Here is a 72,089-nt window from a genome sequence, read left to right as displayed (position 1 = left end):
CTGGAGGAGCACCTGGAGAAGTTCGTGGAGAACATCCGGCAGCTGGGCATCATCGTCAGCGACTTCCAGCCCAGCAGCCAGGCGGGCCTCAACCAGAAGCTGTGAGTGCCCCCCCTTCTCAGCCCCCTCCTCTCCCTGCGCCCCCGGAGCTACCTGCTCCGAAGGCTCGGGGGTGGCGAGAGCAGTATTGTGGGGAGCGGCTGTTTCCTTGTGCGCCATTATACCCTAGTGGGTTAATCGACTGTCGCTTTATTTGATATTAAGTTGTCGATTATAATAATAATTATAATGATAATAATGATGATGATGATAATAATAATAATAATAAATTTATTATCTGTACCCCGCCCATCTGGCTGGGTTTCCCCAGCCACTCTGGGCGGCTTCCAAAAGAATATTAAAATACTGTGATACATCAAACATTAAAAGCTTCCCTAAACAGGGCTGCCTTCAGATGTCTTCTAAATGTCAGGTCGTTGTTTATCTCTTTGACATCTGGTGGGAGGGCGTCCCACAGGGCGGGCGCCACCACCGAGAAGGCCCTCTTTCTGGTTCCCTGTAGCTTTGCTTCTCTCAATGAGGGAACCGGCAGAAGGCCCTCGGCACTGGACCTCATCGTCCAGGCAGAACGATGGGGGTGGAGACGCTCCTTCAGATATACTGGGCCAAGGCCGTTTAGGGCTTTAAAGGTCAGCACCAACACTTTGAATTGTGCTCGGAAACGTACTGGTTGATTTTAAGTCATTTTCATGTATCGATTGTGGTTTGCTCGTGTCAGGTTGCCAAAAGATGTGTGATCTTGTATATATTTTCCCTCTACACTTTGCCCTGCATGCGGTCATATAGAAAACTGAAAAACGTAATATGGTTAAGATCCCCTTTTGTGGGATGCTCTTTCCCCAGGGATGCTTGCCAGGGGCCGTTGTTGCGCATCTTCAGGTCCCAGGTGAAAACTTACCTCTTAACAAAAGCCTTTGGCTTCTTAATCTATGTATTTTTATTATTACGTTTATTTCCCACTTTTACTCCCAGGTAAAGGAGCTCAGGGTGTCCTGCACAGTTCGCCTCCCTCCCCATTTATTCTCTCAACAACCCTGTGAAGTAGTCTAGGCTGAGAGACTGTGACTGGCCCAATCCCCCCCCCAAGTGGTGATTCGAACCCTAGTCTCCTGAGTCCTAGTTTAACACTCAGGCGACTACATCACACTGCCACTGTGGCCTTTTAGAAGTGGGTGGAATGTTTTTCAATGTATTCCCCCACTCCATTGGTCTTAACGTATCTATTGGGTTTTGTCTGTTTGTAAGCCACTTTGGTGGCCTTGGGCAAGATAATGCAACATCTTTCTGTTTGTGTATAATCTTTTTTACATCGTTTTGGAGACAATGTGCATGGGTATGTATCCCTGGATTTTGCTCCTACAGGAAGTAGCGATGGCCACTATCGTGGATGGCGTGGTTTCAAAAGAGGATTAGACAGAATCATGTAGAAGAAAGACATGTTCAGTTTCCACTGTTGGAGACTGTATGTCCCTGAATACCAGTTCTTGGGAGCTACAAATGTGAAATTACACACATATTCTGCTTGTCAGCTTCCAATAGGTATCTGATTGGCCATTATGAGAGTAGGATGCTGGATTACATGGGCTGTTGGCCTGATCCTGCAGGCTCTTCTTGCATTCTTACTCCTGAAATTGTCTTTGATTAGACAGCTGGTAGTCAGAAGTCTATAAAAATGGAGGTTCCATTGCTGGTCATTGCTAATAGATGAAAGGTCCATATGCGTATTGTTTTGAAAAGCCACCTCCTCTATGGATTTAGAGAAGGAAGGGATTGAGATCTGCCAGTATTTGGTTTTCTAGTGGTTCTTTTTATTTTTGAGAATTCTCTTTTAGTGTCTTTTAAAAATTACTTATAGGAATACAGACTAGTGCAAATTGTTGTGACTATTGTCTTAGTAGTTCTGGGAATGAATAAACCTATGTTTCCTTCTCCTAGGAATTTTATGGTTACAGGCTTGCAAGATGTTGACAAGTGCCGGCAGCAGCTTCATGATATTAGTGTGCCTTTGGAAGTCTTCGAGTAAGTGTTTTAACTTCACATGGTTACAGGCAATACTTATTTCCAAAGCCTATTGGTAATCGCCTTGGGGAAAGCATCTTGGTCTTCTTCATCTTAATGATTTTGATGAACAGGGCTAGACAGCAAACGTCTGTACTCTATAGAGCATAGAAGTAGTACTAAAGAGTGGTACTAAACTCTCTTCTGGTACTTAACTCTTCTGGTCTTTAAGAAGCATCTTGCAGAATATTACTTCATACCTTTTCTCAGTTTTTCTCCCCTCAGGTATAATTCTTGGAATAGTTTGGCTTTCAGCATCTGTTTAAAAAGGCAGTTCTTGTATGTTGATGCTAACTGAGCTAGGTGAACTTGTCGTAGTGCTTCTTAAAGTAGCCTGTATATTCAGTATTGATGTAAAAATGTCAGCAACATGTTCTTAGTTGCATATCTAATACATAATCTAGTGTGTCTTGTTTTAGAAAGTGTTGTGAATAGATGATCTATATGTCTGTTTTACACTGTATGGAAACCTATCTATCAAACCTGACATACAATTTATTTCCTCAGATATATAGACCAAGGCCGTAATCCCCAACTTTATACTAAAGAGTGTTTGGAAAGGGCTCTTGCTAAAAATGAACAGGTGAAGGGCAAAATTGACACCATGAAGGTAAGATAAAGGTGTTTCTCAAATAACATGTATTCACTAATAGATAAATAGTCTCATTAAGATGAAACACAAAATATATAGCAAAGGTATTGGACTTGATAGGTTTTGCCTCTATATTGGCAGTCTTCACTGATTATATCTGAAGGATCAAATTCTGTAACAAGAATTCAAAGTGTATTTAGAAATTAAGAATGGTCTGCAAATTGCAACTGATTGATAGTACCTAGAGTTTTCACAATCTGAGAGTGTTTCTGGATCCAGTTTTGTCATTTGAGGTTAACTGGTCCAGGCTTGGATCATCTGAAGTAACTGCAGCAGCTGTGACCTTTGCTGGACAAGGATCCTCTCTGCCACTCCTACCTATACTCCAGTAATTTCCTGGATTGCATTGATATAATGCAAGGTTACCTTTTGAAAACAATACAGAGCTGCAGTTCAAAGTATAGCTCCCAGCCAATAACTGGGCTAGTCAGTTGGGCAGTTTGTGCTCCCCCAGGTAGCCCTGACATCTGAAGGAAGGCATGTGATGACTTTAGAAATAGGATCACCTTAGCTGTGGCACATTGCTTATGAAGTGTAGTTCTCTGCCTCTAGGAAGGCTCCCTTGGGCCTACATTGTCTTTTCGTTACTAGGCAATTTTAAAAATATGCTAAGTCATTAATCTTTGGTTCATTATTTTAATCTTGCTGTTAACTTGATTTTTATTTTATAAGCCACTCTGGTGGGGTGTGTGACACTGCAGTATAGTATATCAGTCTGAAAAAGCTTTCCAAAGACTAAGTTAAAATATTAATTTGGCTCTAGATGAAATGAATCGTGTGACTTTTTATTGTATTTATTTTTAAATTTGTATGGTGCTCTACATTTGTATATCCAAGGGCAGTTCACAACATAAAAATACAAGATAAAAACACAAAATTCATAATAAAAACAAGAACAAAACTAAAACGATAGTTCCCCTCCCCACCTCCTCCCAAAACAAGTTTAAAAGGGTATCAGATGTTAATCAGCCAAATGGCTTGTTGAAGAGGAACATTTTCACCTGGCTCCTAGAGGTGTGTAATGTAGGCACCAGCCTTCCATTTGCCTTAGGGATCTTTGGACATTTCCCTTCAAAAAGGCACTCCCTGGGTTACAGTGGCAAACTGCTTTGAAAACTGAATGGAGCTCTCAAAGGACTTTGTTAACCTCCTTGGGCGCAAGCTGCAACCTTCTGTTTACAAGAAGTTATAAGCACCACTGTGTGGGTACAGAGTGGGGTGGGGGCTTCAGGTGTGTAGAGTGCATTTGTGCCTGAGATACTATAAAGTAGGTCAGTAGTAGCTTGATCAAGTCTTTACGTACTTTCTGTCAAATAAAACTGCTAACACATGGTGGTCTTGGTTGTTGGGCAGGTACTGCTGCTAATACTATCTCCCTCCTACCCTCAGTGCTAATAAAAGGCCCAGTTTCTCTGCTTGACACTTTTTCTTTTTCTTCTTAGAAATTCAAAAGCCTATTGATTCAAGAGCTGACTAAAGTCTTCCCAGAGGACATGGCCAAGTACAAAGCTATTCGGGGTGAAGATTCATCTCCTTAATTACATTCTGTATTGTACTGTGTTCTTCTCCAGACACCGCTGATAGGTTATTGTGGCAATATTTGACATAACCAGAGGACTGAAAGTGCTGTATCCACAGAAGCATTGATTAAATGTTTTGTTTCTTGGAAAAGATGCAAGCTGATTCTGAAGTCATTCAGGTTTCTAAGGACTTCAGTAAGAAGCCAACAACTGTGAAACAGTCTTTAAGGGGACTTCCGGCTCATATGTGAACTCAAGCCTATCAACATTGCTTTTTGTAAGATCCCATTTTGCATTACTTAGCATATATCTTTCTTATATAAAGTGGGGTCAGGCAGCTATATGTCTGCTGTTGAAGTTCTGCCACCTACCAAGTGGAGAAGCAGAATAGTTGCTGTAATCTCTCTTCCTGGGTAATTAATAGGTTTGTCCATACTTTTTCATTATACCTTGGTCTGCAGGAAGAGTAGAATGATTCTATGATGCTATATGAAAGAATAAACAAGAACATTTGCAATATTGTGCATGTGCAGTTGATATATTCTTTATAACCTGCTCGGTTTTGTATGGTTAATGCAAAAACCAAGCTTCTGATATTGAATTAGGTTGTAGCCTTGCTGGATTAAATTTGTATAGTAAAGTTGTTTATTTCCCCCCGCCTCCAAACTTCCATACGGTCTCTTGGGCTTTTTGCATGGTAGATGAGAAATGTCAATCTACATTTTAATCATCAAAGGTATTTACATGCTATACCTTGTGGGCGGCATCTAATTCATATCCATCTGCTGCTGGAAGGCATCAGTCAGTGTAATGGAGGAGGTAGTTTGTGGGGGTTGGTGGAGGGATACACCCTTACTAAGACATGGCAGCTATAAACTAGCTCATACTTGTATCTTCATTACTCTGCAACTGTAGCAGTCAGTGCTGATTTGCATAGCTATCAAATGTACCCATGTCCTGTGTTACGTGGGGCAGACCCTACACAGCTCCCCATTACTTCCATCCCATATAGATTCTAGTCTTTTCTCTCACACCATGATACAGTTCTTAGTACAGTGGTGCCTCGCAAGACGAAAAGAATCCGTTCTGTGATTCTCTTTGTCTAGCGGTTTTTTCGTCTTGCGAAGCAAGCCCATTGACAGATTAGCGCTATTAGCGGCTTTTAGCGGCTTATCAGCTTATCGGATCAGCTGATAAGCAGCTTAGCGGCTTAGAAAAATGGGGGGAAGGAAAAACCCCCGCAGGAACTCGCAAGACATTTTCGTCTTGCGAAGCAAGCCCATAGGAGATTCGTTTTGCGAAGCACCTCCAAAACAGAAAACTCTTTCTTCTAGCGAGTTTTCCGTCTTGCGAGGCATTCATCTTGCGGGGCACCACTGTAATTTCTATGCTGTTCCTCTTTCATTTTCTCTCTTTTCACCCTACCCTCACCAGAAATTGTAGATCTCTTATCTCTTTTCCCTGCCCCCCGCCCTACCCAAACTGTGTGTTAAAATGTGGGGATGAGCTTGTTGTGAAACAGCAGAGTGCCATTTTTCCTGAACAAGTTAACATCAGCAATTTTAATAATCACTGTAATTGTCAGTGTGTTCAGGACTAGTGCCAGCTTGGGAGTGGCAGAGCTTGGCATGTTGCCATGACGGGCCCCTGCCTGGTACTAATGCCCATCAGAGCCCCCATCCAGGGCACTGCTACTGCCGCCTCAATTCACACAACCCCCTTCTTCACAGATGTGCTTATTGGCAGTGGTGCTTATTATGGGAGCCAGTGAGCACTGGCTTGGTTCCCTTATGTGATGGGCAACTGCCATGTTACGTTTCCTGAGATGTGATGTCTAATATGATGCCCGCTTTCCATGAAAGAGAGCAACGGCAGTGCTTGACTCCCATAAAAGATTTATCTCTGACAAATGCAGAAAGGAAATTATATTCAAAGTGTGTTGTGCTATGTTAATGTAATATTTTAATTTGAAGGGGGAAAATACACCCTCATTAACAACCACTGCAAGAGGTTATTGAAATCCACATGAGGGCTAGTAAACCTCTGGGGTGCAGAGGAGCAGAGAAGATTTCCCGACACAATTTTTTAGGTCTCTTCAGCACTGGCTGAAGAGACCTGTTCATTCACCCAGTTTTCCCCCTTAAAACAACAACAACAACAACTCACTTTTCACAGCTCAGGCCTCTTGGTTTTAAACTGTGTTTTAACTTTTCATTTTTAAAAATGTGTTTATCCAGTGGTGTTTGTTTTACGGAGAACTCTTGTTTATGGGATGACTAGATAAATGCCCCAAATAAATTGATATGTAGAGAGCTTTTCCATGAATTAGACATAACACGCTCTTTCCCCCTAGGTGCGTCAATATTCCTGTCATATTATTATTTTTTCTTAGAAGGTCTCTCAAAGGCTTGAAGCCTGGCGAACCATTCTGTGACTTGAATGGTCTTTGTTTTCCTGATTCTCCTCTGACATGCCCCTTTGTTAGCCTGGCCAGAGTCCCCTTCTCCCCTCTTGCTTCTGTCAATATTGTTGCAGTTAATGTCTCATCCCAGCTTTCCTTCTTTGTAAAGAAGCAAGCAAAGGAGATTTTGAGCAGTTCAGCCTTCTGTGTGCTGTTTATCAGTACAATTTGTCCTTGAATTGAACTCCATTTCCTGGGTACCGTTTTGTCTGGTAGCTTTCAGGTCCTTTGTAAGATTTCTGCAGCAACCACACCGGTCTCTGGGTTTTCCTGCCATTGTGTTACATTGGCTTGGCCCATGATGATATTGGGCTATAATGATGCTAGTTATACCTACTTTAATAGTAAGGAAATTCTTTTTCACCTATTACTTGGGTGATCCTATCTCTCCCCCGGCCTGCCGCCCCAAATTAGGACATGGTTTAACTTATTCTGAGCCTATTTAAATCTCTCTCTCTCTCTCTCTAGCACACACACACACACACACACACACACACACACACACACACTCAAGTGCGTGCACACATACCCCTCTTTGAAGGTCAGAAACTGCCAAAATGTCTCCCTGATCCAGATATGTCAAGTGAGAGCTTTGCCCAGGAAAAAATCTGAGGCTATGAGAGCGCTTGACCTTACATTTGAGGCAATGTTCAGAATTGAGAATAGGGGTGGAGGGGGAGAAATTTGGTCCCGTTCACACTTAAAGCCAAATCTGCTGAACTTGCACTTTCCTAAACAGTATAAGTACCGAAACGTAGCCATCCTTTGAAATTTGCATTCATCCAGATTTTCTCCAACCCAACAATGTTTACAGAAACGCATTGTATTAGGGGAGGTTGCTGGCGGCTGCATACAAAAATGTGTTTGTTAAGAGAAGTTTGCACTAAAATGCTAGTGAATTTTCATTAGGACTAAAAAAATAGCAAATTGCTGCAGAAATACGAAGAACTGTATTTAAGACTGGAGAGAGGAGAATGCAGAACTGAGGGAACTGAACCTGAGAGACACATCCATCCCTATTTGAGGAAAAGAGTATTTTCCATCCCTCTAGCCATTTTCTGTGGGTACTTCTTTAGATTCTCTCCACACACACCCAATCTGACAGAACAGGTCTTAAAGTGGCAGCAACCAGGCAAACCATATGGGGGCAGGAAGAGGAGGGGAAGGGTCTATTGCTGGGCTGTGTACTGATTCTGTGACATCCTAACTGAAGCTGCTATGGCCTTGTTTCTCCTACTCTGCTGGTTCCGGATAGTCCTCAAGTCACAGACCAGTGAGTAACAGAATTGGGGCAGATGGCATATTGCAAACAATCACTGTGGTTCAAAACCTGATCCAGTTAATCTCTCTCAGTAGCCTCCCACCCCCCATGTTGATTTAGTGTTATGCCATTAACTCAGCCATGGGGGAAGGTGCCATCTGGAGGAACCTTGAGTCACTCCACTGAGTCGTCTTGGCTGGTGGGGGACAATTAACATGGATGACTCAGTACCAGCAGTCCGAGTTCAGAAGAGTTTCTCTCGGATAACACCTGCTTGGCAGGAACTCTGTGGCCCCTTGTCTGTGACATGCTCAAGACGGCACATATTGTGCATCCTACTGACATGTAAAAGGGACGCGGGTGGCGCAAGGGATGCGGGTGGTGCTGTGGGTTAAACCACAGAGCCTAGGACTTGCTGATCAGAAGGTCGGCGGTTCGAATCCCCATGATGGGGTGAGCTCCCATCACTCAGTCCCTGCTCCTGTCCACCTAGCAGTTCGAAAGCACGTCAAAGTGCAAGTAGATAAATAGGTACCACTCTGACGGGAAGGTAAACGGCATTTCCGTGCGCTGCTCTGGTTCGCCAGAAGCGGCTTAGTCATGCTGGCCTCATGACCCGGAAGCTGTACGCTGGCTCCCTCGGCCAATAAAGCAAGATGAGCGCCGCAACCCCAGGGTCGGCCACGACTGGACCTAATGGTCAGGGGTCCCTTTACCTTTACCTACTGACATGTAAATATGCAACCCTGCCTAGGAGCTAAAATTCAGGAGACTAATCTTCACACACCTTGGACCACCAATTTAGAAGCAACTCTCCCTTCTTTCCCAAAGCTCATGTCTGCATTTAATAAAAAGGCTTCCTCACTCTTCCTCATCCAAAGCCAACTTTTTCCTCGCACATTCCGATGAATCCCAGACAGACAGATTAACCGCAGACAAGAGTAACGCAGGAATCGCTGTACAGTGTGGATGGTTTTAGTTTTCACTTTATTGTGGCAAAAATAACAGGTCGCACAGTCAAATAGAAACAATTCTGTAGCCATGTAAAACTTCTCAAGCTCATAAACTAAGCTGTCAGGAAGATCTGTCAGGGAGCCCCAATTTCTCCTTAGAAAATAGCAGAGATGGAATCGTGATAGAATGCTAACATTTCATGATGACAGAAGAAATTATACAGGGAGTTGAATCCTTCAGAAGAACCGTCCAATATTGCCCCAATGGTTCCCACCTTTACGTTGTCAGGAAACTCAAGTGTATTTTGATAGCTTCATTTGTAAACATAGAACAGCAAGATGGATTATGCAGAAATCATATCAAACACCAACATTCCATAATGGTAGGACTGATTATGCTAAACTGATGGGAGATTGAACAGGAAGGCTGCTCAACCCGGGTACTTCCCACCTTTTCAAAATACCAGGGAATCCAAATGTCTTTCAAACGTAACTTTTGTAAATAAAAGTATCTCCCAAGTATTGTCTTTTCTAGACTAAATGATCAGACCTATTTTTGAATGTTCTTAGATGTGTTCCTTTGTAAATGGAGGTAATGAATTGGTTTAAGACATTTACATGTCTTAAAGAGGCAGGGGTGTAAAAAGTATAAAAAGTGTATGTTTGTAACATGGAGCTGCCTTCCTTTTCCTGCAAGATTGGTCTTGTTAGCAGACAATAAAAGTTATCCTTTATTAAGGGGCTTTTGCTTTTTAGCATCATGGATGTAGCCAAGGGGTGGGGCAGGGGGGAAGACTCCCCCCTAAATCAATCAGAATCAATACAAATCTGAGATTCTGCCCCTCCCAACAAAAGCCTGCCCCCCCAAACAAAAATCTTGGCTAGGCCCATGTTTAGCATGGTCTTCTGTATAATTCAGGTAAATTTCTCACCCAAGAACAAGCTAATTCTTCCACTACACTCTCAAGTTCGGGAAATTTTTTTTGGGGGGGGGGAGTTGTAGGTTTCAGAAACTTGGTGTATGCTGAGGCTGGCAAGGAATTTTTAGAAGGAAGAAGAAGAAAGAAGAAGAAGAAGAAGACAGCCACCTCATTAAATACAGATCCTCCAAGTACCCCTATTTTCCAGGGATAGTTCCAGATTTACAGAAACAGTCTTGGTTTCTGAGTAGATCCCATTATGTCTCGCTTTGCCTTAAGACATCCCTATTTTCATCAGAGAAATGTCAGAATGCATGGAGTTATATGACCACCGAGCCAAGCTTCAATGAGTGAGGGTCTCGTGGCCACAGCTAGTTGATCTTCAGGGACAATTCTTGCAGATCTTTGTTCTAGGTCCCCATCTCCTACCGAAGGAAGTGGATGGGTGTGAGACTTCTGTTGCAACAGAATATTAAAGACCTGCCTTGCTTTCACTGGTTCCTGCCTCAGCTCATTCATCTCTGACCGATGACGGACTTGGTGGAATCTGACTCACTTAAAAGGAGAGTACTTTGTTAAAGCCCCTTCCCCTTATATTCTGTTAACACCTTCCTGCTGAAAAGCGGGGAAATTGGGCCATGCCTCAGTTGGCCTGCTGGTGTGTGCCTAACCATGCAGACACTGAGTGTATGTACATATGGGCTTAATATAGCTTTATTGGAGTTTACGGGTGGCACTGTGGTCTAAACCACAGAGCCTAGGGCTTGTCGATCGGAAGGCCAGCAGTTCAAATCCCCGTGATGGGGTGAGCTCCTGTTGTTCGGTCCCAGCTCCTGCCCACCTAGCAGTTCGAAAGCATGTCAAGTGCAAGTAGATAAATAGTACCGCTCTGGCGGGAAGGTAAATGGCATTTCCGTGCGCTGCTCTGGTTCGCTAGAAGCGGCTTAGTCATGCTGGCCACATGACCCGGACTGTCTGCGGACAAACGCCAGCTCCCTCAGCCTATAGAGCGAGATGAGTGTGCAACCCCAGAGTCGTCTGCAACTGGACCTAACAGGGGTACCTTTACCTTTTTTTTTTTTACTTGTCTATTTAGTTTATTGTTCATGTTTGATGGCTTTGTAGTGATTCATAATAATAAAAACACAACAAACCACAGTGATTTAAAACAATCTGCAGCAAATAATCCTGCAAATGACGACAAAAACCTTCACAAACAACAACAAAGAATAGTAGTTTTACTGTTCCAGAAATACAACAAATGCTCTTTGTAAAGAAGAGGTTTTGCCTGCCTTCTGTAAACAGGAGAGGTGGGTGGACTGAGCCAGAGGAGTTCTTTAACTGCAGTGTCATCACTGATAATTGCTAGGAGACAAACAGCCTGGAGCCAGACATTTTGTGCAAAGGGGCCTAGGCTGGGGTTGGAAAATCAGCACTGGACAAATGGAACCTAAATATAGATAGTCTGATATGCTTCAGATTCATTTAGCTACAATACAACTTAATAGAACTAAATTGCTGGTGCTTATCAAGTGGCTTTGCATTTGTTGGCGGGAATACACAATGGCCAGGGCACTGAAAGATGGGTGCAGGAGGTTTAATTCTTGCTAAGTGATTGTACAGAATTCTCACTCTATGCTTCCCCCTGGATCTCCTCTAGTAAGACTGGGGATGCTGGAGTATGGCTACCAGATTGCTTTTAATGAATCTGGGGACTTTTTTTTTTTGAAGCTGAGTAGCAACAAGGAGTCAGTAGTGGGGATGGTGAGGCAAAAGACCTGGGTCCAAGCACACATGCATATTGTATAAAGGTGCAAAGCCCTTCTTTCACACCCTGTGAAACATAAATGCGCAGAGTTTTTAAAAAACTGGGCAACGGCGCACCGCCCGCCCGTGACTCTTGAGTCTTCCCTGATCTCCTGCCCCCTTCTCCCTTTGTTTTGACAGATTGGAGGAGGCTCGGGAGTAGTGGGTGGGCGGCCGTTGCCCAGGAGGGGTGCAGGGCACACGGCTTCTCTGCCAGGCAAGGTGCAAAGCCCTTCTTTCGCACCCTGTGAAACATAAATGTGCAGAGTTTTTTTAAAAAACAGGGCAATGGCCACCCACCTGTGACTCCTGATCAGTCAAAAGAAAGGGGAAAGGGAGCAGCAGATCTGTACCACCGGACATCCCCAGTTTCCCTTCGGCAGTGGCGGCAGCAGTGGCAGTCAGGAGCCTGGAGCCAGCCTGGTAGCACAGTTGGCTCTGGCTGGCTTCAGGAGCTGTGCCTGCCATTTTTCCTCTCCAGAAGTCCCCATATGATGTGTTGCACACAAGACACATCATATGGGGACTTCCAGCAAGGCAAAATGGCGGGCGCCATGGCAGCGAGCAGCTCCTGAAGCCAGCCAGAGCCAACTGCACTACCAGGCTGGCTCTGGGCTGCTGAGGCTGCCGCTGCCACGTTTCCCAGGGACAGATTTGCAAATCTGGGGACATTTCGGGGACGGGATTTGTCCAGGGACAGATTTGCAAATCCAGGGACTGTCCCCGGGAACCGGGGATGTCTGGTAACGCTTTGCTGGAGGAACCAGACCCTTGCAAATCTTGATACAAACTGACCTGATCCTATCCCATACTGGTCCAAGAGGTGTAGAACCTATCGGTTGGATCTGGGACTTCTGTGAGCTGTGAAATGCAGCTCTCGACAGCTAAAACGGAGCTCGGTGGCAGAGCATGCTGAAGGTCTCAGGTTCAGTCCATGGCATCACCAGACAGGACTGGGGGCAAGTCCATCCAGAAACCCAGAAGAGCCACTGCTAGGCAGAGTGGATGATACTTGTCTAGATAAGACACGGGTGGCGCTGTGGTCCAAACCACTCAGCCTCTTGGGCTTGCCGATCAGAAGGTCGGCGGTTCGAATCTGCATGATGGGGTGAGTTCCCATTGCTCTGTCCCAGCTCCTACTAACCTAGCAATTTGAAAGCATGCCTGTGCAAGTAGATAAATAGGTACCACTGTGGCGGGAAGGCAAACAGCGTTTCCATGCCCTCTGGTTTCTGTTACAGTGTCCCATTGTGCCAGAAGCAGTTTAGTCATGCTGGCCTCATAATCCGGAAAAGCTGTCAGTGGACAAATGCTGGCTCCCTCGACCTGAAAGCGAGATGAGCGCCGCAACCCCACAGTTGCTTTTGACTGGACTTAACCACCTAGGCATCCTTTACTTTTACCTTTTACTTGTCTAGATAGAGCAATGGTTTGACCTGGTAGGAAGCAGCTGCCTGCGTTCCTTTTTAAAACACACATTTTGAAAGAAAATATGCTTAGGATTGCGTATTTCAACAAGCATTCAAGTTTGGGCTTTCTTTTTTAAAGGCAAGTAAATGTGGAAACTCATGTCTCCACTCGGGGTGAAACTGACAAGGCCTGGCAATAAGTTGGTCTGCCCACCCCTATGAGAGACTTCCTTGTTCTAGGAAGGAAGCTAATGTTACAAAAGTTGGGTGCCTCTCCCTCTCTCAGCCAAGCGGTAGCGAGAGCCCATGGGATTCCAGGCACTCACTCCGGGTCTGTGTTCCTTTGGAGAATTGAGACACAGCGCAGACCATCGTAACTTTAAGAAAATGGTTTATTCACCTGTTTACACCTTCAGTCTGCAGGGAGGGAGTCCAGATCTTACAGCATGGTCATTGCAAGAGAAGCTTGTCCCCCACAGCTGTGCAGCCGGCCTTCAGCCAGCCTGCCCAAGATGAATCCCAATCTTTCTTCTTCCATTTTCTTCCCACAACACCCTGCGAAAACCTCTCTTTTCCTGTCACCTCACACCCTGTTACCATGGCAACCTTCCAAACCCACAGTCCCTGTTTGCACCTCAGGGCAAGGGGGAAGGACAGGTTTTTTTTTTGCACCTCAGGCTCTCAATGGCCTGTATTCTTTCTTAATGGCCCAAGCTTGGCCAGATCGTTTTGTGTAGCAGCTTGTATATCTCCCTTCACATCCCAAATAATCAAAATTCTACCCTTTATTAATTTATGGGGTTTTTTTGGGGGTTGGGGGTCCCCCAAATCTATATATAACACTAAGCACCCCCCAAAAAAGCCATTACAGTGGTACCTCTGGTTACAGACACTTCAGGTTACAGACTCTGCTAACCCAGAAATAGTGCTTCAGGTTAAGAACTTTGCTTCAGGATGAGAACAGAAATCGTGTGGTGGCAGCGGGAGACCCCATTAGCTAAAGTGGTGCTTCAGGTTAGGAACGGACCTCCAGAACGAATTAAGTTCTTAACCCGAGGTACCGCTGTATCTGCATCATGTGACTGCAGTTAGCTTTCTTTCTGCGTGTGTTCATTTTTGAGTGTCACTCTCCAAGTGTATTTGTGCTGTGTGACCCACTTAATCTTTTAAGGTGCCAAAAACATAGTTTGTTTCCTACAATCATCATTTCTGCCAGCCCAATACCAGGCCAGCTGCTGATTGGACAGAGGACGTGGGAAGGAGAGAGAAGTCCTGACTATGATATTTTAGGGCTTCTGAATTTGAACAGAGTGACGCCTGCAAAGTCTTCCTGATCACGCTGAAACAGTACAAGCTGTAGCTGGCATCCCTGGGTGACTGCTCACGTGGCTCTGTCTCAGCAGAGAGCCTCACCCAGCCAAACGAAGGTGACATCTTTCTCTCTGGTGTTGTCTCTTCAAAGATATATTGATTCACGCTCTTGTGCCTTAAGACATTGAGGATGCAATCCTATGCATAGTTTCTTGGGCAAGCACAGTAATAAGTTTAGCTCAGTTGAAACTGAAAGCTGCACTTCTGGGGCAACATTAAGAAGGGCAAGGTAGGAGATGGACAGAACGGTCCCATGGGTTGTAAACCACTGGGAAGACTTTTAAAAAATCAACAGCGCTGCTCTTGTGCATTTAAATGCAAGATAACTTTTGAGCTGTCATTTCCAGTTCCCTCTTAGCACCAAGTGTCTGGGAAACAAAAGTACAGTGGTACCTTGCAAGACGAATGCCTCGCAAGACGAAAAACGCACAAGACGAAAGAGTTTTTCATTTTTTGAATTGCTCCGCAAGACGAATTTCCCTATGGGCTTGCTTCGCAAGATGAAAAACGAAAACGTCTTGCAAGTTTGTTTCCTTTTTCTTAAAACTGTTAATACCCTATGGGAAACTGTGCTTCGCAAGACAAAAAATTTGCAAGACAAAAAACTCGCAGAACAAAATAATTTCGTCTTGCGAGGCACCACTGTAAAATAAATAAATAAATCACCAAACTTTGCAATCAACCTGCTGCATCAGATAATTTTGTTGCTTTTTCTTGCACATTAAGAAAAGGAACAAATGCTGCGATAGTCGTATATTTAAAGAAACACAGATTATTTTAGCCCTACACATGAAGAGAACTTGCTATATACAGAAATAATGGTACGTGAAATGAGTGAGATTTAATTAATCTGCATTTTTTGTGATTTGCAGACCACAAGATTTGGTTTGGACCCCACTCTGGAAAGCAGACCAACTTAGTCTGAATGAATTTGAAGGCTTTCTGATTTAGCTCATGGTCCAAAGCTGAACCCTAATTCAGCAAAAGGGCTTATTGCCTTCCCTATGCATTATAATGGAGAAATTTTTAATGGACTTTTTTTTGTAGAAGTGGGTGAAATTTACAGGCATGGTGATGGATAGAGCCTGCCAACTTGCAAATAGAACCATTTTTGTTTTTTGTTTTCTGGGTACCTTTTAAAATTGATTTGGTGACAAAGAACTAACAGGGGTTTACTTCTCCCAGTGGTTTTGTAAGTAACAGTTTTGTTATTAAAATGGCATTGAGGAGGAACCCCTAGGAGAGTAACCTGCTAAATTTCAGAAGGATGGGTGCTGGGACTAGCAAACTGATAAATGAAAAAACAGCTGCAGGCTTATGTTCTGTGGATGTGTGGGCACATGGCACAGAGGCAGAAATAGTTGTATATTCAGCGTTTTCCAAACAAGGGCTGCTAGCATAAAACTGTCATAGAGGGCAGGGCAGACAAGAGCAAGGTGATTTATTACTTCAGTGTCCCTTCCCCAAAGCATTTGTGATTGAAGATCCCTGTGAAATTTGTTCCTTCTGATTAGAAACTAGAGCTGTCCATCACCCTGGTATTTTCCTTATAGGACAAACCTGGGGAGGTATGTTTACATTTTTGCAGGCACTTTTCACATGTTTTTTTTAAACACATAGATCTCAGAGGTCCCTATTTTGGCTTGTGGCTCTTCAGAGAGATCATTCTTCAGCTTGGACAAACCCCAAATCTGTTTGATGTGACCCACATTATTTTGGGATTTGTCTGAAACAAATGCACAAACCTAGAGTGAATGTAATAGTTTGAAAGGAAAAGCATACCTTTTAGTCTTCCTCATTTCTGAGTGGCGAGAGGTCCAGGGAGAAACACTACGTGGTTTATTTCCTTTTGAGTATCCTGAGATGGCAAGATTAACAGGGGAAGTTAGGACTCACGATGACCAAAAATTTAAGAGAGAGTGGGATATATTTAGACAATATCTAAAAGAGCACTGTAAACACCTCAGATATTTGTCAGGCCTTGAATGACTCCTGCAGTGTGACATAACTTATGGAAATAATGGGTAAATATAAGCTAGAGATTATTCAATATGCAGTTAATACAGAAATGTAGAGGACCCATGTTGGGGTGGAGGGTAGTCTCAATACTTCATTATACAACTTTACTTTATTTCCCACACTTCAGTATTTCTTTTGTCTATATTTTTGATGGAGAAGGATAACCGTGATGTATTTAAAAACCCTCAATAATGATTAAAGAAAAGAAAATTTCAAAAAAAATTCCGTTTGGATGTGAGAGCACTGCAGAACTTTGGCGTGCTTGTTTTATTTATAAATGTACATGCAGGGCACAGTGAGGGCAAAGACTAAACGAGAAGAAAGAAAGAAATCAGCTGTTCCTGCTTCAGCTTTACATAGAGAGTAAACTGCAAGAATGGCTTAGGCCACAGATACATGCACATTGTTATGTACTGAAGTTCTCGCCCTGGGCCAGCAGCAGGATACTGTAGATAGTTCAGGTCCACATATGCAAATAAGGGATTGAAAGTGACGTTCAGTGACTGGATAGTTACAGAAAATGGTTACTGTTGCATTCTAGTGGAGCTCTATATAAGCAGGCTGGCTGAACCCTTCAGTTCAGTTCTCTTCTGGCCTGTGAATAAACAAGAGCTGTTTGAAGAATCGCCGTGTCGTCTGATATGTTCACCCACAACTTAACACACATACCCTCAAAAAATTATTCACCCTGTTTGCTGGCAGATTTTTTTATGGGGATGAACCCAATTCACCTTCTTTGTTCACACCCATTTAGCTTTTTGTTGCTGCGGCTGCAACTGGCCATCGTAATTCTGTCACAATTCCCCCACGGTCACTATGGGGCACGTACATGAGAAGTGGTGACTGCCACACACGTGCGAAACTGATGGGGAATACTTGGAGAAATTCTGCAAAGTGACCCTTTTATAGTAAGGAGGGTTGAGAGGGAAAAAAAGGTTTTTTGAGAAATTTCAGCTCAACTGTAGCTTAAGCTCTTCCAGCTTTTATTTGTCTCGAAAGCAAAATGGCTTGAGTTCTTCTTGCCACCCCGAAACCCCTAATAAGCATGGATCTCAGTCTACATTACCACAGAACACATTTGCATTTCAATTCTAAGCCTGTTAATTCAGAAATAAGTCCCACTGAGTTAAATGGGTCTTACTTTCTGCCACAGCAGAGGGGTTCTTATTTGGCCTGCAAGGCTGATTTCCTCAAGCTGCGCTGCCACACCGCTCACCCCCTATGTCAAGGTAGAGATGTGGATGTGGCTGCAAAGGAACAGACTCATCTTCTGAAGTCCCATGCAGTTTGGATGCTGCAATAGACGCATAGGGTAGGGTAAGCATCATGTTTGCCTGGAAGGGTCTCGTCCGAAGGGGGCTGGGGGGAGATGACGAGAGCCAAAGACAGCAGTTGGGGCATGAGAGAGTGCTCTAGATGCTTCCGGGTACAATTCAAAGTGTTGGTGCTGACCTTTAAAGCCCTAAATGGCCTTGGTCCAGTATACCTGAAGGAGCATCTCCACCTCCATCGTTCTGCCTAGACACTGAGGTCCAACTCCGAGGGCCTTCTGGCGGTTCCCTCGCTGCAAGAAGCCAAGTTACAGGGAACCAGGCAGAGGGCCTTCTCGGTAGTGGCACCTGCCCTGTGGAACGCCCTCCCACCAGATGTCAAAGAGAAAAATAACTACCAAACTTTTAGAAGACATCTGAATGCAGCCCTGTTTAGAGAAGCTTTTAATGTTTAATAGGTTATTGTATTTTAGTGTTTTATTGGAAGCCGCCCAGTGTGGCTGGGGAAACCTAGCCAGATGGGCGGGGTATAAATAATAAATTTTTATTATCATTATTATTCCTTGGGTGGCACAGTGGTTGAAACCACTGAGCTTCTTGGGCTTGACCATCAGAAGGTTGGCGGTTCAAATCCCTGCGACGGAGCGAACTCCGGTGCTCGGTCCCAGCTCCTGCCAACCTAGCAGTTCGAAAGCACGTCAGTGCAAGTAGATAAATACCGGTAGGTACCGCTATGGTGGGAAAGTAAACAGTGTTTCTGTGCAATCTGGCTTCTGTCATGGTGTTCTATTGCACCAGAAGCAGTTTAGTCGTGCTGGCCACATGACCCGGAAAGCTGTCTGTGAACAAACACTGGCTCCCTTGGCCTGAAGCAAGATGAGCGCTGCAACCCCAGAGTCGCCTTTGACTGGACTTAAACGTCAAGGAGTCCTTTACCTTTTACCTCTAGATGCTGCCGCATCAACAGGCTCACTTCCAAACCACTGGCAGCTTCCCAGCTGCCCTTTAGTGAAAGGCAGGGAGCCCATGCCGAACTGCTCTTTGTAGATATTGACTGATGATAATAAAGGAAAAGGATTTATTGTTGGCACAAGCTTTTATAAACTGTGCCGTCATAAATCGGCTAGTCTTTAAGGTGTCACAGCCTCCTAGTTGTTTTTGGCTGCTTCAGGGAAGCACGGCTAGCGCATTGGAAATAAATGGAAAGCACCCTGAGTGGGTCAAAAGGATCTTTCATTCAAGTAAGCCCAGGAGAAGGGTGGGTGGGGTGAATTACTTGTAGGGCAAAGCTGGACTCCCCCCCCCTATCACCTCCACCACCTCCTGGTACCACCTCCCCATTCCCTTGAGGCTGGAATGGAACAGAATCTGGAAATGCAAAAAATGGTTCAGTGGTTCTTTTGAGTATGGTAAGAAAGGGATTCCTTCTTTTTTCATCTCCATCCTTCAGAGAGCTGGACTAAAGAGACTATGAGTCAGATCCAGACAACTTGGAGATGGCCTACTGAGATCAGTGGAGCTTAAAATAGTCACAAATGGCTCATGAAGAACCTCTGATTTTTTTCTTCCCCAAGTCAGAAATATTTGTCTACTTCAGGTAATATCCTAGAACTACAGGAATTCAGGAAGCAACAGACCAAGAAACACCCTCCTCCCACCGAACATATTGGTTGCTACCAGAAGACTTTGATTAATGAACCTCACCTCAGGAAAATTGAAAATAAGAATACAGTGGTGCCTTGGTTGACAAACTTAATCCGTTCCGGAAGTCCCTTCTTAAACCAAAACCATTCTTAAACCGAGGTGCGCTTTCCCTAATGAGGCCTCCCGCCGCTGGTGCCCTTCCACCATTCAGATTCCATTCTTAGACCGAGGTAAAGTTCTCAAACCAAGACACTATTTCTGGTTTTGCGGAGTTTGTAGACCAAATTGTTCTTAAACCGGACTGTTTTTAAACCGAGGTACCACTGTATAAGGGCAAGAGCCAGCAGTCAGCCAGGTTGGGTACCTGTCAACAATGTCTAGGCAACACGATGACCATATACATATGTAATACACAATCTTTATAGAATAGGTACCTGGCCTGGTCCTGCTGTCACTCACCACCCTCTCTGCTGAACTTCTGGGGTATTTCAGCCCTAGATGGGTGTCACTGCCGCTTTTGAATGGAAGCCAAGCTTGGCTCCTACCTGTGGTGGCCGCCTACCATTGTATAATTACCCAAGATGCATTGTCCTTGAATAGGGATCTTCAAAATCTGGTCCTATTGGAACAGTAGATCTATAAAATTAATATGGAGATTTTATACATTTATTGGCCAGGGCTGTAGATTTGGGGTAATTCAACATGGCAGGGAGCAACGCAGATGGGATCCAAACTTGGCTCCCATGAGCAACGCCCATCTATCCCTGAAATAAGCACCCAGGGACCCCTTGGAAAGTGTGGGGAGTGGTGGCACCAGTTGAGAAGCCCTTGGGCTCTGTCTGACCTAGACAACCACTGGCACAGTCTGAGACATGCATGTAGCCCATGGCTGCAAGAGAATGCGACCTTTAAGTTGAAAACATTTCCCTTACCCTGTACCAGATAAAAATGGTGTAATTAACCTCAAGTGAACCCAGTTTTTAAATGATTCAACTCACAGCCCCCTATATTTGTTCTTCATCTTCTTTGCATGTGATTGGAACATACCCCCTCCCTTCCTTACCTTTTGTGAAATGTTGTGTCTGATTACATTTTTTTATTTGACAATGAAGCTGATTGAAATCTGATTAGAGGTTTTCCGGGGTGTCTGAAGGGTGAAGGTTGCAATGGACCAACACATCTCCGTGTGGATTTGGCTAGTTCTCCGTCTACACCTGCCTAGAAAAGAGCCCAGGGAACTCCTGCTGAAATTCAGCAGGGAGCTGTTGAAAAGCTGCCTTGGCTGAATTAAAGACACACTGAGTCACATGTATTGTTGATCTGAATTTGGCCAGCTTGATTACTGCGAATGGGTGGTCAGGGAGCTGACCAACACATTAATAGTTTGTAATGCTTGTGCATTGTTTCCTGAAGGGGCAATTCACCTGCAGGAGGAAAGTCGAAGATCATTGCTCTGCATGTTTGCGTCTGGGGGGGGGGGAGCCAATCTGCAGTTTGATCTTCGAGAAAGGGAGCGCCTGGGAGCTGAGAATTGCTAGCTTGTCTTAGCTGGGTAACTGTGGGGCGGTCTGTACAAGTTGCCCTCTGGGGATTTGATACAGGCAATGCTGTCTACTTACAAGACTGCATTTGCCTCCACAGAGGCTCTGCTTATGAAACTGACAATGTTCGAAAGACCCTGTAAGTTTCCAATAATCTCTGTTCCAAAGAAAACCAAGCTCTTTACTGCAGTGGAGTTTAATGTGGATTTGAAGCTGATTCCCTTTTTCTCCCTTTGCAGCATCCTTACCAGGTTCTCCTCCTCCAAGCCTGCACTTCCCCTCCTCTATTCAGATTTCCCAGATCTGCAGATAATCCAATAAGAGGAGCAAGAGGTTTCCTGGAGCAGCAGCCTCTGCCTGCAAAGCTCTGTAACACTCTGCCTCTCGCTGTGTGTTTAAGGCTTCTTTTGACTTATTTCCACCTCCAGAATGGGTGAAGGCTGCAAAAGAGGGCTTCTGACATTTAGGGTTCTGTCGCTGAAGGGTGGTATACAAATTTAATAAATAATAATCATCTGCCCATCCCATGGCATTAAAACATCATAAGCTTCATATATTGGAGCTTTCAGGGTGTGTGTGTGTGAGGGGTTATGTCAGGGGTAAGCAACCTAAGGCCCGTGGGCTGGATGCAGCCCAATCACCTTCTCAATCCGGCCCGCAGACAGTCCAGGAATCAGCGTGTTTTTACATGAGTAGAATGTGTCCTTTTATTTAAAATGCACCTCTGGGTTATTTGTGAGACCTGCCTGGTGTTTTTACATGAGTAGAATGTGTGATTTTATTTAAAATGCATCTCTGGGTTATTTGTGGGGCATAGGAATTCGTTCATATTTTTTTTCAAAATATAGTCCGGCCCCCCACATGGTCCGAGGGGCGGTGGACCGGCCCCCTGCTGAAAAAGGTTGCTGACCCCTGGGTTATGTGAACCATGTTAGGATGTTAGAGGCAAAGCTCTGTGAGGAAGAGAAGAAGAACTTGTTGCTATCCCCCCCTTCCTTTTTTTTGGCTGGGTTTCTACATCTGCCATCTTTTTGGCAGGCATAAATTCAGCACGTGGGGAGCATTTCCTTTCAATATTGCTGATGGATTGTTTGCAGTTACTGAGAGCCTCCAGGAGCAATGGATTGCTTTGGAGTCATTTCTGCACCAGGTAAAGTAGTTTTTAGTTCCCCAATTCCCACCCCACCACTTAGTTTGCCCGACCAAAGGTGGCAACCCTAGGCCCAGCACAGGCCTTGCAGTGTTGCTCCAAAGAAAGTTGAAGGGAAAGCTGTAATTCTATTTCCTATCAGAGAGGCTCTTAACTCCCCAGTCCAGCCTCCTTCAGACCTTGGCGGTCTGTGGGGCAATGTAGAGGCCTCGCCCTCTGTTGCTCCAAGGAAAGTGGGGGGTGTCAGCTGCTCTGTCTGTTTCTTAGCCCCTCTTGCTCTCAGCTGGAGTCTGCATCACAAAGCAGGGCAGGCTTCTGAAGCTTGCATTGTGATTGGCTGCCTGGCGCAAAGTAGCCAATCCTGCAGTTGGTGGGTGTTGCCAGGAGGTGCCAGAGCCGTATATAAAGCAGACCCTGCGCCCTGTTTCCCCAGTTGTTTAACGTGGTTGCAGCTGAGCCCCTCAGGTGAGCCTGTGCATTTGCCAGGGGCTGCCTGCTGCCTGTGGGAACAAGAGAAGCCTCCCAGGGGGATCTGAGCCCCACAGCCCCCCTTGATGTTGGGCACAAAGGGCTACAAGGTCAGTTGTCCAAGTACAGCTGTAGGTTGTGATAGGAATTTTGAGGTCTTAAAAGTTAAAGGGACCCCTGACCATTAGGTCCAGTCGTGGCCGACTCTGGGGTTGCGGCACTCATCTCGCTTTATTGGCCGAGGGAGCCGGCGTTTGTCTGCAGACAGCTTTCCGGGTCATGTGGCCAGCATAACTAAGCCGCTTCTGGCGAACGAGAGCAGCGCACAAAGACGCCGTTTACCTTCCCGCCAGAGCAGTACCTATTTATCTACTTGCACTTTGACGTGTGTTCAAACTGCTAGGTTGGCAGGAGCAGGGACCAAGCAACGGGAGCTCACCCTGTCACGGGGATTCAAACCGCCGACCTTCTGATCGGCAAGTCCTAGGCTCTGTGGTTTAACCCACAGCACCACCCGCGTCCCTTTTTTTGAGGTCTTAGATATATGTTAAATGTTCATAAGTGTACCAACCAAGCACATACATAGATCAGCACAGGAAGACCGACCTGAAACCATTTTTGATTCCCAGGCTGACCAAGTGTTTTCTCTGCAAGGTCAGAGGAAGATGGAGAAGCCTCCCCATTGTCTTTTTCTTCACAAATCCTGTCTTAAGGGCACATTTAAGATACGAATAGGGTGTGAACCTGTGACTAAGGAATTATCATTACAAAAGACTGGCCAGGCTCCCCAGGCAATCCAATCAAGTGACCATTAAACAGGTAACCTGGCAGACAGGAGGTAAACAAAGCACTCAGATTTCTGCTGTAGACCACCCTTTCTGTGATGTATGTGTGATGCTTCTGGGGGTGGTCTTGGACTCCAGGGAGGGAATTTTAAATGTCCACATAAGGGCAGGTACACTTTTGTTCTGGGTTCCTCCTCTCTCCTGCGTGTGGTGAGTGAGGACCCTGTTGCAACAGATCAATAAAGATCAGGCTTAATAGCTGCTTTGCTTTTCAATATTCTCTGGTTGGCCTCTGTTATTTTCTCCTACCAATAGGGAACCTATGTAAGGACTCTTGGATACCCCATAAGGGAAAAGGGCAGATTTTTGTTTACAACAGGGTGGGGAAGGTCTGCTTGGCCCCAGCAGGACATGACTTGCCTGTGGACATATCTCAGGTCTTTCCTCGGACCTTGCAAAATATGCCTTGTTCTTCCACATCCCTTCCATTGGGTGTCTTGCCTTTTTGAGTTTCCATAATCTGAAGACAGGACTTGCTCACCTTTGGAAAAAAAAATCAGTGTCAGCTGCTTTAGGAGACAACATCTGTCTGAAAAGCAGGATAAAAATAATAAGAAAAACTGCGTATTTAAAAGAAAATATATACCACCACCCTTGAATTGTATGGAATTAACATTGTTCTAACCGCTAGGCCACACTGATTCACCTAGAACCTTGGCATGATGGCTATGCATTCCATGTTATTAACGGCTGTTGCCTAGCAACGAAGCTTGTGACCGTTTGAACTGAGGTTCCCGTATCCTCAGCATCTCCAGGTTGGCTCTAGTGACCTTCGCTCAGTCACTACGTTAGAAGATGGCGTCCAAAAGACTCCTGGAGGTAAGTGGACATTGCCATGTCCAGTGGACTTAACTCTAGAATGTAGATTAACGGCATCACCAAGTTTGACAAAGCGATCCAAAGTCAAAGAAAGGGCTGAGCTTTGCACAAGTTTTTGGAAGGGGAGAATGAATGCTGGAAAGGAAAATTTAGGTTTCTGTACTGCAGTCGATTGAATATTATTTTGAACAGAGCATTCCTTCTACTATATGCATATGTGAATCTGGGAGAGGGCTCATTTATATCTCTACATAATGGATATCAACTTTGTACTATAGTTTGATTATTATTACTCTAGCGGTGCTTGGTGGCCAAAGCTCCCTTCCCCTTCCCCCCTCTGGGGCAGCCCTCTCCTCTCCTCTCAGCCGCCCATCGGAGTGCGCCGGGGCTGCCTGGGCTGGGGATGGGGAGAGAGAGAGAGAGAAATGGGCACTGCTAGCTGGCTCCCAGCTGGGGGGGTGGGGAGAGAGAAAGATATTCATGGGTGCTCCTAGCTGGCTCCCAGTGGCTCAAAGGGGCAGGGAAACCTGGTATATACCAGCCCCACATGTCAGCTTTCAGGTGTTGTTGAGCTACAACTCCCATCACCCCTGACCACTGGTCCTAGTAGCTAGGGACGATGGGAGTTGTAGTGCAACAACATCTGGGGATTCAAGTTTGAGAAGGGCACACATCTGTATACGCGCACACACATATGTTCACAGTACTCTTTTCTGCCCTGGTTTAAAAACATTCTTATTTAGACAAACCTACCCAGATGCTTAGAAAGCTGAGGTAATTTAAATCAGTTTTAGTATTTTTACTTTTGTACATTTTAAAGTAGGGTTGTAATTTTTTCTTGCTTTAACTGGCTTGTCTTTTGTAAACCACTTTGGGGGTTTTAACAATCAAGCAGTATATAAATTTTATAAAATAAACACACACACACACACACACACACACACACACAAACAAACAGTGTAGTGTAGTATTTCATCATATCATAGTATGGTAGAGTTGGGACTAATCATGAGGGTTGTCTAGTCAGCCTCCTGCAATGGGGGTATGTGTGGGGAGAGAGAGAGAAAATATAGTATTTCATCATAGATGCCTATTGTTTTAACTATATAATTGTTAACTGGATTTGAGTAAATCTTACTCAGCCACATAAGTAGGAATGCCAAGTGGAAACTAACAAGTATTATTCTTAATGATGTTTGAATGTACGAGCTCATTTTTAATCTAGAATGGAATACCTTATAGTTAATCCATTCAGTGATAGTATGAATGGAGGGATGGGGTGGGGAGAAAGAGACCAAAACAACTTTCCAACCAAGTGGATGTCAAGCCTGTTTCAGCCTTTTAACTCCCCTAATATTTTGTTCCTTTGTTTTTATTTGATATAATTGTCAGGAGTTCAGCCTACACTCGAGTAGGACCCTGGCAGAGACACATGCCCAACTGGCATGTTCTCTCCCTCCTGGTCAATCATTTGGGAGCTTCAAAAGCTTTCTTCAACCCAAACATCACAGCGACCGATGCCGAAGAAAGTTCAGATCCATCATGAAGATGACAAGGTGCATGTTAAAGGATGCATTTCTACCCCAAAGCATGTGGGGGAGAAGCAGCAGCAACAATAACTGTGGTGTATCTCCAGAACAGTCTGCCAGCAAAGGGAGCTAAATGCACACCTTTTGAACTCTGGCATGGGAGAACTCTGAACCTGTCACACATTCGTGTATTTGGAAGTCTATGTTACTACCACGTTTCCAGAGAACGTAAAGGTAAAGGGACCCCTGACCATTAGGCCCAGTCATGGCCGACTCTGGGGTTGCGGCGCTCATCTTGCTTTATTGACCGAGGGAGCCAGCGTACAGCTGGGTCATGTGGCCAGCATGACTAAGCCGCTTCTGGCAAACCAGAGCAGCACACGGAAACGCTGTTTACCTTCCCGCCACAGTGGTACCTATGTATCTACTTGCACTGGTGTGCTTTCGATCTGCTAGGTGAGCAGGAGCAGGGACCGAGCAACAGGAGCTCACCCCATCACGGGGATTCGAACCGCTGACCTTCTGATCGACAAGTCCTAGGCTCTGTGGTTTAACCCACAGCGCCACCCACGTCCCTCTCCAGAGAACATAGACCTAAGCTTATTCCCACATATGTAATCCACTCCTTCTTCTCTGACAGGTGGAGGTGCTGCTGGAGGCCTTCTACAAGATCACCCAGGGGCAGTAGAGGGCAGAAATGTGGCTGTCTGCGCTTTCTCCATTAGAGCTTGCCATCACCTGGAGAAAGTGATTGAATACCTCCCACAGTGTCAGGAGCATGTCTCCAAATTTCTTCCTCTTCTTCCCCTTCTTTTTTGCTGCCTCGTGGCAACAGACAGAGGTTTTGAGGGGCTCCTGCCGTGGTACCATAGCCATGAATAGGTCCTTCAAAAGAAAGAGCGATTTCTTCTCTCTGTAGCATGGCAGCAAGCAGAAGACTTGAATCTGCATTCACAGTGACTGCGAGAGAATATGGCAGGAGGTTTTTGCATCGGCCGACTAATAACAACTACTCCATCTGTGGGCCGAGCAACCGTACCAAAGCCCCTTGGCGGAATCTGCCACCGCAGTGGTAAGGACAAACCACCTGCTTTCTGGTTTCCTTCTCCCCAGCGTAATATCTAGGGGTTTCTGTATTCAGCATAAAAGCAGGGAAAGTGACTTGCACCTCTCTCTCTCCCAGCAACATCTGACCAGCCTGTTGCACGCCATCCTCAGGATGGAGGAATATAATGCAGCTGTGCGCCAGCACTTCCCACAGCTGCTGATCGCTCACCTGGGAATGCTTGTCAACTTCCCCTATGACCAGGAATTCCTCAGGTGAGTAGTGTGTTGCAAAGCAGCCAATAGAGTCCTTTTCCCCTTCAGCCTCTGGGAGTTTCCAGTCCAGTTGGTTTTCCAAGGGAGGCTCTCCTTCAGGCGGCTACTAGGGAGCAAGGATGGGGAAGGAATTTGATCCTGTTTGCATGTCAAGGCAGATCTGCATAATTCACAATTTCTGAAAATGTCAACTTCTGGGGAAGCCTCGTAAACATGGTTTTCCACTTTGGTTCTTGGTGTTCTGTCTTACAATAATCAAATACCAAACAGTACAGAAAACCAGGATCTTTTGATGCTATCCTGCTGAGAGCAGCTCTTTTTTCTTTTTCTTTTTTTTCCAGATAAGGGGTCCTGATTCCCAAAGGCTGTGGCAACGACCCACCTAGTAATACTGGCCTTCCTTGAATACAGAGAAGCTAAGGGACTACTGCAGATCCTTCTCAGCACCACTGGAGAGAATCTAGAGACAGCCATCATAGACCAATTTTTCTGCCCGGAGAATTTCAGCCAGGGGTTGTCTGCCATGGTGAGGTAAGAGGAAGAACACAGTGACCTTCTAATGGTCTAGCAAACAGAGCTCAAGGCATGGGATAGGAATGTGTCCCTGAAAGTGATACTGGTGGATTCCTCCCATGGTGGAAAACATCACCGCTGCTCTCAAGAACAAGGAGTTTGCCAGAATGCCACAAGCAGTGGGATCTATCTATATTGAGGTGAGGGGGACTGACGCAGGAGGAAATGGGTGCAGCAAGGAGGCTCTGGCTTGGTTTCTGCCGAGAGTTGGGCTTTGTGTCCTTCAAAACTGTTTCTCCCAGAGGAAAGTGTCCTTCTACTAACAGCAGAGAGTCCCCCAAGGCCAAATTCTGCATCTCTTCTGCCGCATCCACACCATCTTTGGCTACACTGAAGACATGGTGAAGCAAAGTTTGGTCTCTGACCAATACAACCATGTTGTGGTTGTCTTACAACATAGCAGAGGCATCTTTATTGATGAGATCTCTGCGGGTGAAGGGGCTTTTGTGGTCTCCCTACACAAGGTCTTCCTGCAACATTGTTTTTGGGTGGCCCCAAGAAGCGCAGCTCCCAAGGTTCCCCATTTAAAGGCTTTCCTCCGGATGCAGACAACAGACACCTGCCCTCCCCAGTTTAGACGGCAACCCCAATGGGGGTTCTCCAACATGCCCCCATCAGAGTTTGGACCTTGCACCTACATTTACCTTCAATATTCTGTGGCTTACATCAAAGCTACTTAGAGCCTAAGGATTGTCTACAGTTTTGGTGTTCCTCAGAGTAGACCCATTGGACTTAATGCACATGGTGAACTTAGGTCCATTCACTTCCATGGGTTTGCTTCACACAGAATTGTGTTGGATACAACTCTCCATCTGTAGCAAGAATACAGATGGTGGATAAACCGAGAACCTTTCATCCCTGAAGAACATACCTAGTGCAACCACATATAGGCAGCTTTTCCAGCTGCGTGCAAGTTTACATGTTTCTTGTAACCTTCTGATGGTAAATACACCCAGACCAAGCAATCTCAGAATCTCTCTTGGACAGCAAAATTCTTGCAAGCTGAGCATGTGAAATAAGGGAAATATATCTATAAAGGCTCTTTTACAGTCTTGTGGACAAAAGAAATTGAGGTGTTCAGCAAAATGAGAGCTGATTTTTTTTAATCGCTCCCTTCTTCCCTATGCTTCCATTTTAATATGTTGCACTAATGTCCCCCCCCACCCCTTCATTTGATTATAGCACAGAGTCACTGATGCAGCAGCAAATTAGATTTTTCTCTTGGCCTTAATGTGCTGCAATAATGAAATCCATGACTTTCAACCTCACAGGTTGACATCACCTGTATATTGGCAGTTCAGAGCTGAAGGCTGGGAGCTCATTTGTCTTACTTGGGCTTTCTTTCCCGTGAAAGAGCCCCCAAGGAATGATATATTTTGTGCTATCTGAGCTTTCGAGGCTGATAAAATAGTTTTAAAACTCACACACCAAAGAAGCTTTGTTCTTTTGCTTGAAATATATTTTGCTCATACCGTGTCTTAACAGACCCCCTGTTTTCAGAATCTGAGGCACAGGGGTCAGCAGCAGTCTGCATCAAAGATTTTGTAGATGTGTCCCACTTTACAGAGGGCAGTCCTCTGACTAAGGGCACCCCTCACTTTGAAGGGCTGTGTGATCTGAATCTGGCTTTGAAGATAAAGAACCCTAAAAAGGGAGAGCAAAATAGTATGTCCTCTCTTTTTTTAGTGATGTCAAAGGATTGAATTTCTGTGTCCAATGAGCATGCTCAGTCCCTTTGCGGTAGGAGGGATTTCATGCCCTTAGGGACTTTCCTGTATATTTTTGCTACTTCTTCAGATTTGTAAATGTTCTGCTTTTGGCCTTTTCTAGTAATCAATGTGACCTGTCCTGTACCTAGACCAAATTCAAGGTTTCTAGGTGATGGGGAACTATTTTAACAGTTTGGGTACCCCGATGCGTGAGTTAAGTTGCCAGGCAACTTGTACTTATGTGAAGGATAGATTGCAGTAGTGTTAATGTAAAGAGATATGAGCTATCTTTTCCTATAAACAACTATGGATTTTGCTGAAAGTATAATTATACAAACATGCTCATGCATGATTATTTAAGCATTATTGCTGCAGGTGTGCGATAGCAATTATGGAAGAGCACTTACGCTGAGATTCAGTTGTACAAATATCAGCACCTGCTTGCTTTACTGAAACAGCTTAATTAACATAATATGTTCTATATTTGATTACACCAAAGTGGAATTGTGTCCACCAAATCAAAGGCACATGTTTCTGCTTCTGAAGCATAATTGCTTAATTGTTGTTGTATATATTAATTTTTTCATTATGTTCCTTGCCTGAAAGTCCTTGACTTCAATGCTGCTTTCTGCTCAAGGAGTTCGGCTCCCTTTCTGTTTCCATTTTAGCAATATGGTTAGTCAGAATTCCAAGGGGATTGGCACCAGCAGGGGACTTGAACTGAAAACCTCTGGTTCTTAGGTTGATACATAAACTAATGTGTATTCAAGACCCAGGGTTCTTCTCAGACACACAAGGGAACAGGGAGGAACAATCACTGGGATTGGCAGGTGGTATGTCAGGGACTAGGGACGCGGGTGGCGCTGTGGGTAAAACCTCAGCGCCTTGGACTTGCCGATCGCATGGTCGGCGGTTCGAATCCCCGCGGCGGGGTGAGCGCCCGTCTTTCGGTCCCAGCTCCTGCCCACCTAGCAGTTCGAAAGCACCCCCAAGTGCAAATAGATAAATAGGTACCGCTTTATAGCGGGAAGGTAAACGGCGTTTCCGTGTGCTGTGCTGGTGCTGGCTCGCCAGAGCAGCTTCGTCACGCTGGCCACGTGACCCGGAAGTGTCTCCGGACAGCGCTGGCCCCCGGCCTCTTAAGTGAGATGGGCGCACAACCCTAGAGTCGGACACGACTGGCCTGTACTGGCAGGGGTACCTTTACCTTTTTACCTATGTCAGGGACTGTCAAGGTTCTGAAGGGTGTGTGGTGGACTGGCAGGGAACCAGGGGAGCAACCCAGGACAGGATACCAGTGCTTTATGGGATGTCACACCACCCACGAAGCAGGAGCCCGGGGAAGCTGCTGTTTTCCATCTACCACATGCAGCTGCTGTTTTTCATCTACCACATGCAATAGAATGAAGAGCCTGCAAGCAAAATAATACTTTGCCAACCTCCTGGGATCTCCGCATGTGGTTTCCCATCCAATGTGAAACCACACCAGACCCTCCTTAGCTAGCAGTTTTATGGGGATCACCCCCCGCATACTTCAATCTGCAGGAATGGATGGATGTTGCCCATTGTATTTATTTCATGGTCAAAGCCCTCCATGGCCACCGTCTGCATGTGTGTGTATTCTTCGTTGCATGAGTTTTTCTGTAATTTCTATTATCTGCATGCAACATTAATCCTGCCATAATGTATGAGAAATGCTTTGAACCTTTGAATTGTGCCAAATGCCATCTTTAGCCCAGTTCGAAAGCTACAGCTCTGGAAGCTTGGCCAGTTTTATGTTGCAAATGGGAGACACTGGCTGGCAGAGGGCCGGGAGACAATGATTTCCCCTAACGCCACTCAGAGAGTTTGCAGATCAGCTGACATTTGAACTATGGGCTTCATGGTCCACAGCTAATACTTTTGACCTACTGTGCAAGCTTTCAACATGTCTAGCAATCTGGCTGCGCCCATAGCTAAATGTCAGCATGGCCAGACAAGGCAAATCTGTAACTGCTGGAAAGAAGCGACGCTCCCCAGTCCCTGGATCGGGCATAGGCAATGTGGTGCCCTCCAGTTGGACTACAACTCTCATCAGCCCTAGCCAGCCTGGGAGATGTAGTCCAATGACGCTACCTGGCCTAGACTGAGCGTGCTTTAATGATTCATGGTAGGACTTACAGCAAGATGCAGAAATAACAACAATCCTGTTTGGAGGAATCTCCATGTTGGATGCAACCCTTAACGACGTCTGGTTTAACTTGAATGTGACTGTTTGAGGCAGAATTAACAGAATGTTTTCAAAACATCCAAGCTTAATATTCATCTTCTCATTAAAGCTGAAGCTGTAGTGGGCAGTGGAGCTCTCAAGGAATATAGCAGAGACTCTCATGTAATTAAAGCAATTACTTCACTTTGGCATATCTGGAAAGTTGCCATTCCCTGTGTTTAATAACGAAGGGACGTAGTTTGACAAGATCTATGCCTCTATGTACCATAAAACAAACTGCTGAGCTGTCTATTACTCGGGCAACACAAACCTATTTTTCATTCTGTTTTGTCAGGTCTAATTTCTCCCAGGAGCCCAGATTGCATTAGTACTCATCAGACTTAGGAGGAAGGGATATTTTTATTATTTTAAAGTTGATCCATTGATTTCTTTTTCTCTCTCCCTCTCTCCGCTGATTAAAAAAACACTCCCCCAGAAACCATTCCATGGCTTCTTTAAATAATATATTCCAGAACAAGCCATGTGTGGAAGTAATTGACAGGAAATACAAAATGCTAGTTTCTTTCATATGATTTGGAATGTCTTAAAAAATGAAATGGCAGAACTCTCCTTCCTTGGAGGTTTTTAAGCAGAGGTTGGATGGCCACCTGTCACGGATGCTTTAATTGAGTTTCCAGGGGGTCGGTCTAGATGACCCTCAGGATCCCTTCCAGTTCTAGGATTCTTGTTTCTGCTCTCCGCAAGCACTGCTTGAACTGTTGCACAAAACCAATATAACCAGAGGCTGGACAAAGGAGCATGTTCTGTTGCAAATGTCAGCTCCGCAGTGCCACCTTCAAGCCTTTGAAAAGGCTTATCGGCGACAATGCTTCATTCCCTGTGTGGAGGTCACTGAGCAGATGTTCCAGCTGTGCCTGACTGAAGCACGCAGCATCCCATGGTGGGGACTGGGCGGGTACAATCCTGCTTTCTTCACGCGGACAGCAGGGTGCTGCGGCTGCATGTGACAATGAATGGAAGAGTCTGGGTCATCCTACTTCCCCGTCTCCTCACCCCCCCCCCCAAATCTATCATCCAGCAACAGTGACATCTAAAACAGGAACATCTAAAATAGGCTGTTGAATTAGGTGATGCCCTGAACCAGCACATTCTATGATGGATCCTACGGTCATCTATCATAATAAAGTCAATGCAAAAGAGACCAGATAAGCCCCTTTTCCAGCAAAGCAATACAACCTCTCTGCCAAATACTGTCTTGCATCATGACCTTGGCAAGCTGGAAGAAAATGCACTTCGTGTGATTTACACGGTTCACCAATTCCTTTGTTCTTCCCCCAGATTAGCTATTTTAAAAATCACTTGCGGTTTGCACCCGCTCACAAAAACTTCATTAATCACTGCAGCAGAGGCAGTATTTTTTTTAAAAAAAGTATGCTACTGTTTTAGGGAACCAAATATAATTAGCTGTTTTGTGATTCACTCAAACTGGCAGCCCTAATTAGCATAATTGATAGGCTGATTAATGAATAAATCATGGATTTAAAATGGGATTTTTAATCAGTGCTGTCCCTTCGAAGAGGGTGTTTCTGTGCCAATCATAATATTCTAAATTATTTGTGTGCACTTTTATTTCACCGAACGTGTCAGAGATGATTTGGCAGTAGCTTTCGTAAGGCAGGTATCTTCAATTACCCATAAAGCATATCCTGAAATGAGATACTATATTTATTTAGTTAATGCAGTACTGTTGATTCAAAAAGAAGAAGAAAATTATCTGATTGCCGTATTGCTCAGAGTCCTGCATGGAGTGAGTCAGTTGTTCTGAACGACAATTCTATATTTTTAGATCTCAAATGTTAACTCTCTCCTGGATAGTATATGACTGAGCAGTCACAGATAGTGACCATGCCAGCTTCTGCTCTGGGATAAATTTTAACTGCATAATTATTGGCTTGGTGCAAGCCCGTTCTTTCTCATCTGGTCTTGGTGTGATGACTATTGGTCCCATCACTGCTTTCCTCCACCCATGCCTCCTGAATAACTGGGGCTGCAGAGTTATTAATGTTCCCCCCACTAATAGGTTAGCAGGAAGGCGACGTGACATGGATGCCAGAAAATTCAGACAGAAACAGGAGTAGAACCACCTGTGTTTGCTGAGAGCCACTGTGGTGTAGTGGTTGAGAGCGGTAAACTCATAATCTGGTGAACCGGGTTCGCTTCCCCGCTCCTCCACATACAGCTGCTGGGTGACCTTGGGCTAGTCACACTTCTCTGAAGTCTCTCAGCCGCACTCACCTCACAGAGTGTTTGTTGTGGGGGAGGAAGGGAAAGGAGAATGTTAGCTGCTTTGAGACTCCTTAAAGGTAAAGGTAAAGGGACCCCTGAACATCAGGTCCAGTCGTGACCGACTCTGGGGTTGTGGCGCTCATCTCGCTTTATTGGCCGAGGGAGCCGGCGTACAGCTTCCGGGTCATGTGGCCAGCACGACTAAGCCGCTTCTGGCGAACCAGAGCAGCGCACGGAAACACCGTTTACCTTCCTGCCAGAGAGGTGCCTATTTATCTACTTGCACTTAGACATGCTTTTGAACTGCTAGGTTTGCAGGAGCAGGGACCGAGCAATGGGAGCTCACCCCGTCACGGGGATTCGAACCGCTGACCTCCTGATCAGCAAGTCCTAGGCTCTGTGGTTTAACCCACAGCATCATCTGCGTCCCTTGAGACTCCTTAGGGTAGTGATAAAGCAGGATATCAAATCCAAACTCTTCTTCTTCTTCTATTTGTTCCATGTCCAGAAATCAACCCAGCAAATACGATTGCTGCTGCTTTTGGCCCACAAACGATACACAATTGGTGATGTCTCCTCCATTTGCATGGCATTTATTTTGCACAATAACATAATCACGATGCCATAATTTAATTAATTACAAAAGAATTATGCACCTTGGGATACCTTAGACTTGAAACTGAGATTGAGTCAGCAAAAAAATAACATTTCAGTATATTGGACTCCACAATGTTTCTATAGGAAGATGTTGGAGGTGTAATGTTGAGAATGCCTTTTTGGGGCATGATATGGGCTTATCAGTCCTTTGAGTCTAAAGTTGTTAGTAACATATATTTGTGTTATTTTAAACTATATTCCTGAAGTATGCAGATCAGTGGCTGGACAATGAAAGTGGATTTTGCAAGCCATTATGGTGGCTTTAGGATAACTGCCCATTGTTTATTTTGCAATGGTTTGAGGACCTCACTGCCCTGGATACAGTCAAATGTGTTTTGTATTGTATAGACATTGGTTTTGTGTTGACACCTATTTTGACATCTGCATGGTCCCTATATCCACTGACGGTGGTTCATTGTTGTTGCTGACACCTGTCGGTCTTGGGAGACCTGGAAGATTGTAAAGGTAAAGTCAAACCGTTGGAAAGTTACAGTGCTTACTGTGGCTGTAGAGACCAATATGGGAGAGATTTGTTTTGTTGCAGCTGGGGCAGATGCACCATGGCATTTCTTCTCTCTGTGCTCCTCCCAGCCATTCCTTCTTTGGTCACTCTGTGGGTACACAACCTGAGTTTTCTGTCTGCAGGCACTGCGATTGTCTGCGAGGGATTCCTATATGGCAGGGTTAATGTTGTCATGTTTGCAGACACTTTGTAATGCAAAGTTGGTCTGTCAACAGGTCTGCTGCTAGAAGCCAGCTGCCCATATGGAGCTCATCCTTGGGGATCCTGTCATCTTCCATTCTGTGTACATGACCAAGCCAGAGAGCGCCTCAGGTGATGAAATGGGACAGACTACCTTTGGTTCTTCTGGTTTGCGCTCAAGCTGTCCATAGGGTTGGGACAATCTCTTCGATTAGGGGCTGGGAAATCAGTTGCTGAAGTGGTCACTTCAGGAAAACGTCATTGCCTTGTTCCTTCCCTTCCTTTTAATACAAGGACCTGCCACGGCTATGACTTGGCACCCGCTTCTGTACTTGTACTAAATGTGTTGACAATGCACTTGATAAGCTAGAGAGAGATATTATAATTGAGGGACTCAGGTATTTACCTTCCCAGTCAAGAAGGCATGGAAAGTCTTTTTGAATAAAGAGGGACAGGATTGCCATTTCCTTCATGAATGCTTGCATTGAACAAGGAACACAAGTTGGGCTGACAACCCAACACCGGCGTGTATTTCCAGTCTCCAATACGATCATTTCTGTTCAGGGTTCTAGCCAGCCTGGAAGAGGAGGCATCTCATGGCAAGAATAAATTCAGGAAAGCATAAAGGACACCTTTTCCTTGTCCCTCTACTCCACAGACTTCCCCTGATTCCCCCTCTTTTGAGGGCTTCTGAACCTGTGTGGTGTAGTGCAGTGTTTCCCAAACGTTTTTGGGCAACGGCACACCTGTTTACTGAAAAAAAATCTCGCGGCACACCACCATTAAAGCCCCGCCCCGTGACGTCAGCGCGCAGCGTCACGCCGGGAGGGACGCACAAAAGTGAAAGTTTTTTCCCTTGGCAGCTCCTCTCAGCTGCGCTCAATCCGCCTCGGAGCGCAGGAGCGATGCCTCTCTCTGGCTCTCCCTCCGCGCAGGCTGAGGGAGGGAGGGAGGGGCGCGTGTGACCCGTCTCTGCTGGGAGACCAAACCCAGCGAGGCAGAGTCGCGCGGAGGCGCCCAGGCAGCGCTGCCGGCTGCGAGGAGGAGCGCCAGGCAGCAGCAGGAGGCGCGGCCTCTCCTCGCCGCCGCCGCCCCGCCTCTCGCCGCCCGACTCGCCCGCCTCCCTCCAGGCATCTCGCGGCACACCAGCCGATGTCTCACGGCACACTCGTGTGCCGCGGAACACCGGTTGGGAAACACTGGTGTGGTTAAGAGCGGTAGTCTTGTAATCTGGGGAACACGGTTCGCTTCCCCGCTCCTCCACATGCAGCTGCTGGGTGACCTTGGGCCAGTCACACTTCTCTGAAGTCTCTCAGCCCCACTCACCTCACAGAGTGTTTGTTGTGGGGGAGGAAGGGAAAGGAGAATGTTAGCCGCTTTGAGACTCCTTAAAAAGGGAGTGAAAGGCGGGATATCAAATCCAAACTCTTCTTCTTCTTCTTCTTTCCTACTGTATTTTTGGAAAGTTATTTGCCTTTCTGCTTTGCATTTGGACACTTCTTACCATATTGTAACCAAATTGTGCACGATGGTTCCTGAGATCAAGGAGTAGGTTTTCATCTGTTTGGATTCCATTGGATGCCATTTTGAATCAAGATGGCCGACTGAACGTTTCATTATGGCACTGATTTTAACCAGTGATTTCAAAACAACTGTGATTTTCCATTTCTTAGAATCCCTGAACAAAGGTGCATGAGACTGTGTGTTTGTACATGTTCCAAAACGTGGGAAATTTTCCTGGATCCGAAAGACAGAGAAGGGAGTTTCCATTTATTTTGTCTGTTAATCTCATAGCATTCATCCCCTCAACCCTAAGTCCCACCTGCAGGATAATATAGGGGACTTAGGCAGGTGAGTTCTCTTTCTCCCTCCCTTTGTCCCCATCCCAAAATCTAATACTCTGGGTCTCATAGACAAATACAGTTGACCTGACATCTGGTTTTTTTCGACCACTTTTGTCTTCTCCTCAGAGGCCTGAGAATGGCCCATAGAAATTCAAAAATTTAGCCTGTCCATGACTGGGCAAAGTCTCTCTCTCTGTGTGTCTCCCTCTCTCCCTCTCCTCCATTAAAAGGTAGCAGCAAAGGCAGGAGTTCCTATATTTGGTGTTCAGTTTTAACCTGGAAGTTTTGTCTCCGAACAGTGAGGTACGTTACTCTTGAGCAGGCAGAGGCAAACTCAGCCCTCCAGATGTTTAGGGACTACAACTCCCATCATCCCTAGCTAACAGGACCAGTGGTCAGGGATGATGGGAATTGTAGTCCCAAAACATCTGGAGGGCCGCGTTTGCCTATGCCTGCTCTTGAGTATCTTACCTCACCCGCTGTCAGTGTTTAAGCACCACTTTTGGAAAACTAGGGCAGACTTGCAACACAACCCCTTTCTCCACACACCCCACAATCACATCCCATTCAAATAGTCTCATGAATCATAAAAGAAAACATTCTGTTTTAATTACGAAATTGCATTCTTCCATACTGTTCCAGTTATACTACGGACTGCACTGGGCTCTTCTACCATGTCCCATGTTGCTGCAGCAGCAGCCAAGTCCTTTTTGGTTATTTTTGTTTAACCGAAGCCACAACCTGAGCGAAATAATAATTTAATAATAATAACCCTTTATTATTTATACTCCGCCCTACAAAATTTACTATTTGTAATATTTGCAATAGAAGTATATACAAGGGAAATGTTTTTTTTATTTATTTTATTCTACGGGTGCTTTTTTGAGGAGGGATGGCTCCATTATCACTTTCAGCTGGGGCGGCTACAGGTCTTGCTTTGCAGAGGATGGTTGTCTGTTTGAAGTATTGACAGATGGCAGTGGGCACCCTGCTCCCAAATGGTAGGCACTCAGCCATCTGAGCTTGCTGTTAGAGGGAATTAGCATTATATCAAAAAGCGCCCTGATTGTGACACTATGTGTAATCAAACATTCAAGTTGTGAAAATTGCTCCGCAGGCTATTCCTTATTGCGGTTTTTTTAAAAAAATAAAAATTTATTTTCTCCACGATGAAATGTGAAGGGAAACTTATTTTAGTTATTTGAGAAATCTTACGCACCCTCACCTGCTTGCTTTCAAGCTTGTTGGTGTAATAAATGGTTTTCTGTGTCAATCCATAATCAACTTCAACGTTTTAAATTACTGTTTGGATTTACTTGGTAGATTTTTGTGAGTCATAACAAACCGAGGAGGCTGATGAAATGCCACAGGAAGCCAATCATAAGATAAATGGGAAAACTCTCATAACCTTGACAGTGAAATGCCAGCTGTCACGACCAGAATCGTTAAAAGATATCAGTCGTATTGCAAACCCACCTTCCGTTCTCTGATTAAAATCTGTTCACCCGCACTGCCTCTTTGTAAAATAATGACAGAAGGGAGCCCCGGCACACAATTTGTTGTTCTAATATTGACAGAACGCATGTGCGTGGAATGGCTTGCCTCTTTCACGAAACCCATGGTGGGAAGCGGATGTCTCTCTATGGGTTCTGTGTTGTGAGATGCACACATTTCCCCATTCAGAATTCAGCAGCTCAGGTCATGGGCATAGCCAAGGGGTAGGGTAGGGGTGGGCAGCTGCCCCATCGATCAAGTAACACAATAGAAATGCTTAGCTAACTGACCAATCACGTTGGTTCTGCCCCCCTAACAAAAGTCCTATTATTACTTATATATAAACAACTCTCCTGGGATGCGGGTGGCGCTGTGGGTTAAACCACAGAGCCTAGGACTTGCCAATCAGAAGGTCGGTGGTTTGAATCCCCGCGACGGGGTGAGCTCCCGTTGCTCGGTCCCTGCTCCTGCCAACCTAGCAGTTTGAAAGCACATCAAAGTGCAAGTAGATAAATAGGTACCGCTCCGGTGGGAAGGTAAACAGCGTTTCCATGTGCTGCTCTGGTTCGCCAGAAGCGGCTTAGTCATGCTGGCCACATGACCCCGAAGCTGTACGCCGGCTCCCCCGGCCAATAAAGCAAGATGAGTGCCGCAACCCCAGAGTCAACCATGACTGGACCTAATGGTCAGGAGTCCCTTTACCTTTATCTTTATAAACAACTCTGGACCAGGTTACCAAAAAAACACATTTCCCCTCCATTGCCCATTAAGGGCATAAAGATAAATAAACGGACTCTGTTTCTCTAATTTTAGCAATAGCCCACACAGGTCTTCTGACAACTCTCAGCCCATGCTGATACCTAAAAGGCCTTTAGGTGGCCTTTAGTGGTCCACCTACCCTAGGAGGGCTCAGCCTTGCTCGACTTCCTTTATTCCCACAAAAGGTTTCTTATAAAAAAAATGATTCTTCCATGTCACATAGTTGACAGCCCTCTTCTGAAAGATGAAGCTGACTGCGTCTAGTCATGGAGATGCAATGTCCTGGAGGCAGTTCATTAACGCAGTAAAAATACAAGACCCCTTTAGTAGTGCTCCACTGTCTTTTTGTAGCATACTGACTACCCCCCACTCTATCTCCCGCGACTCACTCCTGGAAAATGGCCCACCCCTGCGGAATAGCTTGGAGAGCTACTTTCCTCTTTATCACTGTTTAGCCTTTCAAGACACAACTTTTTTTTGAAGATGTTATTCATTTCAATCGCATTGAGCTGCATTTACCGCACTCAGGGATGGCGGGTTATAAATGCCTAAAATTGGTTTCCCAAATTGTCACTATCCAGGCATTGACAAGATCCAGGCCTGCTTAGCTTCAGCAAGGCGGTGGCCTAATATGCCTTCCCACCATACCCCAGGACCTTTGTAAATAGTAGAAATCCAGCACTGTCTCTTTGGAGTCATAAGCTAAGAAAGAATTCCACATGTTTGAGAATTCTGATGAAACAGTAGCAGGAGCAGAAAATGCTGATGTCTGCGTATTTGCCCCATATCTGGAATGGAAATCTATCTAGCAAATATAATTGGCAATTGCTGCTGTTGTTTTCAGTTCACAAACTACACATAACGGATGACTCCCTCGCTCCATTTGCATTGCGTTTCCTTTGAAATTGAAATGAATGGTGTGGAACAGGGGTCCGCAAGGTTTACCTCGCCTGGGCTGGTTCACTCCAGTGGAGATCCCTCTGTGGGCTGGATCGCGCGCATGCGCCTGTGATTTTCGACGTCTCTGCATGCGCAGACGCAATTTCCAGCGCTGCAGAAGCGAGTCCCCATACCGCACTGCAACGGTTTACCGCAGTATGCGGGGATTTGCCAAGCGGGCGGCTCAGTTGGGGGGCGGCTCGGGGGCCGGTTAAATGACCCCTGTGGGCCACTTGTGGCCCATGGGCCTTAGGTTGCCTACTCCTGGTGTGGAACGTTGTAATGATAGTAAAGTTCCACCACAGCGGACAGTGAGCTGAATAATGTAGTTTTTGTCTGAAGCCGAGCTGCAGCAGAACGGAAAAGCTCTGCATGTGACAATGAACATGGGTGAGAATGGAAATAGATGCCGCCTTCCATTTCTGGAAGGTCTATTTTGTTCAGCCAAAATTTATCTCCTTGTAGTCCCTTCTTCCCATCCTATTCCCAGGACTCAAGCCCACAACATATCTTGAACATATGCCTTGGGATGTCAGGCAACGATTCAGCTGGAATGAGGGAAAGGCAGTGAGATCAGTCAGGATAGCAGGTCTGGTGATATTCCCTGGCCTTTGCCAAAGTTTTCAGATCAGTCTTCTTTGCTTGTCTGAGCACAAAGGAGAGCTGTTCCTGCTGTCTGTAGACTGCCATTATTGCACAGGAGCAACGTCTTGGAGCCCAACAAGTGAACAAATACTCCTTGTCCTTCAGCTATCTGTCAGTATGACCCCACCTGCTTTAATCTTCTCTTATCTAAGCTAATCACAGGCACACTTCCTTCAGCCTCTTTCGCAGGATTTGCCTTTTAGACTCTTTATCATGTGCCATTAAGTTTGCTAACTGGGGGGAAAAAGCACCACTCTGCTGGTTTGTCTGGGTACATCTGACTCCTGGAATGGAGATGGAAAAGCTGGTTTAGCTGGTCTGCCTGTGGACATTTTTTTTTTATGTATTTCTTTTGGACTTTCATGCATACACAAATACTGAGCATGGCGATGGGGTGGGTGGGCTGAAAAGTTGTGTGCATGGCACCAACCCAACCCAACTGCAATTGGAAATGGTGGCTGCACATGCCCCAGCCTCTCCTCCAGCTATGGGCATGATAGCAAGCACTGGTCCTGTTATGTACTGAAGTTCTCACCCTGGGCCAGCGGGGGGATACAGTGGTGCCCCGCAAGACGAATGCCTCGCAAGACGGAAAACTCGCTAGATGAAAGAGTTTTCCGTTTTGGAGGTGCTTCGCAAAACAAATCTCCTATGGGCTTGCTTCGCAAGACGACAATGTCTTGCGAGTTCCTGCTGGTTCCCCCCCTTTTTTTAAGTCGCTAAGCCGCTTATCAGCTGATCCGATCAGCAGATAAGCCGCTAAAAGCCGCTAATAGCGCTAATCCGCTAATCCGTCAATGGGCTTGCTTCACAAGACAAAAAAACCGCTAGACGAAGAGACTCAAGGAACGGATTCTTTTCGTCTTGCGAGGCACCACTGTACTGTAGATAGTTCAGGTCCACATATGCAAATAAGGGATCGAAAGTGACGTTCAGTGATTGGATAGTTACAGAAAATGGTTCCTGTTGCGTTGTAGTGGAGCTGTATATAAGCAGGCTGGCTGAACCCATCAGTTCAGTTCTGTTCTGGCCTGTGAATAAACAAGAGCTGTTTGAAGAATCGCTGTGTCGTCTGATATGTTCACCCACAACTTAACAGGTCCCATCCCAGCTGAGGAAGCCTGGTAGTCCAATGATCATTTCTTCCAGATGCAAATGGGTGGCGATTGTGCCCTAAGAGTTGTGGTGGAGAAAGAAGATGAACTGGCAAAGGAGTGTATTTCATTACGGTTTTCACTACAAAATGCATAATGTGATTGTACTTGCAGTCTGAGCTAAGCTGGCTTCCTTTCATTGATGTGCTCTGCATTAATTTGAATGTTTCTCCCCAGGAGGACAATCAGTGAGCCAACTTAGCACATTCAACTTCAGTTTCCCCCATCTATAAAATTGGTTGATGTTTCCAAGCGTATCCTCTAGCTTCAAAATTCCTTAAATGATATGCTTCCTAATGTCATGTTATGCATCAGAAAGGTGAAGAACTACCGTATTTTTTGCTCTATAAGACTCACCTTTTCCCTCCTCAAAAGTAAGGGGAAATGTGTGTGCGTCTTATGGAGCGAATGCAGGCTGCGCAGCTATCCCAGAAGCCAGAAGAGCAAGAGGGATATTTTTTTTCTTGTTTTCCTCCTCCAAAAATTAGGTGCGTCTTGTGGTCTGGTGCGTCTTATAGAGCGAAAAATACGGTAGCTTAGTAGTCACATGGGGTGGGAAAGGAATTCTTCAGGGGGTTGTTATGGGGGGAATGGTTGGGGGGCAGAGTGAGCAGGGGCACAGCCCCATGTATTATAAAACAAAATGATCAGAATATGGCCTTTGACTTTTAATTGGCCATTAGCCCCATGCGACAAATGGCTTATTGGATGAGAGTTTGTTATTCTGTTTCTCTTTCCAGCAGTGCAGGGGACATTGATGATTGCATTACAGATGTCCTCTTGGATATTGGCCATCTCTAAAAAAAAACAAAACCCAAATGCATCTGGAGAGATTGATAGTGGCAGGCTGACCTTCAAGCACCCACTGTTCTGCGTGACACCTTTTCTTCAAATGTCATTCCCTGTAATAGCAAACTCAAGTGGTGAGTGCCAAGAGGATTGGTGCCCAAACTCAGCGTGTGGAGTGTAGGTGGGTTCCCACAAGGCAAGACACAGTGATAACAGCAAGAACTTTTATTGAACTACATCACTGGACAACAGGGGCAAAGCAACTGCTTATATACATTTCTGAAAGTCTGGGCCACTCCCACTCCCAACTTCATTGGCTGTCTAAACTTCCAAGCTGCGAATCACGACTCAGAGTTCAAGGGCCAATAGTAGAGGCCCAAATCCTGAAATGTTCTGTGATTGGACATCATGTATCGAATCAGAACACAGGAGCTGAGGCAAACACAGACCACTGAATGCATAACAGCATGCATGGGGGAAACCCTGAGGTTTGCAACAGTGCTAAAGAATCTTGCAGGGTGGGTTGGGGGGAACTCTGAGGGCAAAACAATCACAACCATACCCCAGTACAGTTGTACCTCAGGTTACAGACGCTTCAGATAACAGACTCCGCTAACCCAGAAATAGTACCTCGGGTTAAGAACTTTGCTTCAGGATGAGAACAGAAATCGTGCCTCGGCAGCGGGAGGCCCCATTAGCTAAAGTGGTGCTTCAGGTTAAGAACAGTTTCAGGTTAAGAACAGACCTCCGGAATGAATTAAGTACTTAACCCGAGGTACAACTGTACAGCACAACGAGAAGAGTCTATGCACAGTAACATTTGAATGTTGAGCATTGGTTGTAGGAGAATATAAGTTTGGAGTAGGGGTGAAATGCTTGAATAATAACAATAACAACAACAACAACAACAGCAACAACAACAACAACAACAACAACAACAATAATAATAATAATAATAATAATTTATTTATACCCCGCCCATCTGGCTGGGTCCCCCCAGCCACTCTGGGCGGCTTCCAACAAAACACTAAAATACAATAACCTATTAAACATTAAAAGCTTCCCTAAACAGGGCTACCTTTAGATGTCTTCTAAAAGTTGGTAGTTATTTTTCTCTTTGACATCTGGTGGGAGGGCGTTCCACAGGGCCCTCTGCCTGGTTCCCTGTAACTTGGCTTCTCGCAGCGAGGGAACCGCCAGAAGGCCCTCGGCACTGGATCTCAGTGTTCGGGCAGAACGATGGAGGTGAACTTGAGCTCCTTCCTGCTTCAAGTTTTCTGTAGGAGGCCATGGTTGTCTGGCAGAAACCCTAAGAGCACCTATGTCAAAGTTTTGTTACAGACCCCACTCAGACATTTTTCTAACATCAAACTCCTGCATGGATTGCACTTATTTTCATTACAGGATTCCATTCCCCACCATCAATTTGCAGATAAAATAACACATTTTATTGACCTTACTAACAGTTGCACCTACAGCTTACACGTTTTGAACATAGAATGAGAGTAAAACTACGTAAAACTAAGCTTTCTGTTAATGCCAAGGCTATGCTAGCTGGAAGGTGCGATTTCATCGGAACTCAGAAACAAAGCCGGGTTGGTTGCCTCTGATCTGTGTACAGGAGACCTCAAAATACATACATGAGCACACCAGAGGCCGATTTAATTGCTGGCATCTGTCCCACTAAGGTAACTGGGATTTCTTGTGAGCTGGAGCATTAGTGTATTGGGCAGCTTGCTAGAAATGTTATTTTTGTAGCTTAAACTATTTTGCTGGCTTTTGGAAGTCCGCAGAGGTATCAAGTATTTTTTTTTGGGGGGGGGGTTGGGGGGAAATGTCACTTCAGTGTTTAATTTTCAAAACTATTTAATTTTCAGGACTACTTTTATTGTAATAAGGCAAGAAGAGTTGTGTTGGATCAGCCTAAAAGCCTAGGACCCTCGTACCTACGGGACCGTCTCTCCCGGTATGCTCCACAGAGGACCTCAAGGTCCATAAATAGCAACACCCTAGAGGTCCCGGGCCCTAAGGAAGTTAGATTAGCCTCAACCAGAGCCAGGGCCTTTTCAACACTGGCTCCGGCTTGGTGGAATGCTCTGCCTCATGAGACCAGGGCCCTGAAGGATCTGATTTCTTTCCGCAGGGCCTGTAAGACAGAGTTGTTCCACCTGGCCTTTGGCTTGGAATCAACTTGATCTCTTCCCCCTCTTTCCTTTTCCCTTTCTCTTTCTGTGATGGAACTCCTATTTGGGGACTTTCCTGGCTTTTTTTCTGGCCCATGTAGAACCAGTCTGGATAGTTGGCCTTGGTGAAGACTTGACGTTTTCATCCCCCCAAAAGGTTTTTGATTTGAGTTCCTACTGAAATGAGGCTGCATTTTAATGTTTTAATGTTGTATTTTAATCTTGTTTTTAAGTTGTATTTCAATCAATTGTTTTTATATCTGGTGTCAGCCGCCCTGAGCCCGGTCTTGGCTGGGGTGGGCGGGGTATAAATATTCTCCTCCTCCTCCTCCTCCTCCTCCTCCTCCTCCTCCTCCTCCTTCTTCTTCTCAGCATCCTGTTGCAATGCATAAGAGCAGCAGGCATATTCTCAGCATCCTGTTGCAATGTATAAAAATTATTCTTATTCTTATTCTTATTATTCATCTTATTATTATTCTCAGCATCCAAGAAATGCATAAGAGCAGCAGGCATTTAGAGACATGTTGAGTGATCATGACAGCCACCTCAACTATCACAGGATCATAGAACTGGAAATGTCACCTTGTCTAACCCACAAGTGATGAAGGAACATAGCTGTCAATGTTTCCCTTTTTTAAAAGGGAAATTCCTTTATTCCGAATAGGATTCCTCGCAAGAAAAGGAAAAAGTTGACAGCTATGTGAAGGAAACCCAGTACCACAGCAGTGGTGCACATCCCTGATTGATGGCAATCCAGCTTCTGCTTGAAAACCTCTCATAGAATCATAGAATCATAGAGTTGGAAGAGACCACAAGGGCCATCGAGTCCAACCCCCTGCCAAGCAGGAAACACCATCAGAGCACTCCTGACATATGGTTGTCAAGCCTCTGCTTAAAGACCTCCAAAGCAGGAGACTCCACCACACTCCTTGGCAGCAAATTCCACTGTCAAACAGCTCTTACTGTCAGGAAGTTCTTCCTAATGTTTGGGTGGAATCTTCTTTCTTGTAGTTTGGATCCATTGCTCCGTGTCCGCTTCTCTGGAGCAGCAGAAAACAACCTTTCTCCCTCCTCTATGTGACATCCTTTTATATATTTGAACATGGCTATCATATCACCCCTTAACCTCCTCTTCTCCAGGCTAAACATGCCCAGCTCCCTTAACCATTCCTCATAAGGCATCTAATGAAGGAGAGACCATCACCTCTCAAGATGAACTGTTCTACTGTTGTCCCTCCTTGTAACTGGAACCTATTGGTTCAGATCCTACCCTCTGGAAGAACAAATTATCCCTTCTCCAGGCTAAACATATCTAAGTCCTTCAATGTTTCCACATGACTTGATCCTTCACTCAAAGGACTAGGAGCCACTGATAGCCTCATTCTGCATGGGCTTGTCTAACAATTGTCTTTTAAAGCTATCTAGGTTGACAGCCGGGATGCGGGTGGCACTGTGGGTTAAACCACAGAGCCTAGGACTTGCCGATCAGGAGGTCGGCGGTTCGAATCCCCATGACGGGGTGAGCTCCCGTTGCCCGGTCCCTGCTCCTGCTAACCTAGCAGTTTGAAAGCATGTCAAAGTGCAAGTAGATAAAGAGGTACCGCTCCTGCGGGAAGGTAAACCACGTTTCCGTGCGCTGCTCTGGATTTGCCAGAAGCGGCTTAGTCCTGCTGGCCACATGACCCGGAAGCTGTACGCCGGCTCCCTCGGCCAATAAAGTGAGATGAGAGCCGCAACCCCAGAGTCGGCCATGACTGGACCTAATGATCAGGGGTCCCTTTACCTTTACCTAGGTTGATAGCCAAGTCTTTATGAAAGAAGACAGATCACGTGGTTTTGGGGTTTTTTTTGTTTGTTTTTTTTTACAAAAAGGGTCCAAACTACACAGTGCTCCTGGAAATACGTTGAATGTTGTTTCCCTCCGATGAGAAAAACCTTTAAAAATTATCAAAGTTAAGAAAAAGTGTCTCTCTGAACATGTGCGAAATGCCCCACACAACACCATCTTTTCAAAAGCGCATTAACAATGTCTTTCTCTTTTTGGCAACTCCTGCAGCCAAGCTGGTGCCAAATGTATTGCTCTGCTTTCCTTTGGACCACAGCAGTGAGGCTGAGAGGTGAGTCCTGTCATCTGGGCAGCCCAGAACCTCCAGACACACTGCCCAGGATTGCCCATCAGAGAGGTCTCTTTGGCTCTGCTAACACAGCAAAAGCAACATGGGGGACATCAGTTGCAAGTTACTGGTCTCTGCAGTCACAGCAGGGGCTGTGATTCTCCAGAAGTTCAGCGTCATCCATGGAGGTGCACTCTCTTGAGACAAATGGATGACAACAACAACAATGTAGGAAAGCAATCACCTAAACATAGAACACATATATGCACCATTTCTTGGGGAAATGACATGATGTGATCCCAGGGTAAGGACCATATACAGTGGTGCCTCGCAAGATGAAAAGAATCCGTTCCGCGAGTCTCTTCGTCTTGCGGTTTTTTCTTCTTGCGAAGCAAGACCATTAGCGGCTTAGCGGCTTAGCGCTATTAGCGGCTTAGCGGGCTTAGCGGATCAGCTGATAAACGGCTTAGCGGATCAGCTGTTAAGCGGCTTAGCGGATCAGCTGATAAGAGGCTTAGTGGATCAGCTGTTAAGCGGCTTAGCGGATCAGCTGATAAGCGGCTTAGCGGATCAGCTGATAAACGGCTTAGCGGATCAGCTGATAAGCGGCTTAGCGGATCAGCTGTTAAGCGGCTTAGCGGCTTAGGATCAGCTGATAAGCAGCTTAGCGGCTTAGAAAGGGGGGGGGGAGGAAAAAACCCCCGCAGGAACTCGCAGGACATTTTCGTCTTGCGAAGCAAGCCCATAGGAAATTCGTTTTGTGAAGCACCTCTAAAACGGAAAACCTTTTCGTCTAGCGGGTTTTCCGTCTTGCGAGGCATTCGTCTTGCGGGGCACCACTGTACAGTGGACGCTCGGGTTGTGAACGTGATCCGTGCGGGATGCATGTTCACAACCCGCAGTGTCTGCAACCCGCAGCGGCACGTCTGTGCACGTGTGGGTTTCTATTCGGCGCTTCTGCACATGCACAAAGCGCAATTTAGCCTTCTGCACATGCACGGCCGCCAAAACTCGGAAGTAACCCGTTCCAGTACTTCCAGGTTTCGGCAGTCCACAACCCAAAAAACCCCAACCTGAAGCGTCTGTAACCTGAGGTATGACTGTAATTTCAGAAACACATCAGTCAGATAGATATGTTGGTTGGAATGTCTGAGCTTTAGAAATTCATCCAACTAACACAAGTCTTCTTACTTCTTACTCTGATAGTGTACTGTTGCAACATCTATATTTTTCTGTCCTGGATTCCGAGGTTCTGAGGAAAGCTGCACTGTAATCAGTCAGATCATTGTTTGAGCTAGCCCAGTTTCCTGATTGATAGTGGCTCACCAAAAAACCAGAGACCCTCTGCTCTGCCCTTGAGCTCTGCCCCCTTGCTCATAGCTGTTCATCTCATTTATACATCTGCTTAACGCCCCTCCCAAATGTAATGTGAATATTAATTTGTCTTCATGGCCTGTTTTAAGATGTATAAACCGAAACCTTCAAAGTTGACAGAAGCACTGTCAGGCGCTTCCTCTTCATTTTTGTTGCCTTCTTCTTTCTTACTCACAGGTGTAATCAGATTAAACAAACCTTTTGGTGTGTGATGCATGGCTTGAAAACAACAAGGGCTTGAACAGGCAAGGAAGTTTCCCTGCCAATTCCTTACTGCACAAGAGTTTTGAAACCAGCCTTGATCTGATATTCCCTCTCTCCTTTCTTCTGGTTTTCTTGCAAAGCCACTTAAACTCATTTCGAGCCAAGCATGATCCAGAGAAGTCTGCTGTTATAAATCACCAAATAACTCCAGGGGGAAACTCTGCATTGCCTGCAGATAAAAAACGAAAGGAACAACCACCCAGATGCCATCTATTCATTAATGTGACCCAGCAAAGTGGTTTTCCCTCCTAAGTCTTGCATTTGCTTGCCATGGTGAAATACAGTGTGGTCTTTATTGGGAGATGGAGGGCAAATGCAAACTCGTGTTGGCGCATGAATTCACTTCTTGAAGGGGAGGTTTGTGAATATGTTCTTGACGGATGTATCTCATCTGCCTCCCCCTGAAGCAAAAAAGCCTCTTCATTAACCTGAAAATCTTGTCAGCTCTCTGTATGCGCAACTGTCAGTCCTTTCCCCTGCTTGCTGCTCTGTGCTATAGAGGGGTATCACACAATGGGTTTTATTCCTCAGAAGAAGGAGTGGGAGCAGATAGACTTAGACGATAAATATTCATGATGAAGAGTCTGTGATGTTAAATACTGTGCTGTCAGCAGGACTAATTATTCATGGTCAGCTTTAAAAGGCAAGGAGGCTTTACAAATATTGGAGTAACATAATACAGATAGAAATCGATTTAACTCTCAGGTTATGCATTCTGAAACTGGTGACATCCTCTGTTAGCAAATATCAGGACAGCTACACTGATGACTTGGATGGAAAGGTATTGATTTACGCTAGGAACACATCTCGCTTTGCACATCATTTAAGTGTGCTGAGCCTCAAAAGATGGTTAAATGCCTCTTTGTTAGAGCCAGATCTACATATATAACAGATTAATAGGAGTGAGTGACCTGCTCACCACATGAAACAGATACTTTGCCCTCTCCTTGTGGAAAAGAATTTCCCCCCCAGTTCACAGCAAGGTAATATCACATATCATGAAGGACATTTGTGTGAAGTGTCAGACTCTGCTTTGATTGAAAGAAAATGCCAGATCCAAGAGGGGCTGAAAGGTTCACCTCTACACTCCCAATCAATTATAATTCCCCCCCCCCCAAGAGGACTGAATTAGGCATTCTACTTTACAGGATTTTAAAGGGGCACATGCCCTGATATAATCAAGGGTGAAACTGGATATGATTATGCTATTTCCATGCATTTAAAACCCAGAACTGCCCCAATCACATACAGTGGTACCTCGGGTTAAGTACTTAATTCGTTCTGGAGGTCCGTTCTTAACCTGAAACTGTTCTTAACCTGAAGCACCACTTTAGCTGATGGGGCCTCCTGCTGCCGCTGCACCGCTGCTGCGCGATTTCTGTTCTCATCCTGAAGCAAAGTTCTTAACCTGAAGCACTATTTCTGGGTTAGCAGAGTCTGTAACCTGAAGCGTATGTAACCTGAAGCGTATGTAACCCGAGGTACCACTGTATAAAGAGAGACTGGGTGTGTGCACGTGCATGTATGTTTCTGGTTTTAACCGCAAAAAGGGGGAGGAGTGCTGAATCTTACCACTTCTCCACAGCCAACCTCCCTGCAGCCCATCTCTCCACAGGCTTTTCTTGCAACTGAGCAGTGTTTTGGTTTTGGAGCTCCGCTGAGTAGAAAAGATGGCTAAGGAGAGGCTGTAAGAAGATAATTTGCAGGCCAGAAGAGAGTTCTGTGCACGCTTTGTTGTGAAAATCAGATGTCTTGATCCGTCTTTCTATGCAAGTAAGCAGCAACATGTCACTGAAGTGGTTTTGAAGTGGAAGTGTACCAGATCATCTACAGATCACTCAGCTTTATCAGCTGCAATGTTCCCTACATCCAAATTTTAACTCCACCCATTCCACTGTCCTTGTTCCCAGCATACCCAGTCCCCCCCACCAATGTAAATTAGTTGTGGTATAACACCATGCAACCCTGCTTTCATTTTTGTACTTTCTGTTTAGACCAGTGGTTCTTAAACCTTTTTCTCTGGGCCACACTTTCAGAATAAAAAAATTAATTGTGCCACACTGAATTTTTTATTGATAAGAAAAACACTGGCAAACACAAAGAAACAACTCCTAGCAGTGCCTTGATTTATAACATAGAACACAATTACTTTACAATATGATCATGGGACATCCAGAAGATATAAAACAATGCAGCCACATAAGAACAGAAATCATTCTCAAAATGTAATGATAAACGATCTTCTTACATATGTAAGTATGTATACGAACTCAATGAGAGGCGTGAGCCTGCTTTTGCTGGGTAATCTCATATCTATTAGGTCTAATTTGAGACGAGCATACTCTCATTTCCTCATTAGCACAAAGAAGCCTTTCTCTTTTCTGATCTTTCATATTTGTCAGAGTTGAAGCTGTTCTTTGAAATTTACACTTCTTCAAATTTTGTGATGCATGTTTTTTATAAGTATAAATTTATAAGTATAAATAAGTATAAATTCTTATACTGAACATAACATTAAAATGCATGGGGAAATTGTTTGCAGAAATGTATATATTAGGGGAAATCACCTAAAAATGCATATTTGGAGAAGTGCGGATTTTCATGAGGACTTTTAAAAAGGCAACAGACTTGCATAATTCTTGACCTTCTCTGTGTTATCACATTTCCCTTTCCTCCCATTTGCTAGAATTCTACAGTTGTGCCTGGGCAGGTCTCTATATCAGCCACGTATAAAATCCTTCTTAAGTCAAGTAAATCAGGACGTTCAAATAAAAAGTTCACGATAGTCACATTCCTGCTCTGTTTCAGCCTTCAAACTTAATAGAAATTTCTTCTTGATACCATTCAAACACCACATTCATTATTTGATTTCAGCTTCATTCTTTCAGGACTATGGACAGCACAGACGTCACAAAAGGTGGAATCTACACACATATAAAAACTGTTTTGAAAATGCTTTTTGTAAAAGAAAAGTTTTTAAAAATACATTGAATTTTCCCCAAGGCCCACCATCACCATCTAGTGTCGCATTGTAGATTGCACTTAAATCACACATAAATCGTTTTATTTGCAGCTGTATAGCTGAGTCCTAGTTTGCTTGTTCACCTCTCACTCTCTGATATGAGGTCTGTACACAGCAGGTATAACACTAACTCCAGTGGTGCCTCCTGATTGTGGCCTGTTATTTCATCCATATTCTTGTAGGGCTTCCATGCAGGAGAACCACTATGTTTGGGGACATGGTAAGGGCAAAACCTTCTTTTCGGGCCCACATCAACAAGTGTTCCATGAAACACTTTGTTCCCCCCAAGAGGCATTATCCAAGGTCATAGGTGCTGGTTCCTGGTGGCTGAGGCACATTGGGCCACCTCAATGTTTTTTTCCGTTTTTAAGTGGGTTGAACCCCCCTCCATTGTTGAGGCCAAACACAGGACCAGGTGCAGAGTGACCGCAGGACGTCACATGACACTGCATGCGCGTCGACAGGATGTCACGTTGGGGACCCTCAATCTTCTTCAGAAGATGGTGCCTCTGTACAAGGTTATTCTTTGCTCACCTACATCATAATGAAGAGCATTTTGCTGATTTCTGCTATCTGGCACGTCTGAATTCTGTAACATTTCAACATGCTCAAAAATTAACTGTGCCCCCCCCCCCATTCTTCTTCTTCTTCGGCTATCACTCATATCTGAGTAAGATAGTCTTCCATGAAAACGGACGTAACAGTGAGTCCGTAAGTGACTGTGGAGGCCAATTCTGGATCCACACATTCTTCCACAGTGGGGACATAGGTTTCTGGGTGGGAGTTGACCACAGTGAGGGTTTGCCAAATGTGCCTTCCTCTTAGCTCATTTCTCCTTATTGCCCTGAGTTCGTGCTTCTTCAAAGTCCACTACACCTTTGGTAAAGGTTGTTCTCCAATTGGAGCACTCGCAGGGCAGTTTTCCCTAGTTATCAGTGCTTATACTACATTTTTAAAAGATTTGCCTTGAGAACATCTTTAAACCTCTTATGTTGTCCCCCTATATTTCACTTTCCATTCTTAAGTTGGGAATAGAGTAGTTGCTTTGGAAGACGATAATCAGGCACCCAAACAACATGACCAGTCCAACAAAGTTGATGTTGAAGAATCATTGCTTTGACACTGGTGATCTTTGCTTCTTCAGTACACTGACATTATTTCGCCTGTCTTCCCAAGTGATGTGTACAATTTTTCAGAGACACCGTTGATGGAATCTTTCAAGGAGTTGGAAATGGCATTTATAAGTGGTTCATGTTTCACAAGTGTACAGTGAAGTTGGTAGCACAATGGCTTTGTAAACAAGCATTTTGGTTTCCCTGTAAATGTCCCGGTCCTCAAACACTCTGTGCTTCAATCGAGAGAAAGCTGTGCTCACAGAGCTCAGGAGATGCTGGATTTTGGCATCAATGTTGGCCCTTGTAGGAAAACTGCCCAGGTAGGAAAAGTGGTCGACATTTTCCAACGTTACACCATTAAGTTGGATCTGTGGCACTGCAAAGGGCTTTTTTGTGTTTGTTGGTGCAGCACTTTGCTTTTTTGGATATTGAGTGATAGGCCAAGCTTTCTGTAAGCTTCTGTGAAGATATTTTAGGATGGTTTGGAGGTCATCCTCTAAGTGCGTGCACACCGTGTTGTCATCAGCATACAGAAGCTCTATGACAGAGGTTATGGTAACCTTACTCTTTGCTTTCAGCCTACTCAGATTAAAGAGCTTTCCATCTGTTCAGTATATGATTTCTACCCTGGTGGGGAGTTTCCCTTCAACAATGCGTAGGATCATGACGATGAAGGTAATAAATAGAGTTGGGGAGATAACACAGCCCTGTTTAATGCTGATCCCACTGTGAATGGTTCACTTTGAGAGCTGTGATTGTTGCCATCATATTATCATGGAGGAGCTGAATGATGTTCACAGATTTATCTGGGTAGCCAATCCATAGGGCAGTGTGATTTACAGTGTCAAAGGCCTTAGCCAGGTATTAAGTTCAGCCAGCCATGCTATTACTGTGTTTTGAAATCATATAATGATGTAATGTTGCTTGCTTGCCACATTGGGCCTGAAGTTAGTCAAGGAATATGTAAACAAGTTCTGTTTCATTCCAGATTTGCCATTGTGCTATTATTTGACCATATTCTGTATAATATTGCACCACAACCAGTTTTGATTCAAGGAGGTAATGAATGTCAATGTTGGGGGATGTTCAGAGATTGCATAATAATCCTCCTTTCCACAATGAAAGCAGAAACAACGCAAAACCGAAAGTCAAGGAACCACTTCAAAATGTGTTTCTTTGACAAAAGCATGTTTTGCAATGGAAAAAAATACACCCAACATTATTAAATCAGAGCAATCGAAGAAAAATAGACAGTTGAGAGCCTTGACACCAAACATCAATACCTTTTCTCTCCTTAAGCCTTTAACAGTTGTATGTTTGCTATTCTGCACTTATCCAAAAATTATAAAATCTCAGAGGGCAACATTTTACAGGGTCTGTTACTTTGTCATGGAAGAGTAATGGAGACTTATGATCTCTTTGTAATCTATTTATTTACAATTATGAACATATAGCTTACGGGAGCAGGCAATGACCTCATCCTCAACAGACTGTAATAATCCTCACCAGGATATTATTAAATTTCAAGGTGATGTATTTCTCAGATTAATTTCTTTACCACTTCCAATTATTCAGTGTTGTGCTTTCGGTCAGAACAAAGGCTATCCTTTTTCTATCTGAGGTATTTATTTGTTTATTTTTCTTACAAAAAAATGTTTGAAAAGCCAAGTGAGTGATATTTAGGGTTCTCTGGAAGATGACCCCACAGAAAAGGAGGCATGATAAGGTGATCTCCTGTTAGGTCAATTCCCGTTGTATATATGGCAGACAAGAAGCTATCTTTTCTGTTTTGCCTCAGAAGCCACTGAGGGAAACTCAAAGCCTGCCTGCATTTATGCCCGCTGATGAAACACGCTTTTTAAAATTTGAGCTAAATATGAGCATGGAAGTTTAGTAGGTACATTTGAGATGTTCACGGACAATAAGAAGCTATTGACAGCTATTAGTGATGTTCACTAAGCTGAACTTTTGCAGCCACAGTATTCCTCTGATAACCAGATGCTGGGGAGAGAGGATAGCTATCATGACCATACCCTCCTTATGAGTTTGCTAGATCTACCTCGCTTTCCACTAGCAGAAACTAAATTCTGGATTAGATGGATTTTATGCTTGATTAAATGAAGCATTTTGTTTGGGGAAGGGCTGCAACTTAGCGGTAGGCATGCAAAAGATTGCCAATTCAAACCCTGGCAATCACGGAGTTGGGCTGGAAATGTCTCCTGCCTGAAGACCCATCACAGAGAGACAATACCAATCTAGATGGTTCAATGGCCAGGACTCAGCATAAGGCAGCTTTGCGTGCTCCTCTGTATGTACCTGTAATAGCTCCCAAAGGATGCTTCCCATGTTAATTTCTGAAAGCTCTTGCAAGCTCATCCTTCTTCCTCTTGTCCCAATGGTTTCTAAAACCATATCCTTTTCAGTGGGTTGGAGGCTCTATGTTCTTAGCTTATACTCTTTCTCTTCAATTATTTTTTTCAAAAAGTAATAAATCTTCATTCCCCCCCTTTTTTTCCTTTTGTTATGGGGATAATCAAGCCCCCGCTCTCTGCCTAATGGACATGAGAGCTACATAAGGCCAGGATAATGGGTATGTCCTTTGCCTGGAAATCAAAATTCCTTCTTAACTGCAGACTTGGAAATTATCTTGTTTCTAATAGGGAAGGCGACAGCTTGAAATCCTAAGTGAGGTTGTGAATGGTTAATGGGATGGTTATTTCCCGCTCTGTGAAGCTATGTTGACTTCAATGCCAGCAAACGATGTCTGAATGAGATGCCAGATTGTCACTTACAAAAAGTTGCAATTAAGGCCATTACAAACATGTATTGTGGTTGTTCTAGGCTGATATTTTTTATTCAGGGCATATAATAATGCCACGCTTCCAAGATTTCCATGACAATGATAGGGGTTTTTAAAAAGTGGCGTGGAAAGGCACATTGAGAGCCAGATTAGATGCGAGGAAAAGGTTCTGATGGATTGGGCTATTGTTCCATCAGTTCCAGCAGTGGCCAGCCAAACGCCTCAGAGGAAGTTCACAAGCAGGACATGAAGGCAACAGCTCTGGTTTTTAGAGGCATCTTGCCCCTGAACATGGGAGTTAAATTTAATGACCATATCTAACAGCTGTTGTTGATAGATCTGTCCTCCTTTAAACTAGCTAGTGCCCATCACCACATTTTTTGGCAGAGAATTATCCATTCTATTTGTAACTGCATAGCTCAGGGGTGGTCAACTTCCAAGAGACTACTCAGAGTTAAAAACTGGCAGTGATCTACCCCCTTTTGGGGGGTAAGTTGTTAAGCTTCTTGTTAAGTTGTGGGTGAACATATCAGACAACACAGCGATTCTTCAAACAGCTCTTGTTTATTCACAGGCCAGAACAGAACTGAACTGAATGGTTCAGCCAACCTGCTTATATAGAGCTCCACCAGAACGCAACAGTAACCATTTTCTGTAACTATCCTATCACTGAACATCACTTTCAATCCCTTATTTGCATATGTGGACCCAGGGTGAGAACTTCAGTACATAACACTTTTTTTAGGGAGGAGGAAGGGGAAGGCCCCATTTTTTAGGAGGGCAGGGAAAAGTTGTTGAGCTTTTTTTAGGGGAGCCAAGGTTGTTGAGCTTATTTGGGGCGAGCCAGTGATCTACTAGTGATCTACCACAGATGCCCAGTGATCTACCAGTAGATCACGATCATGCCTGGTATAGCTGATTACCTTTCAATTTTGTGTTGTGAGAAGGATAATATCCCCCCAGCCATTCTCTTGATACCATACATAATTGTACAGGCTTCTTTCATGTTCTCCCTTAATCATATTTTTTCTATAAACTAATCCCCACACCCAAATGTTCTAGACTTTAGTCACAGAGGAGCGTAGCAACCCTTTCATTAATTCAGTTGCCCCTTTCTGTACTTACCCCATGGTTTCCTTTTTGCAGGATGATGACCAGAAATGTATTTAGTATAATGTAGCTAGACACCCTCCAAGACATGGGTGCGTGATTAAATCAAAAGAACCCCACAGCAATTTCTGTCAATTTCCTGAGGTGTAGAGATGTAGCCTTTCCAGAAGCTATGAGAAAACCATGTACTAATTGAGACATTCTGCAATCTTCCCCACCCTTCCCATAAAGGTCCTCTCCTCCCAAATATCTAAGGTTGCTCCCTTTTGTTGCCCACAGATAAGGGTGTCGGAGAATTCCAACAGAAAAGGGAGCGGGAATTGCTCACTTATTCATTCCATGTCCAGAACAGAATTCAGTTTAGCAAATTTTTTCCTATTGGCCAATGTGAGTTTTTTGTGTGCCTCCCTCATAGCAATCATCACAACTCTGGCAGGTAAGGCATTGGGTTAAACCTTAGTCATGGAGGTTGTAAACCTCTGCTTGCCTCTCCAAGGGTATGGGGTATCCCGTTAAAGGGATCCTGGAGGAAGCGCTTCTGTCTGAAAGGCCAGGCAGGGGTTTGGGCCATGCACTCCTTGAGGTGGCTATCCTGTGGAGGATGTATGTCAAATGGCCTCCTCAACACTGGTCAATCATCCACAGTTGGGTTGGTTGATATCGGTTAACCCAATGCCTATGCCAAACCCTTACATCTGTAACCAGTAAAGTTGTGGCCTAATTTCAACCATGCAATGTTGTCATAAGTGGTCTTTGGTCAGCCCTTGGGTGCACAATTGATTATGTAGAATTCTGCCACACCAGACTGTGAGTCAAAACCCACAGGTTTTGTCGGAAGCCGAACCGCAGCAGAAGGGAAACAGGTACACGTGGTTTATAGGGGAAATATAATCCTGTCCTCATATACTTGGGCTTCCTTCCTAAGGCATCTATCTGGTCACCGTTGGAGAAATGTGGACTAGATGTACCTTGGCCTTATGCAGAATGCCAAATCTCATGTTCTGATTGAGAATAAAGGCTAAGAGTGAGGTCATCAAGATTATAAATAAGAAGATATAGACAGGCATTCCTAATGAATCCCGTGGAGTCAATTAGCAAATTGTACAAGGCAATTAAGCACTCTGGATTTTTCGCAAGTGTTACAGAAATCTGGAAGAGGATATAATAGCCTCTCATCATCCGATCTTTCTAAACATAGAACAATTGGGGAATTTCAACACAGTACTGTATGAAACTATAGAAAGCACATTTAGAGCATTGTTTTAAGAAGGTATTTTTATATGTCTAATTTTTGCTTTGTAACTGAATAATGGATGAATCTCCACGGATGTTTTGGAGAAAACTAAAACACGTGTGACATGCTAATATTGACAGGCTAGCATCAGTCCATATATTGGTGTGTTTGTGTTCCTTTGAAGCAAAACATGACAAATTAACTTCACAGGGACTGGAAAGAGTCTTCATCTTTGGCAGCTACTAGACTTGAATTCAAGGGTGGACAAATCTGGATTTCAAAAAGACTTACCTTTTCCTGGGCAGACATTGGTGGATCAGAAGCCTGCAGGAATATGGCAGGCGAGGGGTGGAGTTGAGATAGCATACAGTGGATCATAAAAGGTAAAGGACCCCTGGACAGTTAAGTCCTGTTGAAGGTGACTATGGGGTTGCGGCGCTCATCTCGCTTTCAGGCTGAGGAAGCCAGTGTTTGTCCACAGACAGCTTTCCAGGTCATGTGGCCAGCATGACTAAACTGCTTCTTGCGCAATGGAACACTGTGACGGAAATCACAGTGCACGGAAATGCCGTTTACCTTCCCACTGCAGCGGTACCTATTTATCTACTTGCACTGGTGTGCTTTTGAACTGCTAGTTTGGCAGGAGCTGGGACAGAGCAACCGGAGCTCACCCCGTCACAGGGATTCGAACCGCCGACCTTCCGATCGGCAAGCCCACTGTTCAGTGGTTTAGACCACAGCGCCACCCGTGTCCCTATACAGTGGATCGTTAGGGTCAGAGCCAGGGCAGACATTTTGTAAATTAGGGACAGATGAAGGCAGTGTGTCTGAAAGAAGAGAATACTTTCCTCCACCTCAAAGGGAAATACAGTTTGTTTGGCAGCCTGCGAAACAGCCTCCACCCAACTATCGAAAACAATATGGATTCAGCAAAGATAGAACTTTCAGTTCCATAGAGCACCTCTCCGTTCAGCGTCAAAGAATGTATTTATTGATATTAGTGCAGTTGGCAGGGGGGAGGAAGAGCTAATCCATTTACTGGATTGATTTTATTACTGCACTTACCTACGTAGTTATTTCAGGGAGTTGCAGAAGCTTAAAGGAACTCGCTCATTCATATTTCGCTACTACCTACTGGGAAATAGAAAAGTGAAAAAGAGTTACATGATTAATGGGAGGCAGAATGCGCTTCCTAATTTCTATAAAGAATGGCTGGGCATGTTTATACGTAATGCATCTATGCTCTAAGTAATATGTGCAATACTAATCAATTACCTGGAGACTTTTTACAATTTTATTCAGCCTAAGGCTTTTAGTGCTACTGTCACAAGCCTTCTTGTCAGGGAGCCAGGATGGGTACAACTTCTGATTGATCATACATCAGGCCAGAACTAGACGTAACACTTGATTGAGGGCCAGCACTGAAAACAGCAGCCCCGCGTTGAATTCTCCATCTGTTTCCCGTGACACTTTTGCAGACTTGCATGTGTCATATGACACCACCACATTGTGCCTGTTCCCACACCATCTCATCAACTGGTGCTTGCAGCGGTAAAGCAATGACACAGGCAAACTTGCTTAAATAATATTGTGGGTTATATATATATAGACAGCAGGTGAGTGGGGCTCCCAAGGTGTCAGGATGCTGTCAGCAGCTACCAGCTGGTTGCCCAGGAAAGTATAAAGACAAGGAAAAGTTTCTTATCGTCCTTTTTTATTTCAATATTTACACAGAGAGGCTATAGAACCTAACTTCTTGGATAATGGCATTGTCCAGAGTGAATCTCCACCCACCCGTCTCTCCCACTTCCTCATTCTTCATTTTCATCGTCTCCTCTACATGTGCCGCTAAGTGCCCTCTGTCTTTGAGCTCTTTGCTCTCCTACTTTTAAGGCTTGCCGGGCTCTGAGAGATGGAGGGTCGGGAATGCTTTCTAGTGACACTGTGTCAGTCAGGAGCTGCTCCCCCCTCCTCTCCCATTACTTCCCAACTTTCCCCCTCATCTGCCTCTGAGCTGTGACCTCCTTCAGACCTCTGTTGTAAATCTATACTGTCTTCCTCTTCCTCCTCCCTGGAGGGGTCAGAATGGGGAGGCATTAGTGGGAGATGCACTCCTTAGCTGAGACTCTACCTGCCCACGGACTGTCTTGCTAGAGTGGTGCATGCTCTAGTTATGTCCCACTTGGACTGCTACAATGCACTCTACGTGGGGCTACCTTTGAAGGTGACCTGGAAACTACAACTAATCCAGAATGCGGCAGCTAGCCTGGTGACTGGGAGCGGCCGCCGAGACCACATAACACAGGTCTTGAAAGACCTACATTGGCTCCCAGTACGTTTCCTAGCACAATTCAAAGTGTTGGTGCTGACCTTTAAAGCCCTAAACAGCCTCGGCCCAGTAGACCTGAAAGAGCGTCTCCACCTCCATCATTCAGCCCAGGCAATGAGCTCCAGCTCTCAGGGTCTTCTAGCGGTTTCCTCACTGCAAGAAGTGAGGTTGCAGGGAACCAGGCAGAGGGCCTTTTCGGTAGTGGCACCCACCCTGTGGAATGCCCTCCTGTCAGATGTCAAGGAAATAACTATCTGAAGGCAGCCCTGCTTAGGGAAGTTTTTAATGTTTGATGTTTTATCGTGTTTTTAACATTCTGTTGGGAGCCACCCAGAGTGGCTGGGGAAATCCATCCAGATGGGTGGGGTATTATTAATAATAATAATTGGAGGCTAAATCCACTGCCCCTGTGGATCCTGCCACTTGAGGTGGCCACCTCACATTTATTTTATTTTATTTTATTTTATTTTATTTTATTTTATTATGTCTATACTGCCATTCATCTGAGGATCACAGGGTGGTGTGCAATATAAAACCACAAAAATACATAACATAGTAACAAATGAAAACAATAACCCACTTCCCACAGTTTCAAAAGCCATAGATTGTTTAATTAGCCAAAGGCCTGGCTGAAGGGAAATGTTTTTACCTGGTGTCTAAAGCTATATAACGAAGGCGCCAGGCAAGCCTCTCTGGGGAGAGCATTCCACTATTGGGGAGCCACCACCAAAAAGGCCCCGTTCTTGTGTTGCCATCCTCTGAGCCTCTCATGGATTTAGATTTAGATTGGATTTAGAACAGACAGTCCTCTAAAAAGAGCTCAGCTTCCAATAGAGGGCTGTTCTCTGTAGAGTAGGACACATGGGCACTCTAGCTGTCAGTAGAATTCTAGTGCATAAGCCTCTCTCCAAGGCTGGACATTGCCTGGAGCTCTGCACACAAAGCTGCACAAAACACAAATACTCCAGCAATCAGCAGAGTTTAAGGAAGAAGAAGAGGAGGAGGAGGAGTTTGGACTTGATATCCAGCCTTTCACTCCCCTTAAGGAGTCTCAAGGCGGCTAACATTCTCCTTTCCCTTCCTCGCCCACAACAAACACTCTGTGACGTGAGTGGGGCTGAGAGACTTCAGAGAAGTGTGTCTAGCCCAAGGTCACCCAGCAGCTGCTTTTGGAGGAGCAGGGAATCGAACCCGGTTCACCAGATTACGAGTCCACTGCTCTTAATCACTACACCATGCTGGAATTGGGGTGTGGTTTAAGAATGTCTTTTGCCTAATGAGCTTGGGTGCACTTTTCAAATATCACATGGACTGTCAAATAAATCTCCGAACCCCCCGCCCCAATCCCTAAATTGTAAAATCAATTAACAGATAAACATCAGACAAACAGGCATTATCAGTGAGATCTGGCCATTATGCTTTCCCTGGTGTACACTCTGTGAAAACATTGCAGCTGCTTTGAGCGAAATGGTTATGGTTCAGCCTTTATATACTGGGGAAAGTAAGAAAGACTTGACTATTAAGGCCTGGGGATCTTCTGTGACCCTAAACAAGGTCAGGACAACACACAGAATACACCATTATGCTTGGGTGGTCATGATGGGAGGGGTGGCTAACACCCCAGAGGACAGGATCACACTTCAAAATGACCTTGACAGATTAGAGAACTGGGCAAAAACAAACAAGATGAATTTTAACAGGGAGAAATGTAAAGTATTGCACTTGGGCAAAAAAAATGAGAGGCACAAATACAAGATGGGGGACACCTGGCTTGAGAGCAGTACATGTGAAAAGGATCTAGGAGTCTTGGTTGACCACAAATTTAACATGAGCCAACAGTGTGACGCGGCAGCTAAAAAAGCCAATGCAATTCTGGGCTGCATCAATAGGAGTATAGCATCTAGATCAAGGGAAGTAATAGTGCCACTGTATTCTGCTCTGGTCAGACCTCACCTGGAGTACTGTGTCCAGTTCTGGGCACCACAATTCAAGAAGGACACTGACAAACTGGAACGTGTCCAGAGGAGGGAAACCAAAATGGTCAAAGGCCTAGAAAAGATGCCTTATGAGGAACGGCTAAGGGAGCTGGGCATGTTTAGCCTGGAGAAGAGGAGATTAAGGGGTGATATGATAGCCATGTTCAAATATATAAAAGGATGTCACATAGAGGAGGGAGAAAGGTTGTTTTCTGCTGCTCCAGAGAAGCAGACATGGAGCAATGGATCCAAACTACAAGAAAGAAGATACCACCTAAACATGAGGAAGAACTTCCTGACAGTAAGAGCTGTTCGACAGTGGAATTTGCTGCCAAGGAGTGTGGTAGAGTCTCCTACTTTGGAGGTCTTTAAGCAGAGGCTTGACAACCATATGTCAGGAGTGCTCTGATGGTGTTTCCTGCTTGGCAGGGGGTTGGACTCGATGGCCCTTGTGGTCTCTTCCAACTCTATGATTCTATGATTCTATGCCATCATATTTTAAAAGGCAATTGGGGAGCGGAGATATTCAGGCCATGCAAGCTGGTTGTTATCTGTCCCATCATTCACAGAGCCTAGACACTTTGCAAGATGAAATGGAAAGATGAAATGGTGGAGTAAAACTTAACCAAACACATAAATAATAATAATGGATTGCCCCCAGGGCAGGTGGCCTAGTTGATTTATGCCAGGGGTAGGCAACCTAAGGCCCAGGGGCCGGATGCGGCCCAATCGCCTTCTAAATCTGGCCCGTGGACAGTCTGGGAATCGGCATGTTTTTACATGAGTAGAATTAGAGTTTGGATTTGATATCCCGCTTTATCACTACCCGAAGGAGTCTCAAAGCGGCTAACATTCTCCTTTCCCTTCCTGCCCCACAACAAACACTCTGTGAGGTGAGTGGGGCTGAGAGACTTCAGAGAAGTGTGACTGGCCCAAGGTCACCCAGCAGCTGCATGTGGAGGAGCAGAGACGTGAACCCGGTTCACCAGATTACGAGTCCACCGCTCTTAACCGCTACACCACACTGGCTCTCGTATCCTTTTATTTAAAATGCATCCCTGGAATATTTGTGGGGCCTGCCTGGCATTTTTACATAAGTAGAATGTGTGCTTTTATTTAAAATGCATCTCTGGGTTATTTGTGGGGTATAGGTATTTTTCCCCAAAATACAGTCCAGCCCACGGCTGAAAAAGGTTGCTGACTCCGATTTATGCGAAAGGCTATGGAGTCTCTTTGAAGGGATGTTTCTGGTTCTGCATAACTCAAATCGGCACGAGGACCATTTTGTTACGATGATCAGACCAAGGACCCATCTGGTTTAGCAGCAACCAGCTTGCAAGCAGGACACAGAGACAACAACATCTGTCCCCTGATGTTTATACTACCTACTGAGTCAGACTGTAGGTACTCAGAAGTTCAACTGAATTCAACAGGACTTGCTCTAAGGCAAGGGAGTATGGTTACAGCCTAAGTTCAATAACGTGTGCTTATGTAGCTTGGAATCCTAGAACTCATGGTTTGCAATGCTGTGTGTTGGACCATGTTTCAAAGCTTCCAGCAAGATGTTGCTGAGAGATATTTGGTGTCTGATTATCCCACAGATGATTTTTTTATTTAACAAAATGTCTATAGCACTTGACTGTAAAATAGAGAGAACTCTAAGCAGCTTACAAAAGTGTGAAACAAAGCACTGAAATTCTCAACAAAACACACTTAAAAACAGATGGCTAAAGGCATTCAAAAGTCAACTAGAAGCAATGTGTTTGTTGTTGGATTTCAGTGATGATATTTTCTTAAGCTTGGTGCACCAGAAGAGCTTTTGCCCTATTTCTTGGCCAGTTGTGCATTCGTCAAGTCAACCAGTGCAGAACAGACCCTTGCGCTATTTCAGCCGATACCCAAGTAAGACTAATTTTGTCTCCAGTCTCCTCCCCAATTAAACACTCGCAATGGTGCTCACATCTGGCATTGTTAACAGACAGAGGCTTCATGCCAAATCTGAGAGAAGAAATTCATAGAATCATAGAATTGTAGAGTTGGAAGGGACCCCGAGGGTCATCTAGTCCAACCCCCTGCAAAGCAGGAATCTCAACTAAAGCATCCATGGCAGATGACCAACCAACCTCTGCTTGAAAACCTCCAAGGAAGGAGAGTCCACAACCTCCCTAGGGAGTCTCTTCCACTGTTGAACATCTCTTACTGTCAGAAAGTTATCCCTGATGCTTAGTAGGAATCTCCTTTCTTGTAACTTGAAGCCACTGGTTCGAATCCTACCCTCTGCAGAAGGATAAAACAAGCATGCTCTATTGTCCATGCGACAGCCCTTGAGATATTTGAAGATGGCTCCCATAGCTCCTTTCAGTCTCCTATTCTCCAGGCTAAACATACCCAACTCCCTCAACCGTTCCTCATGAGGCTTGCTTTCCAGACCCCTGAACATCCTGGTCGCCCTCCTCTGCACATGTTCCAGCTTTGCACAATTCCTGATAGATAATGATATTTCACATGTAAAATTCTCTGTGGTCTGGAACACCACAAGAGCAAATTTAAGAGAGGGATTGCCGTAGTACGTGCAACATATAAAACAAAAGCTCGTAGGGAGGAGCTAACCAAATTGGAAAATTAAATTATTGGAATCTTAAGCCAAATCATAAATGCCTGGAAATTATCACTGAAAAGTGTGAGGTAGATAATTACAATTCAGCTCCGCCAGAATTTCACCCCGCATTAAAGAGGTTGCATTAAAAAGCTGTGTTAAGCAATCTTTTTTGAGAGTTAGGGGGAAAGGCAGGAAAACTACTTGTTTTCGGGTTAAACCAAGTCATTATTGATGTACCACCTTAGGAATCTGAGATAGTGCACATTCAGTGCAAAAGAATACAAACCAGATCAATGAACTGTTAAAAAATGAATTTTATTTTAAGGAAACAATGTAAAAAAGGAGGTTTCCTTCTTGAATGTTATCCAACTCCCGAGGTCATTTAACCAGCAAAAACTATTTCTTCAGCTCTCACCCAGTCTTTATGAGAATATGAGAAGTGATTTAATCGATGAAGACATGGAAGTATCCATGCCTAGATAGGTATCCTGATGAATAGCAGAAAACCTCTGACTTTTTGACTTTTGTCACTTGTGCACTTGGTTTTTGGTTTGCTTTTGCAAATCTCTCTGTGTGTTTGAGCTTCATGTTTTGCACACTAGCTAGCTGCTAATAATAAAAAAGTGATACGCTGAAAAATTATTTTGGCGACCTCCCTGGAGCCCTATAAAAAGGGTTTCGTTCTTTGATTTAAATGGGACGTGTTTTCAGTTCTTGCTACAATGGTATTAATTCATTTTGCGATTGTTTAAAGCAATATATTTTTTACTCACCCTGTGAGTCCTAAACATGCCACATCCATCAGAAAGTGAGCTTCTCAGGTTAAAAAGTTATTTTAAACCGACAAAAGTGACAGACAAGAACATTTCCTTTCTCAAAAAGAGAGCTGTCCATTTGCAGCTGTCAAGATCTATAACAACAGTCTCCAGAACAGAGCTGACACGTTGAACAGCAAAAGCGTCCATGGAACTTCAATATTTCCATTTCCTTGGCATCCGAGTGCCCTGTGAAGTAGGTAGTGACTATCTGGAACCATTTGGTGTTAATAAATGTTTGATTACCTTACCGAGAAACTCACATGATTAGATGTTTTCAGCAGGAAGTTCCCAACAAAACCTTTGTTGTTGTTGTTTTGCAAGGGGGGGGGTGTAGTTCAGAACCAGATTTTTAAAAGGGTAAGTGGGAATTTATATATGTCTTTTGTTCTGAAATGTCTATCCTGAATTTGTAAAATTCAAACAACAACAACATGCAGATTGAGGAAGAGATATAGACCATATTTTTTTACAGTGGCTGGCACCAGAGATTGGTGGCCCTGGGCATTCCTTGGTGCCCAATCCCATAAAGAGGCAGGTGGAGGTAGCACCCCCTGTCTTTCACATTGGTGGGTTTTGTGTGTCCAGGAAGGGTGATCTCCAAACTTAGCAGATGATTCTGCACATTCTTTCTCTTTGTGCACCTGCTCCATTTCTCCTTTTAGCCATGCCTTGCCTTCCTCTTGCACAGCAAAGGGACACAGACTCTCTATGTGTCCCTATTTTCCAGGGATGTCCCTGATTTAGAGAAGCCATCCCGGTTTCTGATTTGGCCAGAAGAATTGTTACGGATCCCATTGTGTGTATTCGGCTGGTCTTGCAGGCCAAGAGCCCAGTAGAGGCTACAATAAGGGTGACCAGGCCACCAGCCTGAAAGATTTCTGTCTGTCCACATTCCTTAAATCCTCTTCCTTTCAGTTACGGAAAGTAGAATTTGCACCTTCCAACTCTTTTTGTGTGTTCATAATCTCATAACAAGCAATGTTCTCTTTTCAACTCCTAGCCAACAGCAAATCGTAGCCAGAATCCAACCCTACTGGGTCCAGGGAAGAAATGAAACACAGAAACGGGAACATAAAAGCACAATATGTGATTGTTTATTTATCCAAAGTGCTTTATAGACCACTTAATCACAATGGTGGTGTTATGTACTGAAGTTCTCACCCTGGGCCAGCAGGGGGATACTGTAGATAGTTTTCACTCAGGTCCACATATGCAAATAAGGGATTGAAAGTGACGTTCAGTGATTGGATAGTAACAGAAAGTGTTACAGTTGCGTTGTAGTGGAGCTCTATATAAGCAGGCTAGCTGAACCCTTCAGTTCAGTTCTGTTCTGGCCTGTGAGTAAACAAGAGCTGTTTGAAGAATCGCTGTGTCGTCTGATATGTTCACCCACAACTTAACAGGCCTCAAAGCGGTTTACAAAGTTTGCAGTACAAAAACGAACAGACCCTCCAAGCCATCCCGGTTTCTGATTTGATACCGGAATGTCCCACTTTTCCTTAGGATGTCCCTATTGTCATTGGAGAAATGTTGGAGGTTCTGGAGTTATCTGACCCTTGAGCCAGCTGAAGGCAATCCTGTATAGTTTTTTTTAATGTTTAATGTTTTATTATGTTTTTATATATGTTGGAAGCTGCCCAGAGTGACTGGAGTTTGGGGTATAAATAGCAAAATTATCATTATGGAATGGGATATCCCTATTTTCATCAGAGAAAAGTGGGAGGGTTTGCAGACCTTCCTAAGTCACGTTTCCTGATGGCCTGCAAAAACCAAAATTCTTAACACTGGATAGCTATAGTTGAAGGATCTTCAAACCCCATGAGTCTTAGCAGACCAATGTGATAATCTGATTTTTGACAGGCCTTTATGTGGTTGCCAAAGAATCTTGATCCATAGCTCATTGGAAATGGATTCTTTCAGAAGTTAATGACCTTTAGCCTATTTGACTGGAATTGATGGTAGCAGCCTGGCTGAACTAGCAAATCTGTTTAAAGAAGTACAGCAGAAGATCCACAACAAAGATGCAAAACGGCATACCTACCCTTTCCTCCATAAGAAAGCAATTTTTTTATTTCTCAAAGTCACTGTTTGTTTCCCAAACTTTCCCCCTTCAGGAACGCTTTCCCCGTTGACTTGGTTGTTGTAAAATGCTTAAGAACTACCAAGAAATCCCCAAGCACTACAGACAATTGTGAGACATTATTTCTTATCCTTTATTAAATTTATATCCCACCCTTCCTCCCAGAGGAACCCAGGGTGGCAAACAACAAAAGATAAGGCAATGAAAAACAATTCCATTATTGATGCAGACTGGGAAAGGTTTCAACTTAAAACGCTTGTTGGAAGACAAAATGTCTTCAACGGGTGCCAGAATGACAATGGCAATGGTGCCTGTCTGGTATTTTTAGTAGTAGTCTTGCATGAAGTAGTGTACGCACTCAGTTGATGCAAGATAGTGGATGAGACCACTGCATGTTGGTCAGCTGAGTACTGCAAGAGAAGACGGAAGGTCTTTCAAGGAAGCAGGCTGCCATTTCCAATCTTCTCAGTAACAATAAGCTTCCCAGCATCTTCAGGGTTCTCTCCCCCCCCCCACCCCCATGACACAATTGAACACCACTGATGTAAAGGATAAAATGATCCCTGACTTCTGGAACCACAAGAAATTCAAGCACTACATTTTATCGTTGACCCGAGATATCTGCAGATTTCATTAGGGAATATAGTGTCCGTGTCTGATTTACTATATATTGTTACAATCCTGGCAGGACCAAACCCTTTCTTGGACATAACTGGCATGCCTTGTAAAGGACCACTCAAGTCCATATTCCACAAATAGCTCTTAATGCGTCCATTATGGATTGCTGTGCAAGTCAATTCTCCTAGCAGTTGATCTGAGTTATGATTTGCAGCAGCTGACAACATCTGCATACTAGAAGGCGAAGGCTTGGGGTGGAGCTGAGAGGAGAAAGTCCTTAGTTCACAAAGCTATGCGTCATTTTGAAAGCAGGTCAGGGAATATGCCTACCCTTGCATCCCTGTGTTTCATTAGAGCTGATTCTTATTAAAAAAGAAGAAAAGAAGAAAGTGAAACCATTTTTTTTTAAAAAAAACCATTTAGGCATTCAGGGACATAATATTAAAAGCACTATTCAGAGGCTGCTGGAGATGGTGTCATAAGGCTTATTCATTTCTAAAAGCAGAGATAATGTCCTTCCTTGATATTACAATGATAACTTCTGCTTTCTTCTTCTCTCATAAAAAGGGTGGGGTGGGGTGGTTGCTTTACTTGACAAAATGCAAACATTGCTATATGACTTGCAAGGGTGCTTGAAACGCTGATGAGATCCAGTTTGCTAAGGTGTCAGCTAACGGACATTATTTAAGACTGTTCCATGTTAAATAATAAATCCCAAGGAGATGTCTGGGCGGTTGTATATGTCAAATATCAGCATTGCAGCTGTTTTATTAATAAAATTGTACTGGGGCACTGAGCTGAGAATTTCCAGACAGGAGATAATGTTCTGGGCTGCCCCCACAGCCCACTCCATCTCCTGTCAATGAATGAAGATGAAACACATCCCTGCACACCTGTCCTTGCTGTGTGCTAAAGCAAAGGGCGTTGATGTGGGCAGGCTTCCTGTCCTAAGTTTCAAGGAGCAGATTTTTTTTAATTTTTTTTTAGGAATGGTTAGGGTCTGAGAACTTCATCAGTGAGTGAATGAAAAATTTACCTAGTCAGAACAAGGGGCTCTTGCTACACATTGAAACTGTTGAAATGAAGCGACAGGAACATTTGGCAGAGTCAGGAGCAGCACATCCTGTTTTGCTGTTAGAGGCAAAATGGATAGTGCTGTGGGCCAGACCTGGTTTGAGTGCACAATTTAAGATAGTCGCTACAGATGCTGGGAAACCAGGCTTTGGGGATTCATGAAACACCTCAGCTATGTTGGGATCCAGGGTTTGTGGCGCTGAGATATTGGCTTGCCACTTACAAAACCTTAAGGGACGCAGGTAGCACTGTGGTCTAAACCACAGAGCCTAGGGCTTGCCGATCAGAAGGTTGGCGGTGAGCTCCCATTGTTCGGTCCCTGCTCCTGCCCACCTAGCAGTTCAAAAGCATGTCTAAGTCAAGTAGATAAATAGGTACCGCTCTGGCGGGAAGGTAAACGGCATTTCGGTGCGCTGCTCTGGTTTCACCAGAAGCAGCTTAGTCATGCTGGCCACATGACGTGAAAACTGTCCGTGGACAAACGCCGGCTCCCTCGCCTATAGAGCAAGATGAGTGCACAATCCCAGAGTCGTTCGCGACTGGACTTAATGGTCAGGGGTCCCTTTACCTTACCTTTTACCTTTACACAACCTTCTCCTCTCTATTTTCATGTGATTGGGAAAGAAACTTTATGTAGCAAACAAACAACAAACAAAGAATTATTTCTCTCTCTCCTCCTTTATGGTTCTTAATTTTTAAATGTGTTGAAAACTTAGGTTGAAGCTCATCACCCCATCTAACCTTGTAACTGCCTCAGCAAATCAATTTCTCAACACACACCATCAAGAGATTGGTAGCTCTGGATACTTATATGAGTAAGAAGCCAGTCGTGTATCTGTCTGGGTCTTTCCACTGTGCAGTGCCTCAAATGTTGTCTTGCAATTGAACAGAGCAGGCAGTATTTCTTTCTTTACATCTGGAGAGAAACCAGGTGTGTGACAGAAACAGCTCTTCTATATCCTGCTGACATTCTTGTTTGATAATAAACTACACTGAATGTTACTGGCAGGTGCTCATTTTAAAAAGAGTCCAGACACCTGAATCCACGTGTTCATTTATCTTTTCATTTTTATCTTCCTCATTCTGTTTCAAACAATAATACAAGCATGTGGAACGCACACAGACGAATCTTGTATTCAGCTGAAAGTCAACTGAAAAGAGCAGCAAACAGATTTAATTGGGGGCTATAATGTATGCATTTTTGCGGATCGCAAACAGGTTTTGCTGTTCTCCCCTTTTCCTATAGTCTTCTCACAGTCAAAACTGAGATTGTAAGCTTTATGGGGCACAATGCAAAGTTGTCATCATCACTGTAGTATGAAGTACGTAATAGGAGTAGTAATAATATAGAGATAATATAGAGATGTGGGTGGTGCTGTGGTCTAAACCACTAAGCCTCTTGGGCTTGCCGATCAGAAGGTTGGCAGTTTGAATCCCCATGACAGGGTGAGCTCTCATTGCTCTGTCCCAGCTCCTGCCAACCTAGCAGTTCAAAAACACGCCAGTGCAAGTAGATAAATAGGTACAGCTCTGGCAGGAAGGTCAACGGTGTTTCCGTGCGCTCTAGTTTCCATCACGGTGTTCGGTTGCACCAGAAGTGGTTTAGTCATGCTGGCCACATGACCCGGAAAGCTGTCTGTGGACAAACGCCAGCTCCCTCGGCCTGAAAGCAAGATGAGTGTCGCAACCTTATACTCACCTTTGACTGGACTTAACCGTCCAGAGGTCCTTTACCATTTACCATTTTTTTTAAAAAAGTAATAATACAATCATTTTCTTAATCTTTCCAAACCACTAGTGGGGGGGGGGACTCCCTTGTTTGTTGTTCTTCAGAGCTGTTACAAAGCAAAGTACAAAAGCGTGAGAGACAAGTTATAACAGAAACACCCACCCACACCTCAGAGAAACAAATATACAGCAATGCTGGCCTGTGAGGTAGGATGGAGCTGCCCTCTTGAAACCTGTGTTTCTGCAACTTACCTGCATGGTACCAGACAGGGAAGGTCAGCAGTGAGGTCAAGAATGCATAGGTGCACTGACATAATAACTCCTAAACCCAACTCAGAAAAGTGAAATGGAGGGATATCATTGTTGAAAGTGCCTAACAGATCCAGGAGAACTAACAAAGCAGTATCCCTCCTATCCATTCTCTGGTGTTAAGTTTCTGTTTCCATCCAAAAACCAGATCTAAAACTGGACCGGACTGGAGTCACAATCCACTTGGCAGCTACTTGATCCAACACTTTCCCCCAAAGCAGCAGAATTGAATATGAGTTGTAGTAGTAGTTCGGAATGACTGCCCTCAGCAGGTCTTTGAAAGTTCAAGCTGTTGTAATTGAGATCCTTCACCCCTTGAAAGAGTACCATGGGACCACAATGAGCAGACACAATGGTGGCAGAGAAGAAAGATAATTTCTTAGCAGGATAAAAATCAAAGATGTGTTCACAGTTGTGTTGTGTTGTGTTTGTTCTTAGTCTTCCATAGCTTCCACTCAAATGATAAGCTCTACCATTTAATTGTTACCAGCTCCTCGTGGTTCT

The 72,089-nt window shown here is 44.6% G+C and overlaps 1 protein-coding gene and 1 long non-coding RNA gene across 3 annotated transcripts in view; both read left to right on the top strand.

Annotated features, from left to right (window-relative positions):
- Positions 1-4,809, top strand: part of MED10 (mediator complex subunit 10) — a 5,026-nt gene extending 217 nt beyond the window's left edge. Inside the window, exons 1-4 of the mRNA XM_083518261.1 lie at positions 1-101; positions 1,996-2,079; positions 2,626-2,728; positions 4,213-4,809. The exon at positions 1-101 is cut by the window's left edge and continues 217 nt beyond it. Coding sequence (XP_083374387.1) covers positions 1-101; positions 1,996-2,079; positions 2,626-2,728; positions 4,213-4,308 — 384 coding nt within the window. The 3' untranslated portion in view covers positions 4,309-4,809. The remainder of the gene's footprint in view (positions 102-1,995; positions 2,080-2,625; positions 2,729-4,212) is intronic.
- A 21,227-nt stretch (positions 4,810-26,036) lies between these two features.
- Positions 26,037-35,061, top strand: LOC310714456. 2 transcript variants are annotated; one of them, XR_014529787.1, is made up of 4 exons: positions 26,037-26,829; positions 26,941-27,077; positions 27,419-27,608; positions 34,860-35,061. It is a non-coding gene; the product is annotated as an uncharacterized lncRNA (long non-coding RNA). The 2 variants fall into 2 exon arrangements; XR_014529788.1 differs by lacking the exon at positions 34,860-35,061 and having other exon boundaries at positions 26,039-26,829; positions 27,419-30,190.
- Positions 35,062-72,089: the final 37,028 nt, after the last annotated feature.

Source organism: Podarcis liolepis (genome assembly GCF_965112155.1).
Source record: "Podarcis liolepis genome assembly, chromosome: 8".
In the NCBI taxonomy this organism is placed as follows: Eukaryota; Metazoa; Chordata; class Lepidosauria; order Squamata; family Lacertidae; genus Podarcis; species Podarcis liolepis.
The sequence above is the reverse complement of the archived record's forward strand: the minus strand, read 5'-3'. Positions and strand labels throughout refer to the sequence as shown.